Genomic DNA, 72,089 nt, shown 5'->3' with positions numbered 1-72,089 from the left:
TCTCTGAATCATTCTCGTCTATTCATAGATGAATTAACAATATTAATTTCCTTTAGTTTATATTTTACAGTTTCCAATTGGTTTGTAGCCTTATTTCTCTAACACACTTTCACTGTCTCTGACATATTATTCTATTCATTTCTACTTTTTTTTGCATATAGTACATTTATATGGGGTTTACAGAAAAGACTTTTCTGTTACTCATGTTGAAATGAAATGGGTTTTCATGTAGCACCTGTCAGGGAGGAGGAGACTTCCATGTTGGGGTTTAAGGTGAGCATGGGTAGCTTTCCTAGCTTCAGGCTAGTGGGTACCTCCCCTGGTCTTAAAGTGAACTTAAAACCATGGTCTCTGTGGCCAGAACCACTGTTTTGAAATCAGACACCTATGTATGTATTCCATCCCTAACTTGAAAATAAACTCTCCTCCCTTCAGACTTCATGTTTCTGCCCTGCACAAACAGGATCCTATTTTTTAGCAATGTTTCTTTATAACAGAAGGTCTCTTTTGAGACCTTTCTCAAAAGCGATTTTTGTTAGAAATTTCTGAGATTCGTCAAGTCCAGCCCAGTACTTTCTAATCTTCCTGCAGCCTCTTTGTGTGTCCCCGTGGTTGTTTTGCATTCCTCTGCAACCTGGAGGCAGTTTTGCCAGTTGTTCTCAGGCCCTGTGCTTCCCATCCACAGGGATGTCTTCTCCTGTTGGGCTCTGTTAGTGACTTCTGTGTCTGGGTCCCCTTGCTATTCATTCCTTCCGCCACACACGTGCTCAGTCACATGATTTGTGGGGGTCCCATCACTTCATGGGAAATAGATGGGGAAACAGTGGAAACAGTGTCAGACTTTATTTTTGGGGGCTCCAAAATCACTGCAGATGGTGATTGCAGCCATGAAATTAAAAGACGCTTACTCCTTGGAAGAAAAGTTATGACCAACCTAGATAGCATATTCAAAACCAGAGACATTACTTTGCCGACTAAGGTCCAGCTAGTCAAGGCTATGGTTTTTCCTGTGGTCATGTACGGATGTGAGAGTTGGACTGTGAAGAAGGCTGAGCGCTGAAGAATTGATGCTTTTGAACTGTGGTGTTGGAAAAGACTCTTGAGAGTCCCTTGGACTGCAAGGAGATCCAACCAGTCCATTCTGAAGGAGATCAACCCTGGGATTTCTTTGGAAGGACTGATGCTAAAGCTGAAACTCCAATACTTTGGCCACCTCATGCGAAGAGTTGACTCATTGGAATAGACTCTGATACTGGGAGGGATTGGGGGCAGGAGGAGAAGGGGATGACCAAGGATGAGATGGCTGGATGGCATCACTGACTTGATGGAGATGAGTCTCAGTGAACTCCGGGAGTTGGTGATGGACAGGGAGGCCTGGCGTGCTGCGATTCACGGGCCGCAAAGAGTTGGACACGACTGAGCAACTGAACTTGAACTTGCTGCCTCAACCCACCCATGTTCTGGGGCTTACAGGACACCCTCTCTTCACCTAGTTTTGCTTAAGAGGCTATGACTGGATTTCTTTTTTCATAATTCTAGTTCTTTTGTTTTTACAAAAGATGTTTTAAAATTTAAAACTTAATCCATTGTGATCTTTCTCAGACCAGAAATCTTTATCTCGCATTTTCACTGCAACAGAAAAGCTGTGATAGGCTAGATCAGTACTGCCTAAGATAAATTTAATATGAACAACATGTGTAATTTAAATTTTTCCAGTAGCCACATTTAGAAAAGTAAAATTAAACAAGTGAAATAAATTTTATAATATAAACCTCAACGTTTAATCAGATTTACAGTCAGTTTTCTGTATCTATGCATTCAGCATCTACAGATTCAACCAAATATGTATCAAAAATATTTACTGGGAGTAGGGCAGGGGGAAACATCAGAAAGTTCCAAAAAGTAAAACTTAATTTGCTTCATTCTGGCAACTATTTACATAGCATTCACACTGTATTAGGTATTATAGGTTAACTTAGAAATGATTTAAAATACATGGGAAGATGTGCACTGCTTATATGCAAATACTGCAACATTTTATATAGGAGACTTTAGCTAGCATCCATGGATTCTGGCATCTGCAGGGGAGGGGCTAGGAAGGCCTGGAACCATCCCCTATAAATACTGAGGAATAATGGTACTTAAATGTTTGTGGCAAGAAGTACATTATGTGTTTCAACAGGTATGTATTGTCTGGTTTTCCTGTTATGATTTATGTTTCAAATCAAAAGCCTCATTATTTATTAATAGCTGAGCAAAACTTCTCGCATTAATGAAGATCAAAGAGGCATAAGTGGTATTCATGAATTAATTTGGCAGGATATCTTGGGATACTGGGCATGCATGCTAAGTCACTTCAGTGGTGTCCAACTCTTTGCGACCCCATGGACTGCAGCCCGCCAGGTTCCTCTCTCCATGGGGATGCTCCAGGCAAGAATACTGGAGTGGGCTGCCATGCCCTCCTCCAGGGGATCTTACCGACCCAGGGAAAGAATCTGGGTCTCCTGCGTCTCTTGCATTGGCTGGCGGATTCTTTTCTTGCTGAGCCACTGGGGAAGCTCTAGGTTAGCAGATTAATAGTCAAAAGACCTCCATACTACCCTGTTGTTCCTGTAGTATGGAGGTCTCTTGAAAGTGGCCTACTATAAACATGAACTCTTCATTAAGTGAAATAATTTCTCAAGAGACTGCTCAACTTTAAAAAAATGAAGGAAAAATTCTTTACAAAGCAAGGATGCAGTAACAAAATTCAAAGCCCAAGTTGTTTCAGAGTGTTTCAAATTTGCTCTAAATTTATTAATATTTAAATAAGTCTTGTCTATGATATAAGCATTTTAGCTGCTAAGAAAAGTTAGTGATACATTTTATGTGAAGATTATAAATTTCATATTTTATTCAATGGCTACCCTCCTAATACAACAGGATTTTATAATCAGAGAGATCTTAGAGAACATAAAGACTATGATTATGATGATTACTATTTAGATAACAAAATCAACACCCACCAAAGCTGATTTTCTTTCTTTGGCTATCCGAACAGACAGTGGAAGAACAGCCCTTTGAACCCAATCCTCACTCCTGGGGCAAGGAAGCAGATGTGTTATCAAGCAGTTAGCTGTAAGGAAAAAATGTTTCTACTGCTACAATACCTGTTTAACTTACTAACAATATTCACAGTTACCACAAAACAAGCATTTACCTACCATACGGCAGGCGTACATGTACCACGTGTCATTTGTAATTCTTATCATCATTCTTTCTCTCTCTCCTTTTTTAATAGTTAAGGAAACTGGAAATCAGTTTAAGCAACTGGCCCAAGGTAACACAGCTAGTAAATGACTCAAAACTAGCCTGACCATAAAAAACACCTGAGCACCTTTCATATCACTAACCCTGGCCACACAATGACCAGGAAAGAATGAAAATTAAAAAGTAAACAGTTGATTTCAAACTTCAACTCTTACATTTCTACACTGATATCTAAAAAAATCTTTTAAAAAGCAAAATCAAAACCAGTTAAAGACTACCTTACATATAGACTTTATTTGGGATTCATTCTTTTCACTTTCCTACATTCGATTTTGGACTCATTCATGGGAGAAAAAAAAAAAAGCTGACCATCAGGATATTCTTTCTCTAGAACTCATAAAGAACAAAAAGACTTCACTCTAGGAGGATCTCTAAGCCTTAGGTCCTTGACTTTCACTTAAAGGTCATTAAATCAACCAATGGTGAGATTTTCTAAGGCAGTGATTCTCAAATATAGTCCCTGGATCGCCATTATCAGCTAGAATGGAGCGGGGAGATGCATGAGAATTCTGGGCATATTCTGCAATATAAGAATGCAGTATTCTCAGGAATGAAAAAGACAGAAAGACAGTGTATCTAAATAACTTTTTAGGATTTTTTTAGCATTATCATTACCATTCATTTGTATATGTAGTCATTACTATTCTATTTCTTACCTCAAATTCTTTTCCATCAATTCAATTCCTTTCTAATTCTTAACTATTGGATTCCACTCTGTGGCACCAAAAAATCAAAGCAATTTTTTATTCAGAGTTTCCTATTATTCCACACTGTCTAGACTTTAATCCTTTGTCCACACAATTTTGTAAAAATGTACAACAGCTGTACTTTTTCTTTCTAGACGTAGGCTAGTTTCTATTTAACTGTCTTATGGATAAAAAAGGCAATTACTTTACTTTAAGCATCCCCCCAAATCTCCTGTTCTGGGGAGGATTAAACTAAGACAAGAAATGAGCAAATATCCAACAGCAGGGAACTTTGATCCAGGTCATTCATTACTTTGGGCATTTTGTACAGCTCTTTTGATAAAATTTTACAAAGTCTAAGCTAAGAATCTAAATTAAAAATCTGGTAAAACATTTTTATTTTGCACATGAAGAACCGAGGTCCAAAGAGATTAGGTGAGTTGTCCTAAATTACAAACTGTATGGGATTAAAGCTCAAGACCTCCTGACATCCTTTATAATTCTGGCAGTAATAGGAAAAATGGAAAGGAAGGAGTCCGTGAGTTCCAAACGAGATCACATCCCAAATCTCAGAATTAAGAGCTCTAAGCAAGAAACTACTCCGAACATGCACCACATAGCCAGCCTCACCCCCTAAATGTCCAATGCATGTGCACACACACATACACAAACACACATGCAGGCATGGACAGGCATGCACACAAAAGCACACACACTCAGAGTTGTTCTTTGTAAGAATTACAAAGAAAACAGTTGACTTCAAATAGCAATTTGACTGTTATGAACCACAGCATACAAAGCTGCTGATAAAGACCACATTTCCCTGCAAATGCTTCTACACTTTGTTTTAAAATATGTGTATAAAATGTAATTACATCAGTAAAAAGAAGCAATTATGCTTTTAAATGTATGTTTTTACTATTTGGAAATGCAATTTAGCATGAAAGTACAGAATGGAATTTAAATCTCCAGCAATAACGCCATTTAATGTCAATGTCTAAAATTTATCATCTATACCCACCTACTTTCCTCAAAGCTTTTAAATCTCATGAGATCAATCAAACAACTGTAAAAAATAAAAATCATACACTGGTGGTGGGATATGACCGGTAAAGATAAAAGCCTTACTACAGTTTATTGATTATTAAATATTGGGCTTCCTATTAATAGGAGAAACTTTACAGATCATATAATTTTCCTTGCCTCATTTAAACAAACAATGCTATTTTATCCAGTAAGACTGTCTTTTTCCCCCAGGGTCTAAACTTTTAAAAGAATCTATCATTCTTATACAAAAGGTCGTAAGCTACCTGACAGACAAGAGCATCATTGCTTCACATGGCCTTTTCCCCTCTGTGACAAGAATCAAGGGGATAATATTACTAATGAAAGCATTTTGATCCATTCTCTTTCTTTTCTTCTACTTCTTCAAAATAGCCGAACAAAGTCTTACAGCTCATTTAATTTAACCCACACCTTTATAAAGATTCTTTCTCTATTTTCTCTTTTCTTCCTGTGACCAGGATACTTGGCGCTGCTCTAACATCCAAGATTATAAAAAGCCAATGAGTCCTGTTCTAAAGCAAAGACTGTGACCAAACAGAAAATATATTCAAAGGTTAAACATGAAGCTCTGTTAACTCAAGACAGGAAATAATATTCTCTTTTTAAATTACATATCAGCTCTTGAAATAGTATGTTCATTTGGCTTACGAAAGTTCTGTGAGAAAACTCTTAACTCTCTGCTGCAATTTCCAATCAAGCATAAAGACCACTAACTTCATCTGTCATCATTTCTCCCCAAAGTATTCTACAGCTATTTTTAGTCTCCCACATCATCGCACATTTATTCAACAAGTATTTATTAAGCACCAATATATGCCAGGCAGTGGGCTGGGCCCAAGGGATACACTGCTAGACGAAACAAATGTGGATCCTGCCGTTCAAAGCTTAGAGTGGCCTTGCACACGAGGCGGCTCCTACAGAAAATGAATGACATATATAATAATAGCATTAACCATGTGCCAGGCACTGTTGTGAACAAACTCATGTTTTAATTGTCCTAATCATCACAATAATCCTCAAAGATACTTTTCTGTATGAAGGGAAGTGAAGCAGAGAGATCAGGTAACTTGTCCAAGGTCATTACAAAGTCAGTAGTAATATACATAATTAAAAGCCATAATAAGCTGTCTGAAAGGAGCTAAACAAAGACAATTAGTGGGGTGGGAGTGTATGGCTATCCTTCTGGGAACACTTCTGGGAACAGCTGCAGTTATTATAAGAGCAGCAGTTCTCACTGGTCTGTGTGACCAATTCAGAGCCAAAACTATTTTCATAATAATAAAGTATTATTTGCCCTTTTCACTGTGTTGACATTCATTCCAAAGATGTTAAAGCAGTAATGACTAGAAGGCTGACAACACATCAAGGCAGTGGCACCAAACTACCAGTAATCAATGTATGCTTCACTAACATGCACTCCCAGTACAAAACAAAAAACACTTCAAAATGTCCCAATAAAGCAGCAAAATTATCAATTTCTAAAAATCTCAACCCTTGAGTAAGTTTTTAAGGTTCTGTGGGATGAAATGGGAAGTACGCATAAAGCATCCCTGATGCTTCCCTGATGGCTCAACTGGTAAAGAATCAGACTGTAATACAGGAGACTTGGGTTCAATCCCTGGGTCGGGAAGATCCCCTGGAGGAGCAAATGGCAACCCACTCCAGCATTCTTGCCTGGAAAATTTCAACAGAGGAGCCTGGCGGGCTACAGTCCATGGGGTTGCACAGAGTCAGACACGACTGAGCAACTAAAACTTGCCTTTTCATTTTCACTTGCTGCATATCAAACTATTTTTTCTCAAGAAAAAGCACTTATGCAACTGCTTGAATTGGAAAGCTTTTTTGAACACTTTTTTCTTGGAACACATTTTTATTTGAAAGAAGAACAAACTGTGGTTAAGATTGATATATCTGGCAGACATGTTCTTAAAGATAAATAAAGTGAATCTGTTATTCCAAGGAAAACAACTGACAGCATTTATTGCCAATGGCAAAAATTTATACTTTCAAGTGAAAATTAGAATTTTGGAAAATCTGAATCCAGCACCATAAACCTGACAGCTTCCCAATATTTAAATATTTCTCATGTGATTGGAGATATTAACAAATGTGATTTTTTGATATTGTATTATGAGCTGTGTCCACATTTGGAAGATCTGGATAACCCAGCAAACCAATGTTTTCAAAATGACCACACACAACGTTAAAATCATGCCTTGGTAAAAGATTCATTCAAAGGCTACAAAGATAGACCAATGTATTTTAATGTGACAGTATATAAAAAGTTCACTGATAGTTTCATACTCCACATTGTAACTAACCTTTAAGTAACTACCTTTTACTATCAAAGAATATCCACAATTATCTGAAATAGCTATTAAAATACTGCTCCCTTATCAAAGTACTTATCTCTGTGAGGTCAAATTTTCTTTCTATAACCAAAACCACATATCACAACTATCTGAATGTAAAAGCAGATACAAGAGTCCAGCTATCTATTGAGACAGATTTTTTTTTTAAATGTAAAACAATTACTCATAATTTTGGGGGAAGTATAGTTATTTTATAGTTATTTTAATTAATAATTATATTAACACACAATGGGTTTACTGTTGCTATTTTTTTAAATATATACATTTTATTGAAGTATAGTTGACTTACAATGTTTTACATGCACAGCAAGATTATACATGTTTATATAGTTATACACATATACATATATTATCTTTGAAATTATTTCCACTATAGGTTATTACAAGATGTTGACTAGTTCCCTGTGCTATATCCTGTTGCTACTTTTAACTCATATAATACCAGGTTGGCCAAAAGGTTTGTTTGGGAAACACTGAATGAATCTTTTCAGTTCTGTTCAGTTCAGTTGCTCAGTCATGTCTGGCTCTTTCCAACCCCATAGACTGCAGCACGCCAGGCCTCCATGTCCATCACCAACTCCTGGAGCTTGCTCAAACTCATGTCCATCGAGTTGGTAATGCCATCCAACCGTCTCATCCTCTGTTCTCCCCTTCTCCTCCTGCCTTCAGTCTTTCCCAGCATCAGGGTCTTTTCCAATGAGTCAGTTCTTCGCATTAGGTGGCCAAAGTGTTAGAGTTTCAACTTCAGCATCAGTCCTTCCAATGAATATTCAGGACTGATTTCCTTTAGGATTGACTGGTTTGATCTCCTTGCAATCCAAGGGACTCTTGAGAGTCTTCACCAACACCACAGTTCAAAAGCATCAATTCTTCAGTGCTCAGCTTTCTTTATGGTCTAGCTCTCACATCCATTCATGACTACTGGAAAAACCATAGCTTTGACTAGACGGACCTTTGTTGGCAAGGGAATGTTTCTGCTTTTTAATATGCTGTCTAGGTTGATCATAACTTTTCTTCCAAGGAGCAAGCGTCTTTTAATTTCATGGCTGCAGTCACCATCCACAGTGATTTTGGAGCCCTCCCAAATAGTCTCTGTTTCCATTGTTTTCCCATCTATTTGCTATGAAGTGATGGGACCAGATGCCATATCTTAGTTTTCTGAATGTTGAGTTTTAAGCCAACTTTTTCACTCTCCCCTTTCACTTTCATCAAGAGGCTCTTTAGTTCTTCGCTTTCTGCCATAGGGTGGGTCATCTGCATATCTGAGGTTATTGATATTTTTCCCAGCAATCTTGATTCCAGCTTGATGAATCTTTTGGCCAACCCAATAAATATTTAGTTTTCTCAGTTTTAATTTCTAATACAGTAAATACCAGTAGATATAACCTGTATTTCTTTTTTTTTGTAAAAAGCTCTCTGAGGACCTTAAAATTGTAGAATGTAAAGGAGTCCTGAGACCAGAAAGTTTAAAAATTATTGTTTTAGTTTCTGAAAGGAGACCCATGTGGACTGGGCCATACAGAAAAAATGGGAAGAATGATAAGATATGACACTGGAGAGCTATCCAGAGGTCAGATCTCAGAGAGCTCATCAGTGATAAAGAATCTGAATTAACTCAAAGTACAATTGAGGAATTTAAAACAGAATGATATGACCATATTTATGTTTTTTAAAAGGCAGCTATGTGTAATATGGGAGACAATGTTACTGAACTAGAGATAGGGGATCTGAAATGGAAGAAAGTAGATAAATCTGTGGTGTATTTAAAAGTTAAAGTATTTTAAACCTCAAAATGAAGTTCCAAACAATATAAAAATGCTTTCAGTTTTCATTTTAATGTAAAGAATTCAGTTGCTCTATGATCAAACTGGAGGTGGAGTGAAGAGAATGAACCTACCCAATATATTAGAAACATTACAAGTACACTAAATCCCCCCAATACAGTGATGTTTAAAGTTACTTTCAGTCAGTTTCAACTTGTTCTTAAAATGAAATACCATGAAATAGTAACTCAGAAATCATATCTTTGTGACTGACTCAGTCATTCAATAATGTGGTGGGCACCATCTTAGACGCAATGGATAGCAGAGTTGTCCAGAGAGACACCATTCCAGCTCTCATGAAACCTGTATTACAGAATGGTTACTGGTAATCTTTGAGGATTCATGGCAGAACAAAATTAAGTTGTTTCAAATGATTTACTCATTCAAATAAACATTTGTAGAGTATATACACTGTACCAGGATCTGGAGAAAAAAAATGATAAATAAGACATGGATTCTGCCCTTGAGGATTTTACATCTAACAGAATGAGATTAAAAATACATTTCCAATTATGATGTAAAGTGTTGTAAACACCTGTACAGAGGCATGTGTGATGTACCAATTCAAGAAGAAACAAAGGGAGTCAGAAAGAAGGGAATGCTGAATGGAGATCAGCTAATACACAGAGAAGGGAAAGGTCTGAGATATGAAAACCCCTAGCAGGTGAGATACAGAGGCAAGCAGGTCAGAAACGTTAATATTTAATGTGTGAGTTCCAAATTTCCAAAAATTGGCCCCTTAAAGGGGCCAATTCTGTAATCCACATATATAAGTCAATTTGATAACCACACTGAAAAGAATTATTTACTTCTGAATATGGTGTGGGAAGAACCACGGAGAGAAAAAACTACCAACCAATTTTCAGAAACCAAAATGGGTTCACAAAGGGACACTGTTACCCTCAAAAGTCAGCTTTCACAAGCATTTGATAGTTCAGATAATTTCACCTATAACAAAATCTTGACCTTCAAGGAGCTTACTTTACAGACGTAGAGAAATGTGGCAACCACTAGTTACAGCCCAATGTAACAAATCTTATAACAGCTTGAGTTTCAAGGTATTATGACTAAGGCTTGCTGGGTGAGGAAAGCCTTCAAAACAAATGGTGATGTAAGTGGTGTCTTGAAAGATGAGGGTGTTTGATCCTCTAGACAAAGGGGACAGAGAAGTTACTATACACAGAAGTCTATGCCGAAGTAGAGATGCCAAGAAAGAGCAGGCCTATTCAGAGAAAAGAAATTAGACCAGTTTTACTGAGGGACGTAGATAATAAGGGGTGAGGAGAGATAAGGACAAACAGACTGGGCACTGATCAATGTGCCAGCGTATGAATTTTAGCCAGTAAGTGATAATGTGCCTGCTAAGTCACTTCAGGCATGTCCAACTCTGTGCAACCCTATGGACAGTAGCCTGCCAGGCTCCTCTGTCCATGGGATTCTCCAGGAAAGAATACTGGAATGGGTTGCCATTTCCTACTCCAGGGGGTCCTCCCAACCCAGGGATCAAACTCACGTCTCTTATGTCTCCTGCATTTATAGGTGGGTTCTTTACCACTAGTACTGCGTGGGAAACAGTGATAAGGAGGTATCCAAAGAGAGTGACAGAGTCAGAGATGTCTTTTTTGATATGAACCTTAATATGAATCACTTTAGAATGAATTCTGGCAATGAAAGGATGATTTGGAGGGGTTAAGAAGTAATTAGGAAACCACTTTGCTGTGTTGTGCTTAGTCATTCATTTGTGTCCGACTTTTAGTGACCCCATGCACTGTAGCCCACCAGGCTCCTCTGTCCATGGGATTCTCCAGGCAAGAATCTTGGAGTGGGTTGCCATGCCCTCCTCCAGGGCATCTTCCCAACCCAGGGATCGAACCCAGGTCTTCCGCATTGCAGGCGGATTCTTTACTGCCAGAGCCACCAGGGAAGCCCAGGAAACTATGTTAGGAATATGCAAAAAAGGATGAAGATCTTAACAACGCAGACTCCTAAATGCAACCCATTCTCTTCTCTGCCAGTCTTGTTCCATCTTCTGGATTCCTTACTTCAGTGAGTGGTATCAGTCTCCTATGGGTGTCATAACAAATTACCACAAACTAGGTGGCTTCAAAGAACAAAGTTTCATTTTCTCACAGCTCAGGATGCAGGACCCTGGAATCCAGGTAGTGGGAGGGCTCATGACTTCTGGAGACCCTGAAAGAGAAACTATCCCATGCCGGTCTCCTAATGCCATGGCTGTTTGACTGGTATGCCTGTCCCTCTTTAATCTCTGACTCCATCCTCACATAGCCTTCTTCTCTGAGTCTCTGTGCATCCTCTGAGGATACTCGGTCACAATCTGCTATGACCTTATCTCCATCCTTATATTAATTAAATTTCCAAAGACCCTATTTCCAAATAAGGTCACATTCTGAGGTTCTGTGTGTAGACATGAATTTGGGGGGAAGCACCATTCAAGCAACTGCAGGTATCAACCAATACATTTCCCAAACAGAAATGGGATGCCACCCATAACCCTTCCTCTTCCTTTACATCTACATGATTATCAAATACAGGTTATACTCCTTTAAAGATTATCTCCTTTTCTTCATCCCCAATACCATTTTCATTTCAGTAACACTCTTGTGTGTATAGCAAACTTCCTACTACGGCAGTGGATGAATGCAATTATTACTCATTACTACGTAAGTTGGAGAAGACTCTTGAGAGTCCCTTGGACTGCAAGGAGATCCAACCAGTCCATTCTGAAGGAGATCAGCCCTGGGATTGCTTTGGAAGGAATGATGCTAAGGCTGAAACTCCAGTACTTTGGCCACGTCATGCGAAGAGTTGACTCATTGGAAAAGACTCTGATGCTGGGAGGGATTGGGGGCAGGAGGAGAAGGGGACGACAGAGGATGAGATGGCTGGATGGCATCACGGACTCGATGGACGTGAGTCTGAGTGAACTCCGGGAGTTGGTGATGGACAGGGAGGCCTGGCGTGCTGTGATTCATGGGGTTGCAAAGAGTCGGACACTACTGAGCGACTGAACTGAACTGAACTGTTTGTATAACTGGAGAAAGTCATACAACAGGGCAGACTGGTTGTGCCGTGAATTTATGGTAACTCTAAATTACCTCAGCACTGCCTGGCAGTCCTTCTATTTGACTGGCCAACTTGCTATTGCACTCTTTCATTACTATTTCAGATTTTGCTCACTGTCCTTGAGCTTTTACTTTCAACCACTTCCAGTTGTTGTCCCAGGCTGCTATTCTATACAGAATAAAGACACCATCACACAAAACACTCCCTCTCATTTCTGTGCTCGTGATCTCTCCCTTCCCTTTAAGTGTAACAGCTGTCTTTTCAATATGACATCAGTCTCTCGACCTGTGTTCTGACCCTCATCTTCATTCAGAAAGCTGACTGCTACTGACAATCCCCCTCTTTTCCCTAGAATATTCAGATTTTCCCTCAACTAGATGCTGCTCACTAGCTTCCAAACATGTTTAACTTTATTTTTCCATTAAAAAAAAGTGAAAACAGTACGTCCCCTGAACTCCCCCTCCTGGCTATCCAGCCACACTCAACTGCTTCTGGTTGCTTTTCTCTCTACCTCCTTTCCCAACCAGAGATAAATGTGTGTTTGCAGAGATTGGTTTTTCGTATTCTGTAGTCCTGGGCCCCTTACTTAATCCCTGTAAAATGGGAATAGTAAACCCACCCCACATGACTTGCGAGAAATAGGTAAATCAATACACCCAGAAGACATAGGACAGAGCTGGGCCCATAGTAACTGACCAGCAGGTAGCAATATAGTCATCGCTGATAATATCTCATGTCCTTCCATTTATCCAGCCAACTGACACGGTGGAATCATCCTGAATTCCCTCATCCCTCTGTTCCAACCCACCCCTAGGCTCTGTTTATTTTCACTTCTCAAATCTCTCTTGTTCTAAACACTTTCCTCTGTCTCTGCTATCCTACTCCCACCATCTCACATGGATCAGAATTAAGAGCCCCCAATGGTTTTCTGCATTTATTCATTTTATTTCCACAAACTCTCTCCTTATCACAGCCAGAGTGAACTATTCTAATTTCCTATGAGATTACCACCTAATTTAAAATATTTCCTATTTTTATGATAAAGTCCCCAAATCTACTACACGGTCTAGAAAATCATAAAGATGTAGTCCCTAGGTACTTGTTCAAACTTCTTTTGCTCTCTGTTTATAACACATTATCAACTCTCAGTTCTTCAAATGGATTAGCACTAACCTATCACCGGTGCATTCCATTTCCTGTTCTCTCCACTGGAATGTTGAATGATACTCCTATTTCTCTTGGCCTAATTAATTCTTACTCATCCTTTATGTTTTAACCAAATGGTCACTTCCTCAAAAGAAGCCTTCCTTGATCTCCCAGAACAGGTTGTCATTACTCTATGTTCCTCAAAGTTGGAATTTCACATTTATATGATAATTATTTCAACAAATTCCCCCAAGAGAATCCAAGTTTCCTAACAGTGATGACTATATCTGTTTTTGCTCTCCATTGTATACCAAGTGCCCAACACAGCACATGGCACATAGCACTCAATAAATATATATTGGATCAATATTAAAATTCAAGTTCAATGCTGCAAACAGTCCCACTGCTTGTTTAAAAACAAAATACTTCTGCACTAGTCTAGAATGCTGCCCAGTTTATCCAAGTATGGAATATGGTACTAGAGACTAAATATGAATGGCCTTGGGCAAAGGGAAATCAATGTAGTAATTACTGAAAAGAGCAAGGATGGGGAATTCCCTGGTGGTCCAGTGGTTAGGATTTGGTGTTCTCACTGCCAGGGGCCTGGGTTTGATCCCTGGTCAGGGAACTAATATCCCTTGTAGACAAAACAAACAAAAAAAAGAGCAAGGATGGACAAGTGAGAATGGGAGCAAGATTTTTTGGTGGGGGGGGGGAAGTTGGTTACTATTCTTGAAACCTATTTTATGGCACTACAATTGTTCATGAGCAGTTAACAGCCAATGGTAAATAAACTACAAAACTGATGCATTTAAAAACAAAAGAACAAAAAAGGAATAGCTTTAAAGCAGTAAAAGGACAGTATATCAGTTCATTTTCAGTGAAGCTCTAGATGGCTCTGAATAGTAAATCACTTTAAAAATGATACTGACTCAGCAACTGCTGAGGGAGAGGAGGATGTGAGAGAAGATGTGCTGTGCAACCTCTGATTTTTTTCTATAGAACTGTTTTCCTAACTACTGCTGCTGCCGCTGCTGCTAAGTCACTTCAGTCGTGTCCGACTCTGTGCAACCTCAAGAGAAGCCCCCCAGGCTCCTCTGTCCCTGGGATTCTCCAGGCAAGAACACTGGAGTGGGTTGCCATTTCCTTCTCCAATGCATGAAAGTGAAAAGTGAAAGTGAAGTCGCTCAGTCGTGTCCAACTCTTAGCAACCCCATGTAGCCTATGAGGCTCCTTCGTCCATGGGATTTCCCAGGGAAGAGTACTGGAGTGGGGTGCCATAGCCTTCTCTGTTTCCTAACTACTATATTAATATTAAATTAACTACCTAAAGACAATAACTTAGCAGAAGAAGGGCAATCTGGAAGGATGCTCAATTTAAATCTAAGTTACTCTTGGAGGTATCTGTTTCTTGACTATAACAATATTTTATTATGGTAATATGCTTTAAGTATATTAAAGCACCGAAATTTGGTGCACATCTGGTGCACTACATCAGACCATAAGTGACCTCAAATATTATGTCTTAATGTCCATATCCTTAAAGCAACAAAATGAATTTAATTCACTTAATAAAAAATAAAACAGGGCAAGAAAGTATGAAATCTTCGCTAAAATTTCAAGATCTCAAAAGATTGCTACAGGTACACAGGGCCACCTCTGAAATTCTACAGATGATACAATGGCAGATCCACTTTGAAAGGCACTACTGACAATGCCTCTCTCTCCTCAGCAATACACAACAGATTCCATGAAAACTGCAGAAACTGTTAAATAGAGAAACAATAACCTTACAGAGAAGTCGACTGTAACTGAAAAAACACAGAAACCACCCCTATTTTCTAAAATCTTCAAATCAAAAGCTTCAAGGATGTTAAAAAAAAAACGTGCCCACATTGTGATGGGCTAGCATTTCTTGTTTTGAGAAATAAAGCCACCTTCTAAGCCAGGACATGGAATCAGAATACATAATTAAGATTTCTCAAAAAGAAAATGCATAATATAACTCTAAATACTCATTTAAAATATTTAAAGATGAAAAAACTGAGCATCACCTGCTCACAGAACAATCATTTCTCCAAAATTAGATTTTTAAAATTTGACATCAAAACATCAAAGTTTCCGTCTCTTAAAAAATGAATTAGATTTTGTTTCATTTTTTAAAAATCTGTTTATCCTCAGTGTGTGTGTGTGTATACTCAGTTGTGTCCAGCTTTTTGCGACCCTATGGACTGTTGCCTGCCAGGCTCTTCTGTCCTCAGTAAAAACTCTCAGTTGTATAGGATGAATAGCAAAAGCTACTAAAGACCATCAAATGCAATGTCACTACCTGAATAAATAACCATCTTCTAGAAACTACAGCTGAATCAAGAAATCAAGAGACATTTTCACAGATGTAGATTAATAAATGATTAGCTTTATGTCCACACTTCCAACCTTTTCAAAAAGGATAAAAGAAATTAACAGTTCTTTCAGTGAAGAAGAATCACAAAATCTCCCATATACAATTCTATGCTCATCAAAGATAAATTATACTACCTTTTTCATGACGGACAGGAAAAAGAAAGAATGCTAACTAACTACTAAGCAAGCAGAGAATGCATTTCTGATATTCATATTGATTTGGATCCAGTGGGCAATCTCAATCATCACAACTGATAGTAATGATTTCTTAGGAAATCTAATGTCAAAGAGCTTTGCATATCATTTATTATCCTATTTTTATCCACTTTAAAATGAAAGACCCATTCTCTTATTTACATTATATAATTAAAAATGCTCTTTATATAATAATGTTAATCTATCATGATTTCTAAATATTGTAAAAATGTGCTAATTTAATTTTCTGCAAAACATGGTAGGTTTTTTGGGAACTACTACTACTGCACTCACACCCACAACCAAGATGAGAGACTTAAGCAAATGATCACTCTTCACACACTTTCAAAAACAAATCCAGATTTGGGGAAATGTAGTAAAGTACAGACACAACCTCAATATTAGAAGTCATCTGAATAACCGTAGGGAGCTGTGGAGGTATGTGACTGTAATTTAAGAACTGTAAACTGAGATAGACATTGATCCTATCTTGTTTATCCCATTTTCCTAAAAACTTTGATCAAATTCCCCTAAATAGTTTATGCAGGCAAGGAATAGCGCTATCTGTGTGCAACAATGAAAATTGACATGAAATAGTCCAAAATAATCAGGACTGGCGATATACAAACCTGCAATATGAAACTAGGTCTAAAAAACTCAAATGTTAAAAGGTGAACTAAAATATTCTTATGACGGAGCATCTTTGAGCTTCTGTGAAGTCTTAGGCTTCTTAACGAAAAGGCACAAGTAGACAGGTGTAATTAGTTCCTGTTTCCTCCTCATAGAGATACCAGGAAGGTGGTTTTCGGGACCCCAGGAGACCTACATGTCAACCTACACAGCTCTTCCTGCTCTCACTTCACCTTACTCTTTTCCTTCACACACACGCACTCCCGCCACATAGGAAGCCCAGGTACCCGAGTTGGCAGTTTTCACCGGTGCGTTAAATGAAGTCTGAGGGCTGGAGCTGAATGCCACCCCCTCCAGGGCTCAAGGCTCACCTCTAGCTTGTGGTTGATTTGGGACACAGTCTGGGCTTTGTGGCAAAGCTGCGCAAAGCAGGAGCTCAGGCTGGTCATCTTCTGTCTCCCCTCATAAGTGATGTCCGCCTGGTCCGGATCAATCTCACCCAGGAGCAGATCCACATCCACGAAGGCCTTGTCGAACTCCTTCTCCAGCACCTCCAGCCACCGGAACATAGATACTCCGCCAGGGGAGACCCCCACGGCGCAAGAGGCTCCCCCTGAGCCCCCTCCGGCCCCTGCCGGGCATGGACCGCCCGCCGACATGGCGCCGTCTAGGGCCTCCCACGACTGCTGCTGACCCCGTCGTCCACCCCGCGAGAGGAACTGCTGGGACTGCAGGAAGCCCCGCGCACGCACGCTCCGTCTGTCCCCTCTCTTCCCCTCGCGTGGCTAACGCCGGCAACGAAGCCCCGGAGGGGCAAGAGCAGCAGAGCAGAAGCGGCAGCGGTGGCACACGGAAGACGCGGGCCGTCCCACTCGCGGCCCGCCCCCGCCGCGCATGCGTAGAAAAGACCTATGCAGACGCAGCCCTGAGGGACGAAATGGGCGGAGCTAAGGTGCGACCTTGGCCTATGAAAAGCCTCCGTTTGGGACCGGCCTGTCAACGGCCATATTGAGAACTGGCAAACTCCAGCTTGAATCCCCGAGACACGGAGACGCATGGTGTGGGCTTCCAAGTTGGAAAGGCCCGGAGAAGAGAAGGGTGTCCACGTCGCAGAGAGGAACAGCTTCCACCCCTTTGACTTCATAGTGGGCAGGAACCGTTCTAAAGTAGTCCGACAAAGTTGCCGCGGTAACATTCTGTGACAGGGAAGGGTGAGAAAGGGCCGTGTGAGCATGCGCAGTGGCCACGTTTTCCCTTTTCCAGTCCAGTTCCTGTTACGGGTGATGTGGGTGGGGTGGGTGGACACACTTGCTCTTCTCGGTAAACCGGGCCTTAAATTCTGGATGGAAACTGCCTAGAACTGCAAAGTTGAAGGACAGCGGTTCACCAGGTGTTGCTTAATTAAGAGGAGTCCTTTCCTCTTGTGATTAAAAGTCAGGCAGCCTTGGGTTCAAGTTTTAAGTCCTATCCCCTATTAGCTGTGCCATCTTAGTTGTATTTTTTAATCTCAAAGCCTCAGTTTCCAAATTTTATTTCGCTCAGTAGTAGGTAAAATGCTTAGCTTCAGTGCTTGGCACTTGATATTCCTTATTATCACACCACAGGTTATACATTTCCAAAGCAACTACCTAAAAAGATGTTCTTATTAAAAAAAAAAAAATCGGATAGTGTTCCTACACGTGACAGTTCAGTGAAACAAAATTATGAAGATTTACATATTCATAGGCAGATTGAATGCAGAGCCCTGTTGAGGCATCAGGGACACAAAAATGAATGAGATGTGACCCTCCCATTAGCAGAGCACATAGCTACAACTTTAATGTGAATTTGGGGAGTGTTGAGCAGCTGTTCTTTACCATTCCATTTACTCACTCTCAATCCCCTTCCAACCCAGTCTTGAAAAGGAAGGAGAAAGTAGTCTGATATGGTAGGCTGGTGAGAACTGTCTCTCATAAAAGATATTGCCTAAGGGAATATTTCACTGGTTAACTATAGACTCTCCAAGTTAATCTCCATCAAAGTCTGCACTGTGGGTCCCTCACTAATGCCAGTGAGGAATAAAAAATCATAGCGTTAGTTTGCCCTCTGGGTCAGGGCAGACTGTTCAACATATCAGTCAATAAAGTTTTTTGGCTTCAACAAACTTGGCTAAGCAAAACTACTCAGATCCTTTCCTTTAGCTTAACTAGGCACATTCACACAGGTTTTACCCAGAAATAATATAAAACTAAGATTTGCATTTCCCAACCCCCAATCTCTGCTCTCAAATTAACTTAATTTTTCTCTGCAAAATTTGCAAGAACATCATTACTAAGCCACCAAGTTTCCAGCCACTTTCCCTATTCATAGTCCAGTTACCAATCCCATTTCCAGGAATTTAAAGTATAAAAATAATGTTAAGTTGGGGTTGAGGGCCCACGTACACATGAAACCAAAATAATAGCTTTTAGTTATTGAATACATACTGTGTGTTAAGCATTTTGTTATTTGCTTTGCTTCTTTGACTCTCACAAAATTCTATGAGTTAGCTGCTCTCAGTTTTTTATAAATGAGTCACAGAGAATTTAAGTATCTTGGTATGTACCTAAAAATCCACTGAGGTGAGATTTCAATCTAGATGTCTTTTTCTCCAAAGTCTTAGCTGTTAATCATGGGGTATAGAAGGATGCAGAAATCCATCTCTTCATGTATAAGTTAATAAGTTGGCAAATCAATCCCAAAGCTTTTTCTGTTTTAAAAAATTCCTTCCCAGTTACAAGCCATACACAAACAGATTAATATATAAGAACTATTCTCCAAAATTAAGTGTAATACTCATTTTCTATTGCTTTTTGCTGTTGTTGTTGTTCAGTCACTAAGTCATGTCTGACTCTTTTATGACCCATGGACTGTAGCCCATCAGGCTCCTCTGTCCCTGGGATTTCCCAGGCAAGAATATGGAGTAGGTTGCCATTTCCTTCTCCAGGGGAGCTTCCTGACCCAGGAATTGAACCTGTGTCTCCTGCATTGTCAGGCAGATTCTTTACCACTGCATCACCTGGGAAGCCCATTCTATTGCTTACCACTTTCTTTAGTTTATATAAACTACACCTGAAAATAAATATTGTATGGGTACAACCAAAATGAATTTTAAGTATTTATATATATCCAGTGCTCTGATCCTTGGTGAATAACTCCATTTTCAGGACTGAAGAACCCGACTCCACTTCTGTGTACAATTTTTACAACCACTCCAACAAGTCACACCGTTGTAACTCAGAACACTGTCATCTCATATTGTCCCTTCTCATTCCGATGCTATGTAGCAGCTTCCTCATCCCTATGTGCTGCTCCTTGGTGCTACGTGACTGTTTCAAATGCTCATGAGTACCCTTTTGGTAGACGTTATCTTTTGCCCACCTTGATTGAGGTTCTGCACTTTGGCAAGTCAAGCCTACCACGGATTCGAAAGGCCTGGTTTGATGTTCTAGTGCTGCCATCTGTTGTCAGTGTGTCCTATCTACATGTGTTGCTTTGTGTTGGTCTTTGGAATTGTTTGTGACATTGTACAGGAGACAGGGATGAAGACCATCCCCATGGAAAAGAAATGCAAAAAAGCAAAATGGCTGTCTGGGGAGGCCTTACAAATAGCAGTGAAAAGGAGAGAGGCAAAAAGCAAAGGAGAAAAGGAAAGATATAAGCATCTGAATGCAGAGTTCCAAAGAATAGCAAGAAGAGATAAGAAAGCCTTCTTCAGCGATCAATGCAAAGAAATAGAGGAAAACAACAGAATGGGAGGGAAAGACTAGAGATCTCTTCAAGAAAATTAGAGATACCAAGGGAACATTTCATGCAAAGATGGGCTCAATAAAGGACAGAAATGGTAGGGTCCTAACAGAAGCAGAAGATATTAAGAAGAGATGGCAAGAATACATGGAAGAACTGTACAAAAAAGATATTCACGACCCAGATAATCAAGATTATGTGATCACTAATCTAGAGCCAGACATCTTGGAATGTGAAGTCAAGTGGGCCTTAGAAAGCATCACTACAAACAAAGCTAGTGGAGGTGATGGAATTCCAGTGGAGCTGTTTCAAATCCTGAAAGATGATGGTGTGAAAGTGCTGCACTCAATATGCCAGCAAGTTTGGAAAACTCAGCAGTGGCCACAGGACTGGAAAAGGTCAGTTTTCATTCCAAGTCCAAAGAAAGGCAATGCCAAAGAATGCTCAAACTACCGCACAATTGCACTCATCTCACATGCTAGTAAAGTAATGCTCAAAATTCTCCAAGCCAGGCTTCAGCAATACATGAACCGTGAACTCCCTGATGTTCAAGCTGGTTTTAGAAAAGGCAGAGGAACCAGAGATCAAATTGCCAACATCCACTGGATCATGGAAAAAGCAAGAGAGTTCCATAAAAACATCTATTTCTGCTTTATTGACTATGCCAAAGCCTTTGACTGTGTGGATCACAATAAACTGTGGAAAATTCTGAGAGAGATGGGAATCCCAGACCACCTGACCTGCCTCTTGAGAAATCTGTATGCAGGTCAGGAAGCAACAGTTAGAACTGGATATGGAACAACGGACTGGTTCCAAATAGGAAAAGGAGTATGTCAAGGCTGTATATTGTCACCCTGCTTATTTAACTTCTATGCAGAGTACATCATGAGAAACGCTGGGCTGGAAGAAACACAAGCTGGAATCAAGATTGCCGGGAGAAATATCAATAACCTCAGATATGCAGATGACACCACCCTTATGGCAGAAAGTGAAGAGGAGCTAAAAAGCCTCTCTTTGAAAGTGAAAGAGGAGAGTGAAAAAGTTGGCTTAAAGCTCAACATTCAGAAAACGAAGATCTTGGCATCCAGTCCCATCACTTCATGGGAAATAGATGGGGAAACAGTGGAAACAGTGTCAGACTTTATTTTTTTGGGCTCCAAAATCACTGCAGATGGTGACTGCAGCCATGAAATTAAAAGACGCTTACTCCTTGGAAGAAAGGTTATGACCAACCTAGATAGTATATTCAAGAGCAGAGACATTACTTTGCCGACTAAGGTCTGTCTAGTCAAGGCTATGGTTTTTCCTGTGGTCATGTATGGATGTGAGAGTTAGACTGTGAAGAAGGCTGAGCGCCAAAGAATTGATGCCTTTGAACTGTGGTGTTGGAAAAGACTCTTGAGAGTCCCTTGGACTGCAAGGAGATCCAACCAGTCCATTCTGAAGGAGATCAGCCCTGGGATTGCTTTGGAAGGAATGATGCTAAAGCTGAAACTCCAGTACTTTGGACACCTCATGCGAAGAGTTGACTCATTGGAAAAGATTCTGATGCTGGGAGAGATTGGTGGCAGGAGGAGAAAGGGACGACCAAGGATGAGATGGCTGGATGGCATCACTGACTCGATGGACGTGAGTCTGAGTGAACTCCGGGAGTTGGTGTTAGACAGGGAGGCCTGGCGTGCTGCGATTCATGGGGTCGCAAAGAGTCGGACAACACTGAGTGACTGAACTGAACTGAACTGAACTGAACTGCACTCAATATTTGTGGGACTTAATTTCCTGGGGTAGTAAAATCTTCATACTTCTATTTGCAATTTCATTGGCAGAAAATTCTAAAAACTGTTTCATGAATCATGTTTATGTGATAAAAAAATTTATTATATAACTTAAATGTGACAGTCTTGTTTTAAGAACTTATCCCTACAGAGTTTTACCATAAGGTATTACTAAGAATACAGTGGGGGACTGAGGAAACTGGGAAAAAAGGGAAGATGTTAAAGATTTCTTTGGTGGGTAGTGGTAATTAGCTGTGAGGTTAGTATAGATTTCAACAGGCAGATTCTTTAGCATTTGAGCCACCAGGGAAGCCCAAACGTTAATTAGCACATCATTAATTGCAAAGGCACTGTAGTTGAGTGGACTTGGGAACCTACCTTGAACTGTAGAGGGAGACTACCATTTATTGAATGCTACTGTGTGCCAGGCCCTGTACTAAGCTTCACATGTTTCATTTATTCTCCAGGAATCCTACCAGGAAAAGTAAAAGGTATTAAGTACCATTGGTCACTGGAAACAGTTGTATAATGAAGAAGGGGGAAAATCCACTAGCATTTTACTTGAGCAGTGGGAGGAAAGTACATCCATACTTATATGTATTATTTATTCATATTTGCTAATAATCTGAAACTCTTTGATACACATGCTGAAGAAGTTTGGGCATTCCAAAGTGACTTATTAACCTCATCCTCCTGGTTATTTCTGTTTCATATACAAATGGAACAACTGTTTGCCCTCTTGTTTTTAAAACTTGAGAATTTTGGTGCAGTGATGTAGGATTAGCTCAGAAACCTCTTCCAAGAAGAACCTTCTTTTTTTTCTCATGTGGGTCTGTGGACATGTTCCCTGTCTGCTGCTGCTGCTGCTAAGTCGCTTCAGTTGTTTCCGACTCTGTGCGACCCCACAGACGGCAGCCCACCAGGCTCCCCCGTCCCTGGGATTCTCCAGGCAAGAACACTGGAATGGGTTGCCATTTCCTTCTCCAGTGCATAAAAGTGAAAAGTGAAAGGGAAGTCGCCCAGTCACGTCCGACTCTTAGCGACCCCATGGACTGCAGCCTACCAAGCTCCTCCATCCATGGGATTTCCTAGGCAAGAGCACTGGAGTGGGGTGCCATTGCCTTCTCCAGTTCCCTGTCTAGTATTCTGCAAATACCTGTTACAGCATTTACCATACATTTTTTTAGCAACAATAATGGTATCTTGCTTATTTTTGAATCCCAGATCCTAACACAGGGCCTTGAATCTAGTAGGAATGCTGAAAATATGTGTGGTCAGTTTAAAAATTGAGACATTACAATAGTCTACTTAGAAAATTCTAAAGACAGTCACTTATTAAGATATACCTTTGACACATGCTAGAGAGTAAAACTAAATATATTTTCATATTAGCTCAACAGTTAGGAATATCTATAAAATATATGTTCCTTTAAAATCCAAGGAATATTTTTCCCAACCTAAAGAGAAAAGTTCATTTAACAGTTTATTAGTGATTTCACTAATAAACCCAGCATAATTCAGGCTTCAATAATTATTTTACTTACTCTCTACCTTAAATTTTTAAGATACTAATTTTGCATTGTGTACCCAAATCTAAAACAAAACATAGCAAAAAGTAATTTTAAAAATTCCTATTATTTTTAATGTTGTCATACTACCCAAAACAACCTAAAGATTTAACGTGATCCCTATGAAATTACCCATGACATTTTTCACATAACTAGAACAAATAATTTGATAATTTATATGGAACCATGAAAGACCCATTATTGCCAAAGCAATCCTGAGGAAAAAGAACAAAGCAGGAGGCACAGTCCTCCCAGATGTCAGACAATACTACAAAGCTACAGTAATCAAAACAGCATGGTATCTGCACAAGCAGAAATATGGATCAATGGAACAGAATAGAGAACCCAAAAATAAACCCACATACCTATGGTAAATTAATCTTCAACAAAGGAAGAAAGAATACACAAGGGGGAAAAGACAGTCTCTTTAGCAAGCAGTGTTGGGAAAGTTGCACAGCCAGATGCAAATCAATGAAACTAGAACATACCCTCACACCCCACACAAAAATAAACTGAAAATGGCTTAAATACATAAATATAAGACATGACCCCATAAAACTCCTAGAATAGAACATAAGCAAAACATTCTCTGATGTAAATTTTAGCAATGTTTTCTTAGGTCAGTCTCCTAAGGCAATAGAAATAAAAGAAAATGTAAAAAAAAAAAAATAAGTGGGACTGAATCAAACTTAGAAGCTTTTGCACAGCAAAAGAAACGATTAAGTGAAACAAAAAAACAACTGACAAATGGAGAAACTACTTGCAAATGATGCAAATGACAAGGGATTAATTTTCAAAATTCACAAATAGCTCATACAATTATTCAATAACAAAAAACAGTTCAATTTAAAAAATGACTCAGTTCAGTTCAGTCGCTCAGTCGTGTCTGACACTTTGCGACCCCATGGACTGCAGCACACCAGGCTTCCCTGTCCATCACCACCTCCTGAAGCTTGCTCAAACTCATGTCCACCAAGTTGGTGATGCCATCCAACCTAAACAGAAGCCATCTATTTAGACTGGAAGATCTAAATAGACATTTCTCCAAAGAAGACATACAGATACCAATAGGCACATGAAAAGATGCTCATCATTGCTAATTAATAGAGTAATGTAAATCAAAGCTACAGTCAGGTACCACCTCACGTGAATCAGAATGGCCATCATTAAAAAGTCTATAATAATAAATGATGAAGAGGGTGTGGAGAAAAGGGACCCACGTACACTGTTGGTGGAAATGTAAATTGGGACAGCCATTATGCAAAACAGTATGGAGGTTTCTTAAAAAACTAAAAATAGAGTTGCCATATGACCAGCAATCCCACTCCTGTGCATATAGCCAGACAAAACTATTATTTGAAAACAATTACATGTACCCTTATTTTCATAGCAGCACTATTTATAATACAATAGCCAAGGCATGGAAATAACCTAAATGTCCATCTACAGATAAGTGAATAAAGAAGATGTGATACATATATCAAATACACACACATACACACACACATGGCTTCCTAGGTGGCACTAGTGGTAAAGAACCTGCCTGCCAATGCCAGAGCAGGAGACGTAAAAGACACAGGTTCAGTCCCTGGGTTGGGAAGATCCCCTGGAGAAGGAAATGGCAACCCACTCCAGTATTCTTGCCTGGAAGATCCTATAGACAGAGAAGCCTGGTGGGCTACAGTCCATAGCGTTGCAAAGAGTCAGACATGAATGAAGAGACTCAGCACACATACATGTACACATACATACGATGGCATACTACTTCTCCATAAAAAGAATGAAGTAGTGCCACTTATAGAAACATGGATGGACCTAGAGATTATCACATTAGGGAAGTAAGTCAGAGAAAGATAAATATCATATATAACTTACGTGCGGAATCTAAAAATAAATGATACCAATGAACATACCTAGCAAAGAAAAGCGGGCCTACAGACACAGAGGGCAGACTTGTAGTTGCCAAGGGCGAAGGGAAATGGAGGAGGGAAGGACTGGGAGTTTGGGATTCGCAGATGCAAACTATTATTCATAGGATGAATAAATAACAAGCTCTTACTGTAGGGCACAGGGAATTGTGTTTAATATCCTATGCTAAGCCATAATGGAAAAGGATATGTAAAAAGAATATATGTAGGTATAACTGAATCACTTTGTTGAACAGCAGAAATAAACATTGTAAATAAACTATATTTCAATAAAGTTTACAGAAATCCATATTACTATATTTCTATTCCCTTACATGCTCAAAGACTCGCTATAATTGCTTTCCCACTGTTACCCGATCTACATTCTTCATTTACCCTCTCCCACAGCTCCAGGTTTGGGTGAGCACTGTCTAAAACCACCATTTATCAACAATGTTATCCGAGTTTACTAATCACTGATTCTTCCTCATTCATCCACTGGCAAGTTACTGTTTACTCAGATGGTCAGACTTTACAGATCAGACAGACTACCCCCTCATCATTTGTATTTCTTTTGGATTCATTCTAAAAGGGACCCAAAACAATTGGATTCTGAACACCATTTAATGTTAATTATCTTTTTCATAATGTATATTTAAAAGTACAAACTTTTTTTAATAATCTCATTAGAATTTTTATAGCTTTCTAAACGAACAAGTCAAAAAGGTATAGTAAACAATTATGCAAAAATCCATGTCACAACCATTGTTAAAAGTATAATTTGTTTGACCCTCAGGTGGTTGAAACACACTCAAAACTCTTTTGACTTTTGTGGTCATGATGAGCAAGAGTGAGGGTGAAAAGACTTCTAGTGTGGACATTTGTCACTAAAAAATGGGGGGGCTGTCCATGTTTGAACACCAGGACTTCCCTGGTGGCTCAGGTGGTAAAGAATATGCTTACAATGCAGATCAAACCCAGGTTTGATGCCTGGGTTGGGAAGATCCCCTGGAGAAGGGAATGGCAACCCACTCCAGTATTCTTGCCCGGAGAATTCTATGGATGGAGGAGCCTGGTGGGCTACAATCCATGCGGTTACGAAGAGTCAGACCCGACTGAGTGACTAGCACTTTCCTTTGGTTAGAGAATTGTCTCCTTATGTGACTAGAATACTGGAAACTTAGTCCTCCTTCCATAATGAACTGAAAACATCAGATAACACTTTCCCAGCTCTATGACAGCTAGAACACAGACAGGCATATGACCCAGGTTCACCTAACCAAACAATCATCCACCTGAAATTTGTAACATGCAGATTGTGAGGCAGGGATTGAGAGAATTCTGGCTGATAGGGAGGATAAGGTGAGGGCAGCAGCATCCTCTTGCAGTAGCCACGGTGTCAGCAACATATCCAAGTTCCAGCTCAGTGTGGAAGAAGGGCATCTATGTTGTGTGGACCCCACACTGCAGTGTGTGATTCTGGCTGAATACATGCGAGTGCACGCAAGTCGTTTCAGTTGTATCTGACTTTTGCGACCCAGTGCCATGCCCTCTCCCAAGGGATCTTCCTGACCCAGGGATCCAGGGATCAAACTTGGGTCTCTTGCATCTTCTGCTTCGGCAGGCGGGTTCTTTCCCACTAGTGCTACCTGGGAAGCCCTCTGGGTATCTAGCCTTCCTTTATTCTTGTCCACTTTAAAATCTGGTTCTCCAGGTTTTCCTACAATTCTCTGTGCTACACAACTTCCTTTCAATAATTCCCTTTCTTCTTAAATTGGTCAGAATTTGTTTCCACTGCTTGCAACTAATAACCTAGAGAGATATAACTATTTCTTTTCTTTGGCCACATGCAGCTTTTGGAATTTTAGTTCCCCAACCAATGGTGGAACCCGTGCCCCCTGCAGGAGAATCACAGAGTTCTAACCACTGGACTGCCAAGGAAGTCCCACAACTGTCATTTATTGAGACCTTCTTTTTGCCATTTCAAAGCCTAGGCAGACAAAAAAAAAAAGGGCGGGGGGAAGGTTTGTTTTGGAGATAGGACTAAAGTTTCTTTTTTCCTCCTCCTTGCTTCTTTTTCCAAATTTTCTTTTACTGAGCATTGCTTTGCTATTTGAAAATTCTAAAAATTAAAAAAAAATTCTATTCTATTCTAAAAATCCTATTACTGGACAAAAGAAATAAATAATAAAGCTTCTTGAAAATCAGAATATTGACAGAAATCTCTTATCACTTCCTGTCTCTGATAGTAAAAGAAAACAGAGGACAAACAGTTAGAAAAGAGGAGTAGAAAAAGTCTTTTGGGAAAAGCACACAAAATCCTTACTCTAGAAATAGAATGAATTGATTATTAGAGCCAAGAAACTTTTGCCTTCGAAATGACAATTGTAGCAAAGTAAGGTTGAAGAGGAGATCAGAGAAGATTTTCAATATCAGAAAGGGTTTCTAAGAGCAATCTGCTAAAGCCACATGGGGCAATTTAGGTCTTCCATTTTGGGGAAACGAGTTTCTCTATATAATCTTTTGCTTAAAATGCTTTCAAATTCCTTCAGCAGGGATGAACACAGCAAGAAAAGAAGTCACAACTATGGGGCCCCCAGGACATAGGAAGCTTTCCCTCACTGGTAGGAATTCACAACCAAGTTCCTCTGAAGAAACTAAATAACTTTTCTTCCATTATTATAAAAAAACAAAAATAATAGACCTAGTGTGATGTTTTATTTTCATCTGAGTCTGTAACATTTTTGAACAACAAAAATATTTTCTATATGTGATATGAGGGTGATCAAGTGACAGATGAATCAAACAAGTTACCTGTAGCTCTAAACGTCTTTCCATTGTATCCCCCTGTTGTTTCACTAGCAATAAAATACTGAAACAACAATAATAAATAGAAAACCTGTCTATTTTCCCATACTGGTTGATGTGAGGAGAAAACACCTGCCCATTGCAGTCCCACAAAAATGGTTTTAATACAGGGTCACAGAAAATTCAGTGGTTTTATAGCCCACCATAAAACAGCTGTTTGTCTTTTCCCCCTAATTCCCGAGTGTCACATTTAACAAAACAAGGAAACTACAGATAATAGAGGTGTTTGCAGATTAGCCTTTCAAGCCATAAATAACATAGGGTTTTGCTCACCTACAAATATTAAGGCAGCTTATCAATGTTTAAGTGCCTTCCTCTTTGTAATAGTTGCTAACATTTTAACCCAGGCAAATTGGGAATTTTTTCTCTTCTGTCTTCTTACATTGACAGAGTACACATTCATAAGGTTCTATGATCAGATTTCACGGTATAAAAAGTGAGACATTGCCTGAACACTTGCCTGCTACGTGAGAGGCCCTGTTTTGGGAGATGTGTCTGCTCTACGCTTTCCTTGCTCTGCTCTCTCTCTGCTATGGTTTCGATCCTCGCTGTCCTGGACGGTGCAGCTGTGACTCAGAGCAGTCGGTGCAATGCTACAGGCTATCGGAGGTGCCATCCGGCATTCCTTCCACCACCAAGAAGCTCTACATCAGCCATAGCAAAATTCAGCACCTTCAGGTAATCACTCACTCTCCTGCAACTTAGATTGTGAGACAGGGTGAAGGGGTGACTGCGGGGTTGTTAAACTTAATGTAAATAATCGAAACTTAAACGCGATGATTATGAAATTGGGTCGCTGAACTAGCTACCTGTTTGCTCTGTGTAGTGAGATGGGTATATGCCTCTGGATGTTTCATTTTAGGGAAGGAGCCCCCCCCCCGCAATAATAAAATAATATTTTGTTTTAGTTTTTTAAAATTTTAATTATGTTGTTGCCTAGTAAAAGTAGAGTAATGATTCTTAACAAAAAGAGTTTGAGAGCATTGGCTCCTTCATATCCCCATTTTAAAAATAATTTGTTTGGGGGGGAAAACATACTTTTGTTTATGCCATAGAAGGCAGATGATACTTATAACATTATAAGGCTATCAAGATAAACATAGCATGTAAGAATTATTCATACAAACCCTACAAACCAGCTGGCATTAATGTCTATGGAAACTTATACAGAAGAAATACACGTTTTTGTTTTGCCACATTACTGAAATTCTCATTCTATGTGCTTTTATTTTTTAATTTATTTATTTTTATTCGATCTATGTGCTTTTAATTATGGCTTTTATTTTCATGCTTTCCTATTCAGAGGGCACTTGAAAAGAGAGCTATAGATCTGTCTGACTTGTATAACATGAAGAAACTTGTTTTTGACCTTTGGTATTTTGAAAGGTATCAAGAGACTGGAGGTCTCATTTTAGTTTTCTCACTAGAGATAGAATTACCTTAGACAAGCAGTTAAAAAAAAAAAAAAATCTCTGGACCGTATTTGTTACTTTTATGACATGAGAAGGCTGGATTAGATTGGGGATCCCAGGAATTTTCTAGATGGAAAATTCTCTGACTCTCTGGTCACTCACTGCTTCTCCCTCATCAATCCAAACCTTAAGATAAGGAAATACCTGTCTATGATCCAGGTGCAGAGAGTCAGCAGGTGAACATACTTTTCCTTCAAACAGAGACACCTCCCTGCCCCCCTGTTTTATTTGGTCAAGAAATTTTAATGTAGGTGCACACAAACACTGGGAGTGTGAAATACGTGGCATGGTATTTATTTCGAGGTTCAAAAAGCACCATTGCCTAGTTGTCATCTGTTTACTTTCCTCTTCTAATCCAGTAGTGCCTAATGCCTGTCAGGTCTCAGCATTCAAGCAAGACACCTGGTTAAAGGGCAAAATGCTTAAATATTTGTCCTGAGGACTTCAGATACTGAGAGGTGGAGTGTCAGCGAAGCCTGGTAATGACCCCCCACCGCTGCTCTGCAGTCAGTAAGATGAAATGATGTTTCTCATCAAATTCACTTACTGACTGAGTTCATTTGTCACTGGTTTAGGTTCACTGAACAGCAATATTGATTGGTTTAGGGTCATTGAATAGCAATATTGCCACTTCCCTGACTTTAACCTAGTTAATTATCTCTAGAAAGGACTGTTTCCAGCAGAAAAGTTGAAGAAAGAGAGGACTGTTTGGTGAAGGAAGTAGAAGGTTCTGAGCAATAATACTTCTCTTTTCCCTTTTAAAAATCCTTTAGGCTTTAAATGACCATATTTTACTCGCATTTAGTGAATGCAATGTTATTCTGTTTATCTGGTTTGAATTATAGAATTGGGTGCCTGTATTTTAAACAAAAAGACTTAAAATGGATCTACAGATTAATAACAATAGAAACTATATATATATATATACACACATATATGTATATATCTACACATATATAACATATATATGTATGCATGCATAGCGTGTTTATATATACATATATAATATATGTGTATGTGTATACATACCACAATTTTAAAGGTTTCTATTACTTGTTCATATGATTCAATTGTCTTTGGGTCTGTGAATGCTATGGTTGAGACTGCAGATAAAAGATGAAAAATTCAGTTCTAGGAGTTTCTTAGTGGCCTAATGGTTAGGATTCTAGGCTCTCAACCGATGTGGCCCAGTTTAATCCCTGGTCGGGGAACAAAGATCCTACAAGCCACACGGTACAGTCAAAAAAATTAAAAAGTATTAAAAGTTCACAGTTCCTGCCCTTAAGAAAAGAGGGATTTTATTCACCCTTTTATCCATAAAAATCCCTACTTCTTTGAGGTGCACACCATCAGACAATAACACTCTATTCCTCTGTGAGTTTTATACTGTGCCCCTGTCTCTTTCATCCTAAATCCCCTAGTCTTCCTCTCCATCCTAAGTTCTGCATCTTTTGGGGTGCCTTTAGCATTTAATATCCTAGTCCCACACTTCCTTGAACTCATAAAAATTATCTATCTACATTTTCACTTCTCCACAGCTGTCTACTCTCTTGTTTATATCATGGGAGAAGGCAATGGCACCCCACTCCAATAATCCTTTTTATACCTAAAATTTTTCTAATCAAAAATCTTGAATTCCCTTATGTGCTCTCTTGTCATTATCTCCTTTCTATTCAGCTGCCATATGCTGTACTTATCATTCTACCTCATGAAGACTTCTAATTCTAGATCTACCCACATTCTCTCAGATAATCAGTTCATTTCTTATTTATCTTCTTTCCCTACCCCTTCCCCTTTTGCATTCCACAATTAAGTATCTCAACACTTATTCAGCAAAGCCTCAGTCTCTATTTAACAGGATCACTTTCCTTTGTTTCTCCTATACCTGGACAGCTGGTGCTGCTGGAGAGGATCATATCTGGTGCCATACCCAAGATAACTTTTACCAAACCTAAGGTCATGACAATACATGCCTGTATTTTCTTCTAAGAGTTTTGCAGGTTTAGCTCTAACATATAAAGGACAAATAGAAATGTCTTTGGGGTTCTCCAGTGACTCAGTGGTAAAGAACCTGCCTGCAATGCAAGAGCCACAGGGGATGCAGGTTCAATTCCTGGAATGGGAAGATCCCTGGAGGAGGGCATGGCAACCCACTCCAGTATTCTTGCCTGGAGAATTCTGTGGACAGAGGAACCTGGTGGGTTATAATCCATAGGGTTGCAAAGAGTTGGACATGACTGAAGCAACTTAGCATGCACACAGAAATGTCTTTCTGGTGGCAGTCAGTGAGAATAATCGTTTTCATACATCTTTTGTGGAAGAGAAGAAGGTACTTCAAATTCTTCTTGTGTAAGAAATATATAGGGAAAAAACAATATCTCAAAGGCAGATATCTAAAAAAAAAAAAAGAAAGAAAGAAATATATAGGGACTTCCCTGATGGGCCAGCGGGTAAGACTCTGTGCTCCCAATGCAGGGGTCGTGGGTTTGATTCCTGGTGAGGGAACTAGATACCCGGTGCTGCAACTGCAGTCTCAGTGCTGTCCCTCAGTTGTGTCTGGCTATCTGTGACCCCATGGACTGTAGCCTGCCAGGCTCTTCTGTCCATGGAATTTCCCAGGCAAGAATATTGGAGTGAGTTGCCATTTCCTCCTCCAGGGGATCTTCCCCACCCAGGGAATGAACCTGCATCTCTTGGGTCTCTTGCATTGGCAGGAAGATTCTTTACCACTACCCTACCTAGGAAGCCTCCAATTAAGACCTACTGCAGCCAAATAAATAAATACACAGTTTTTAAAAAGAAATATATAAGTTTATCAACAAGGGAGAGGTTATGAATTCTTTTTATATTCTCTCCATACTTTCCAGAATTTTTAAATTTTTTACGGAGAGCAAATGTTGCTTCGATGATCAGGAAAAATTCCACCATAGTTTAGAAAACTCATTGCTGGCTTGGTTCACATATGTCTGAGGCAGTCACTGTGAACGTGTCAGATTCCTGTGTGCATTTGACCTAAACAGAGCCTAAGGAAGGTCTGTGACCCTCTAGTGCTTGGAGAGGGGGCTAACTGAAAACTGAAACAAAACCTTTTCATGGAGAAACCAGCAGAATTGGCCCCTCTGCTCTGTTTCATTTTACTTGGCTTGCTTTTTTTTTTTCTTTAACTTTTCATATTATATGGTAACTTTTATCTCCATAAATATTAGGTTCACCAAACTGTAAAACTGTGATGGCAGGAATTTTACTTAGCTAAGCTTTCTAAGTCTGTTTTTCTTTTTTTTCCCCTAAGCCCTAATTGTTAACATCAAGCCACATTTGCCTTGCTTTTTAACCAATGTTGACAAATGGCCAACAGTTCCAAGGTTAGCTCCAGGGCAAAAGCATCTCTTTCCACATCTCTTGAGCACAACCCTGCTCAGCCCACGGAAATGGAAAAAACAAGTCTGGCAGATTTTTTTTTGCCTTTGTCAGCTCTGCAAACTCAACTGATAAGTTGAAAATCAATGGGTGTCTTTCTCATTGTGGCACCAGAACTCTATACACTTCAGCTAAATTCACGTTATAAACAGTAAAGTTAAAAACATATGTATTCACATTTCTCCAAAGAAGACATACAGATGGCTAACAAACACATGAAAAGATGCTCAACATCACTCATTATCAGAGAAATGCAAATCAAAACCACAATGAGGTCCCATCTCACACAGGTCAGAATGGCTGCTATCAAAAAGTCTACAAACAATGAATGGCGGAGAGAGTGTGGAAAAAAGGGAAACTTCTTACACTGTTGATGGGAGTACAAACTAGTACAGCTACTATGGAGAACAGTATGGAGATTCCTTAAAAAAAACTGGAAATAGAACTGCCTTGCTGCTGCTGCTGCTAAGTCACTTCAGTCGTGTCCAATTCTGTGAGACCCCATAGACGGCAGCTCATCAGGCCTCTCCATCCCTGGGATTCTCCAGGCAAGAACACTGGAGTAGGTTGCCATTTCCTCCTCCAATGCATGAAAGTGAAAGTGAAGTCGCTCAGTCGTGTCCGACTCTTAGCGACCCCATGGACTGCAGCCCACCAGGCTCCTCCGCCCATGGGATTCTCCAGGCAAGAGTACCGGAGTGGGGTGCCATTGCTTATGACCCAGCAATCCCACTGCTGGGCATACACACCGAGGAAACCAGAATTGAAAGACACATGTACCTCAACGTTCATTGCAGCACTGTTTACAATAGCTAGGATATGGAAGCCACCTAGATGTCTGTCGGCAGACAAATGGATAAGGAATTGTGGTACATGTACACAATGGAGTATTACTCAGCTATAAAAAAGAACGCATTTGAATCAGTTCTAATGAGGTGGATGAAACTGGAGCCTGCTATACAGAGTGAAATAAGTCAGAAAGAGAAAGACAAATATTGTATATTGACACATTATGGAATTTAGAAAGAAGATGGTAACTACAACCCTATATGAGAGACATCAAAAGAGACACAGATGTAAAGGACAGACTTTTGAACTCTGTGGGAAAAGGTGAGGGTGGGATGATCTGAGAGAATAGCACTGAAATATGTATATTACCATATGTAAAACAGAGGACCAGTGCAAGTTCCATGTATGAAGCAGGGCACTCAAAGCCAGTGCTCTGGGACAACCCAGAGAGATGGGGTGGGGAGGGAGGTGGGAGGCTCAGGATGGGGAGACACATGTACACCCATGGCTGATTGCAAAGACCACCACAATACTGTAAAGTAATTAGCCTCCAATTAAAATAAGTAGATTAACCTAAAAAAATATATGTGTTAGGGTAAGATAAACCTGGATTGGAAGCCCAATCCTTCCACTTTCTAGCAAGAAATACTTGGACAAATTGTTCTGCCTTCTTGAGCTTTAGTTGCCCTCAGTGAAAAGGGAGTAATCCTGTTTACACACAGAGCTTTGTAAACATAAGCACTGTGTGTGTCAGTTCTAGTGACATGGATGAACCCAGAGGCTATTATACAGAGTGAAGTAAGTCAGAAAGAAAAACCAAGTTTGTGTATTAACACATATATATGGAACCTAGAAGAATGGTACTGATGAACTTATTTGAGGGCAGGAACACAGACGCAGACGTAGAGAGCAGACTTGGGGACACAGCAGAGGAAGAAGAGGGTGGGACAAGGGTGAGAGAGTGGCACTACAGATATACACTGCCAGATGCAAAGCAGACGGCTAGTGGGGAGGGGCTGCATGACACAGGGAGGGCAGCCCAGTGCTCTGTGATGACCCAGATGAGCGGGATGGGAGGGAGGTTCTAGGAGGAGCAGGCATCAGCAAACTTGGGCTGTTTCACGTTGTTGTATGGCAGAAACCAATACAAAATTGTAAAGTAAGTATCCTTCAATTAAAAGACAAAAGATAAGCATAGTGAATATTTAGAAAATGGTAGGCCATTTTAACTAAGAATCAGTTCAGTTCAGTCGCTCAGTCGTGTCCCACTCTTTGCGACCACTGGATTGCAGCACGCCAAGTTTCCCTGTCCATCACCAACTCCCGGAGCTTGCTCAAACTCAGGTCCATTGCATCGGTGATGCCATCCAACCATCTCATCCTCTGTCGTCCCCTTCTCCTCCTGCTCTCAATCTTTCCCAGCATCAGGGTCTTTTCAAGTGAATCAGTTCTTTGCATCAGGTGGCCAAAGTATTGGAGCTTCATCTTCAGCATCAGTTCTTCAAATGAATATTCAGGACTGATTTCCTTTAGGATTGACTTGTTGGATCTTGCTATCCAAGGGACTCTCAAGAGTCTTCTCCAACAACACAGTTCAAAAGCAACAATTCTTCGGTGTTTGGTTTTCTTTATAGTCCAACTCTCCCATCCATACCTGACCACTGGAAAAACCATAGCTTTGACTAGACGGACCTTTGTTGGTAAAGTAATGTCTCTGCTTTTTAATATGCTGTATGAGTTGGTCATAGCTTTTCTTCCAAGGAGAAAGCGTCTTTTAATTTCATGGCTGCAATCACCATCTGCAGTGATTGTGGAGCCCAAAAAAATAAAGTCTCTCACTGTTTTCATTATTTCCTCATCTATTTGCCATGAAATGATGGGACCAGAAGCCATGATCTTAGTTTTCTGAATGTTGGTTGAGTTTTAAGCCAACTTTTTCAGTCTCCTCTTTCACTTTCACCAAGCGGCTCTTTAGTTTTTCTTCACTTTCTGCCATAAGGGTGGTGTCATCTGCATATCTGAGGTTATTGATATTTCTCCCAGCAATCTTGATTCCAGCTTGTGCATCATCCAGTCCAGCATTTCTCATGATGTACTCTGCATAGAAGTTAAATAAGCGGGGTGACAATATATAGCCTTAACGTACTCCTTTCCCAATCTGGAATCAGTCTGTTGTTCCATGTCCATTTCTAGTTGTTGCTTCTTGACCTGCATACAAATTTCTCAGGAGGCAGGTCAGGTCGTCTGGTATTCACATCTCTTGAAGAATTTTCCACAGTTTGTTGTGATCCACACAGTCAAAGGCTTTGGCATAGTCAAAAAGTAGTAGGTGTATTTCTGGAACTCTCTTGCTTTTTTGATGAGCCAACGGATGTTGGCAATTTGATCTCTGGTTCCTCTGCCTTTTCTAAATCCAGTTTGAACTTCTGGAAGTTCACAGTTCATGTACTGTTGAAACCTGACTTGGAGAATTTTGAGCATTACTTTGCTAGTGTGTGAGACGAGTGCAATTGTGTGGTAGTCTGAGCATTCTTTGCATTGCCTTTCTTTGGGATTGAAATGAAAACTGACCTTTTCCAGTCCTGTGGCCACTGCTGAGTTTTCCAAATTTGCTGGCATATTGAGTGCAGCACTTTCATAGCATTATCTTTTAGGATTTGAAATAGCTCAACTGGAATTCCATCACCTCCACTAGCTTTGTTTGAAGTGATGCTTCCTAAGGCCCACTTGACTTCACATTCTAGGAATGTCTGGCTCTAGGTGAGCGATCACACCATTGTAGTTATCTGGGTCATGAAGATCTTTTTTGTTTAGTTCTTCTGTGTATTCTTACCACCTCTTCTCAATATCTTCTGCTTCTGTTAGGTCCATACAATTTCTGTCCTTTATTGTGCTCAGCTTTGCATGAAATGGTCCCTTGGTATCTCTAATTTTCTTGGAGAGATCTCTACTCTTTTCCATTCTATTGCTTTCCTCTATTTCTTTACATTGATCACTGAGGAAGGCTTTCTTATCCCTCCTTGCTCTTCTTCGGAACTCTGCATTCAAATAAATATATCTTTCCTTTACTCCTTTGCCTTTTGCTTCTCTTCTTTTCTCAGATACTCAAGCCCTCCTCAGACAACCATTTTGCCTTTTTGCATTTCTTTTTCTGGGGGATGGTCTTGATCACTGCCTCCTGTAAAATGTCACGAACCTCCATCCACAGTTCTTCAGGCACTTTGTCTATCAGATCTAATGCACTGAATCTGTTTGTCACTTACATTGTATAATTGTAAGGGATTTGATTTAGGTCATACCTTAATGGTCTAGTGGTTTTCCCTACTTGCTTCAATTTAAGTCTGAATTTGGCAATAAGCAGGTCATGATCTGAGCCACAATAGCTCTCTGTCTTGATTTTGCTGACTATATAGAGCTTCTCCATCTTTGGCTGCAAAAAATATAACCAACCTGATTTCAGTATTGACCATCTGGTGATGTCCATATGTAGAGTCTTCTCTTGTGTTGTTGGAAGAGGGTGTTTACTACGACCAGTGCATTCTCTTGGCAAAACTCTGTTAGCCTTTGACCTGCGTCATTTTGTACTCCAAGGGCAAATTTTCCTGTTACTCCAGGTAGCTCTTGACTTCCTACTTTTGCATTTCAGTCCCCTATAATGAAGAGGACATGTTTTTTGCGTGTTAGTACTAGAAGGTCTTGTAGGTCTTCATAGAACTGTTCAACTTCAGCTTCTTCAGCATTACTGGTCGGGACATAGACTTGGATTGCGGTGGTTTTGAATGATTTGCCTTGGAAACAAACAGAGATAATTTTGTCATTTTTGAAACTGTATCCAAGTACTGCATTTTGGACTCTTTTGTTAACTATGATGGCTACTCCATTTCTTCTAAGGGATTCTTGCCCACAGTAGCAGATATAATGGTCATCTGAGTTAAATTCACCCATTCCAGTCTTTTTCAGTTCGCTGATTCCTAAAATGTTAATGCTCATTCTTGCAATCTCCTGTTTGACCACTTCCAATTTTCCTTGATTCATGGACCTAACATTCCAGGTTCCTATGCAATATTGTTCTTTACAGCATTGGACTTTATTTCCGTCACCAGTCACATCCACAACTGAGTGTTGTTTTGCTTTGGCAAAAGTAATCTGCATTCACCTGATAAAAGGAAAAGGTTCTCTATGCTTATTAACACAAAATGACTGTTTCCTGGATTCAGTTAAGAATATAACTGGTATTTACTGTGTAGGCTAGTCTATATACTTTACAAATAAAAATGGAGACAAATTGAAGCTCCCACACCACACTTTGTCCTCAAAGAAACTGTCCATTCAGATTCATGTCATCTCTGAGACTGGCTGTATAGTCAGCAGTCTTTTTAGGGTTTGTCGTCACACAGATAGAAGTGGAAGCATTTGCAACATCAAGGTCTTTTTTTTGGGAGATCAACAGTCCCAGAGGTGCAAATCTATGTGTAGAGTCATTTGTGACTTTATATGAAAGAAAGCCTAGAAAAAGGCACTTTAAAATGAAGAATAGATTAAACACCCTGAGTCTTGGACAGGTCATTTATTTTATTTTTATTTTTTAGCCTCATTCAGTTCAGTTCAGTCACTCAGTCGTGTCCGAATCTTTGCAACCCCATGGACTGCAGCACACCAAGCTTCCCTGTCCACCAACTTCTGGAGCTTGCTCAAACTCATGACCATCTCATCCTCTGTCATCCCCTTCTCCCCCTGCCCTCGATCTTTCTCAGCATCAGGGTCTTTTCCAATGAGCCAGTTCTTCACATCTGGTGGCCAAAGTATTGGAGTTTCAGCTTCAGCATCAGTCCTTCCAATGAATATATAGGACTGATTTCCTTTAGGATTGACTGGTTTGTTCCTCTTGCAGTCCAAGGAGAACTAATGATAACATATAAAAAAGCATATGGAACTTGTAGATGCTCAACAAATTTTTTAAAAAAAGTATTATTCTTGGGACTATGACTAATTAATGCATCTGATTAATCATTAAGAAAATATCAAATGTTAGCAGCAATATATAAGCCAAGGCAGTTGCCAAAAATTTTATGATTAAAAATATTTGTTTACTGAATTTTTAACATGAGATTCTTCAACTAATGTACCATTTTAGGCGATGCTTTCAGTTCAGTTCAGTTCAGTCGCTCAGTCATGTCCGACTCTTTACGACCCCATGAATCTCAGCATGCCAGGCCTCCCTGTCCATCACCAGCTCCCAGAGTTCACTCAAACTCACGTTCACTGAGTTCATTCAAACTCACTCACTGCTGACTATACAGCCAGTCTCAGAGATGACGTGAATCTGAATGGACAGTTTCTTTGAGGACAAAGTGTGGTGTGGGAGCTTCAATTTGTCTCCATTTTTATTTATAAAGTATATGGACTAGCCTACACAGTAAATACCAGTCATAGTCTTAACTGAATCCAGGGAATAGTCATTTTGTGTTAATAAGCATAGAGAACCTTTTCCCTTTTCAGACTCTTTTCCAATGAGTCAACTCTTCACATGAGGTGGCCAAAGTACTGGAGTTTCAGCTTCAGCATCATTCCTTCCAAAGAACACCCAGGACTGATCTCCTTTAGAATGGACTGGTTGGATCTCTTTGCAGTCCAAGGGACTCTCAGGAGTCTTCTCCAACACCACAGTTCAAATGCATCAATTCTTTGGCACTCAGCTTTCTTCACAATCCAACTCTCACATCCATACATGACCACTGGAAAAACCATAGCCTTGACTAGATGGACCTTTGTTGGCAAAGTAATGTCTCTGCTTTTCAATATGCTATCTAGGTTGGTCATAACTTTCCTTCCAAGGAGGAAGCGTCTTTTAATTTCATGGCTGCAGTCACCATCTGCAGTGAAATATACCATAATTCACATCACAGGTCCTCCTATAGTATAATCACATATAACAAATATGTGCTGCAGAATTAACCCACTTTGAAGGTATTAACCATATACTGGTATTACAAAAGGGTACAACTGCACAATTAAATCAACATTTAGAAGCTGTAGACAGTAAGACATAAAATTGTGCATTGGAAATTCCAGCTTAACTGAATTCTAAATCAGGTTGAAAATTTTGTGAAGATTTATCAAGCTGAGGAAAATCTGGAACAATTCTTCATTTACCTAAACATGATTTTACTCTGGGAAACAAATACCAAAAATTACATCATCCTAAAAAAGAGGCAGATGTCAAGCTAGGAGTTTGGAGGGTATGTGGGAAGATAGGGGTGCTTGAACTTGCAAACCATGGAGAACGTGTATCAGAGTCCCAAAACTGAGGAGAGGAAATTGCATTAGGTCTGGGGTATATGCATGAATGGACTCCTTGCTCTACAGACATGGAGACACATGTATCCTATTTGTTTTTCATGAATCTTTTTCATCAATGAAACAAAAACTGGGGAGTGGGAACAAGGAGACTAATTTTCCAAACTATAATATATTTGAAAATGTCTTTCTGATAGGCCCATCCAACTGACAGCAGTATCTAGGACATTAATTTTTTTTTTTTTACTTTTAATGCTTAAAATTGTTTAAATGTAATGCGAAATGTAGATAAATAATGAAAATTCTCTATAACCTTACCCCCTAAGAGTTAGCAACTCTAGTTAACAGCTTGGTGAAATTTCCAGATTGTTTCCTTTTTGGCTGTTACAAGATGATGCAACAAAGAATCCTGTCCATCCTGTCGCACACATCATTGTGCAATTTGTAAGCACTTCTACCTAGAAGTAAACTTGCTGGGTCAAAGAATACACAGCAAAAGTTGGCCAATTTTATGTCTACCAATAGCGTATGAAAGTTCTTAAAATATTTTAGACCTCTTACACTGCTAGCAGTTGTGAATAAAAATGGTCAGGACCTGAGTTTCTATCCTTTTCCAAGAGATAATTTAAAACCACATGGAGCCCAGCCCGTGCTCTGATGACCTTGAGGGAGGGAATGGGGTGGGGAGGGAGGTTCCAGAGGGAAGGGTATATATACATATATGTATATAATTATGCAGAAAAGGCAATGGCACCCCACTCCAGTACTCTTCCCTGGAGAACCCCATGGATGGAGGAGCCTGGTAGGCTGCAGTCCATATAATTATGATTGATTTGTGTTGTTATATAGCAAAACCAATACAATATTGTAAAGCAACTTTCCTCCAATTAAAAAAAGTTTTAAGTAATTCTAGTAAAAAAATAAAATAAAATAGATCCTGAAGGAAAAAGCTGAAGTATCATTAGTATTGAATGATAACGTATATGCCTTTTTAAAAATAATAATCCTAATTTACTGCTTTTCTCCTCTCTTCCCCATCCCTGCTTTTTTTTTTTTTTTTTAATAGCTATCTAACTTTACCCAAATGTTAGCTCTAGAAGATTTTCTTCTGCTGGCCAGTGGAACAGAGTCAGTAGAAAACGACACTTTCAAAACTCTGAGTACTTTGAAGACCTTGGAACTTTGGAAAAATAAGTTAAGACGGGTCCCCCGTGCTCTCCCGGCCAGTCTTGAAGTGTTAAAACTAAATGATAATTCAATATATGTCCTTCACGGATCTGATTTTGAAGGACTGAAGAAATTAAAAATCCTTGAACTGAAAAACAATCTGATCTCTTCTGTCTCTCCCAGCATGCTCTCCTCCCTTGTCAGTCTGCAAAGCTTGATGTTAGACGCCAACAACATTGAGAATGTGGAGGGACCGCTGGCACTTCCCCATCTGAAACATCTGAGCATGGAGAATAACAAGCTACATCTCATACCAGCTAGCTTCTTCACTTCCCTTCAGTCTCTGCAATTTCTCAGTTTCAGTAGTAACTTTCTGACTAAAATTCCTATTAACCTCCCCAAATCTTTGCTCTCTTTAAAAATGGAGAGAAACCGGCTCAAAGCGGTGAGGTTTCGAGATATGAAACACTTAGAGAATCTTTCCCACCTTTACCTCTCAGAAAACTCACTCTCTTCCATCGAGGGGGCACAGCTCCTTGCCAATTTAACCACCCTTGAGGTGTCCCAAAACCAACTTCAGACGTTGCCCCTCCGACTACCAGCCCGGCTACAAAAGCTGGATATCAGCAATAATCTGATTCGGAAAGTTACGGCGCAAGATTTCCGGGACCTCCGAGATTTGAAACACTTGTTTCTGGACAACAACATCGTCAGCTTGTTTGAAGCTGGAGCCCTGCAGAAGTGTTCCCAGCTCTCCAATTTGGCCTTGGAGCAGAACCTACTGCTGTCCATACCTCTGCGGTAAGTGAGCTTTATCATCTATGGAACTTACCAGAGAAGTCTTCCAAAGATGGGGGCAACTAAGTACATTATAAAAGAAAGAAAAGTAGTCCAAGTAAACGTAATTTATCTCATTAAAGCTATCCAAGGGTTCAGAGGCAGAAGTTTTAAACAAGGGTTTGGAATCGCCAGCCCTCAAGCTGACTCCTACACTAACTTACCTTGCCTGTGGGACAAGATACCAACAGGAGATCTATATGAGAAGCAACTGCAGCTTCAGGGAAGTATGCTAACGAACATCACAGGGGGCTATTACTTGTAAACATGTGTTCTGGTTTTCTAAACTATGGACTGGATCCAGCCACAGGCCCACTAGGCATGTGCTTAAGGGGATGCATGCTTAGTCCTGTCTGACTCTTTACAACCCCATGGACTGTAGCTGCCAGGTTCCTCTGTCCATGGAATTTTCCAGGCAAGAATATTGGAGAGGGTTGCCGTTTCGCTACAGGGGATCTTCCCGACCCAAGGATGGAACTCGGGTCTCTTGCATCTTCCGCATTATCAGGCAGATTCCACTGCACCATTTGGGAAGCAAGGCGTGTGTTTAACTACTACCAAAGCGAGGACCCCAGGAAAAACTGAGGGGGAAATGTAGTAAGACATTTATATTTTTAAAAGCATTGGAATAGCATATAAGGGAAAAATCAAAACCTTGAAATCTAACATTGCATTTATTTTGAATTATGTGTTTAGGAGCCGCGTGCTTTTCTCAGTGCTGCACGGTGCTGCTTAGTTTTCTGTGGGCCTGTGTGTGAGTGTGTGAGTCGGTTTGTGCTGGTCTTACTTCGTGCTTCCAGTTGTTTCTTCTATTCTCTTTCTCTCACGCACACACACACATATATCCTCATACTCTGGCACTTAATAATCTTTTCCCAAATATCCCTACTTCTATCCCCAACCCACTGTGCTTGTTCCCCTCTAACCAAAGTCATAATCTGTTACTAATATGTTCATGTTAATTGACTCTATTTATTTAACTTTTATCCCATGTTTCACATTTTAAAGTAGAATAAAAATAGAAGAGTAAGTACTATTATTCTCCTTAAAAAGATACTATGTTGTTTATTAAACGTGCCTATCAGCAGATTCTTTTTCTTTTCAGTACTTTATAGAAAAAAGGCTTCCTTATCAAATTTCTCACAATTAATATAACAGCTTCTGGTTCTGTAGGATCCTGTGGCACTAGATTTACTTATTGTCATTGTTCATTATGATTAATTTTCTTATCAATGAGAAAGGAATAAAATTATATTTTGTATGGACATATGTTCATTTTTTTTCTAGTTGAAAAAGGGATTTAAAAAGTATATAGTATGTTAACTATCCCCAGTGCAAAACATCAAAAAGTGATTTTTCAAACTGAACTTTGTATTTAAAATTCTATATTGAGAATGATTTAAAAGTAATCAATTTCTCTTAATGAATAAGCATGCGTATACAATCAATTTAATTCAACAAGTATGTTTTGGCATTCACCACGTGCCAGGTACTTTGCCAGACACTTGGGATACATCAGTCTAATAGAGAGATAAAACTTTTCGCTCTTAAATTCTAGCAGTGAAATAATGACAACATAATATATAAGTAAACTATATAACATTTAGATATTGTTAGGTGTTTTAACTAACAACAGAAAACAAGCAGGGTTACCAGGTTCAAGACTGTAAAGAGTGGGGGTGGCTGGTTGTAATTTCTAATAAGGTAAGAATGGTACTCCCTTTGTAAAGGTAAGCTTTAATTAAAGACTGGAAGAAGCTGACAGATTTAGCTGTAATGCAATTTCCGGGGCGGTAATGCCAAAGAATGCTCAAACTAGCGCACAATTGCACTCATCTCACATGCTAGTAAAGTCATGCTCAAAATTCTCCAAGCCAGGCTTCAGCAATATGTGAACCGAGAACTTCCTGATGTTCAAGCTGGTTTTAGAAAAGGCAGAGGAACCAGACATCAAATTGCCAACATCCCCTGGATCATTGAAAAAGCAAGAGAGTTCCAGAAAAACATCTATTTCTGCTTTATTGACTATGCCAAAGCCTTTGACTGTGTGGATCACAATAAACTGTGGAAAATTCTGAGAGAGATGGGAATCCCAGACCACCTGACCTGCCTCTTGAGAAATCTGTATGCAGGTCAGGAAGCAACAGTTAGAACTGCACATGGAACAACAGACTGGTTCCAAATAGGAAAAGGAGTACGTCAAGGCTGTATATTGTCTCCTTGCTTATTTAACTTTTATGCAGAGTACATCATGAGAAACGCTGGACTGGAAGAAACACAAACTGGAATCAAGATTGCCTGGAGAAATATCAATAACCTCAGATATGCAGATGACACCACCCTTATGGCAGAAAGTGAAGAGGAACTAAAAAGCTCTTGATGAGAGTGAAAAAGTTGGCTTAAAGCTCAACATTCAGAAAATGAAGATCATGGCATCTGGTCCCATCACTTCATGGGAAATAGATGGGGAAACAGTGGAAACAGTGTCAGACTTTATATTTTTGGGCTCCAAAATCACTGCAGATGGTGACTGCAGCCTTAGAAATTAAAAGACGCTTACTCCTTGGAAGAAAAGTTATGACCAACCTAGATAGTATATTCAAAAGCAGAGACATTATTTTGCCGACTAAGGTCTGTCTAGTCAAGGCTATGGTTTTTCCTGTGGTCATGTATGGGTGTGAGAGTTGGACTGTGAAGAAGGCTGAGCGCCAAAGAATTGATGCTTTTGAACTGTGTTGTTGGAGAAGACTCTTGAGAGTCCCTTGGACTGCAAGGAGATCCAGCCTGTCCATTCTAAAGGAGATCAGCCCTGGGTGTTCTTTGGAAGGAATGATGCTAAAGCTGAAACTCCAGTACTTTGGCCACCTCATGTGAAGAGTTGACTCATTGGAAAAGAGTCTGATGCTGGGAGGGATTGGGGGCAGGAGGAGAAGGGGACAACAGAGGATGAGATGGCTGGATGGCATCACGGACTCGATGGACGTGAGTCTGAGTGAACTCCGGGAGTTGGTGATGGACAGGGAGGCCTGGTGTGCTGCGATTCATGGGGTCGCAAAGAGTCGAACACGACTGAGTGACTGAACTAAACTGGGCAAGGTGTGTGGGGGTGGGAGTGTTCTAGACACAACAGCCAGTACAAAGGCTCTAAGGCTAGAGCATGTGGGCAGTATTTCAAGACTCATTTTTAAGACCAAGATCATGGCATCCTATCCCATCACTTCATGGAAACAATGGAAATGGTAACAGGTTTTATTTTCTTGGGCTCCCAAATCACTGCAGATGGTGACTGCAGCCATGAAAGTAAAAATGCATGCTCCTTGGAAGAAAAGCTCTGACAAACCTGGACAGCATATTAAAAAGCAGAGACATCACTTTGCTGACAAAGGTCTGTATAGTCAAAGCTATTGTTTTTCCAGTAGTCATGTACAGATGTGAGAGTTGGACCGTAAAGAAGCCTGAATGCTGAAGAATTGATGGTTTTGAACTGTGGTGTTGGAGAAGACTCTGGAGAGTCCCTTGGACAGCAAGGAAATCAAATAAGTCAATCCTAAAGGAAATCAACCCTGAATATTCATTGGAAGGACTGATGCTGAAGCTGAAGCTCCAGTACTGTTTGGCTACCTGATGTGAAGAACTGATCGTTGGAAAAGACCCTGATTGCTGGGAAAAATTGAAGGCAGGAGGAGAAGGGGATGACAGAAGATGAGATGGTTGGATGGCATCACTGATTCAATGGACATGAGTTTGAGCAAACTCTGGAAGATAGTGAAGGACAGGGAAGCCTGGTGTGCTGCAGTTCATGGGGTTGCAAAGAGTCAGACATGACTGAGTGACTGAACAGCAACATTCTTGTTATTTTAATAATTTCTCTACTATATTTTCAATTACTACATGCTCCTCAAAAAAATATGCATCAAGTAAAATGTCACAAAACAAGTTAGGGAGTGACTATATCACCTAAGGATTCTCAGCGGGCTATGACAGCCATGGACAAACCTGTGAACTTGGTGAATTTTTCTATTCAGGTGACTTTTAGAAAGCATTTGGGGAAGTAATCCTGCTAAGTTTAATGAGTGAAAAGTAGCTTAATTATTCTTTTTTTTTTGAGTTATTTATTTATTTTTTATTTTACTTTACAATTCTGTATTGGTTTTGCCGTACATTGACATGAATCCACCACGGGTGTACATGCGTTCCCAAACATGAACCCCCCTCCCACCCCCCTCCCTACAACATCTCTCTGGGTCATCCCCGTGTACCAGCCCCAAGCGTGCCGTATCCTGCATCCGACATAGACTGGCAATTCGATTCTTACATGATATTATATATGTTTCAATGCCATTCTCCCAAATCATCTCACCCTCTCCCTCTCCCTCTGAGTCCAAAAGTCCGCTATACACATCTGTGTCTTTTTTGCTGTCCTGCATACAGGGTCATCAGTGCCATCTTTTTAAATTCCATATATATGTGTCAGTATACTGTATTGGTGCTTTTCTTTCTGGCTTACTTCACTCTGTATAATTGGCTCCAGTTTCATCCATCTCATCAGAACTGATTCAAATGTATTCTTTTTAACGGCTGAGTAATACTCCATTGTGTATATGTACCACAGCTTTCCTATCCATTCATCTGCTGATGGACATCTAGGTTGTTTCCATGTCCTGGCTATTATAAACAGTGCTGCGATGAACATTGGGGTACATGTGTCTCTTTCAATTCTGGTTTCCTCAGTGTGTATGCCCAGCAGTGGGATTGCTGGGTCATAGGGCAGTTCTATTTGCAATTTTTTAAGGAATCTCCACACTGTTCTCCATAGTGGCTGTACTAGTTTGCATTCCCACCAACAGTGTAGGAGGGTTCCCTTCTCTCCACACCCTCTCCAGCATTTATTGCTTGCAGATTTTTGGATCGCAGACATTCTGACTGGTGTGAAGTGGTACCTCGTTGTGGTTTTGATTTGCATTTCTCTAATAATGAGTGATGTTGAGCATCTTTTCATGTGTTTGTTAGCCATCCGTATGTCTTCTTTGGAGAAATGTCTATTTAGTTCTTTGGCCCATTTTTTGATTGGGTCGTTTATTTTTCTGGAATTGAGCTGCAGGAGTTGCTTGTATATTTTTGAGATTAGTTGTTTGTCAGTTGCTTCATTTGCTATTATTTTCTCCCATTCGGAAGGCTGTCTTTTCACTTTGCTTATATTTTCCTTTGTTGTGCAGAAGCTTTTAATTTTAATTAGGTCCCATTTGTTTATTTTGGCTTTTATTTCCAGAATTCTGGGAGGTGGATCATAGAGGATCCTGCTGTGGTTTATGTTGGAGAGTGTTTTGCCTATGTTCTCCTCTAGGAGTTTTATAGTTTCTGGTCTTACGTTTAGATCTTTAATCCATTTTGAGTTTATCTTTGTGTGTGGTGTTAGAAAGTGATCTAGTTTCATTCTTTTACAAGTGGTTGACCAGTTTTCCCAGCACCACTTGTTAAAGAGATTGTCTTTACTCCATTGTATGTTCTTGCCTCCTTTGTCAAAGATAAGGTATCCATATGTGTGTGGATTTATCTCTGGGCTTTCTATTTTGTTCCATTGATCTATATTTCTGTCTTTATGCCAGTACCATACTGTCTTGATGACTGTGGCTTTGTAGTAGAGCCTGAAGTCAGGCAAATTGATTCCTCCAGTTCCATTCTTCTTTCTCAAGATTGCTTTGGCTATTTGAGGTTTTTTGTATTTCCATACAAATCTTGAAATTATTTGTTCTAGTTCTGTGAAAAATATCGCTGGTAGCTTGATAGGGATTGCATTGAATTTGTAAATTGCTTTGGGTAGTATACTCATTTTCACTATATTGATTCTTCCAATCCATGAACATGGTATATTTCTCCATCTATTAGTGTCCTCTTTGATTTCTTTCATCAGTGTTTTATAGTTTTCTATATATAGGTCTTTAGTTTCTTTAGGTAGATATATTCCTAAGTATTTTATTCTTTTTGTTGCAATGGTGAATGGAATTGTTTCCTTAATTTCTTTTTCTACTTTCTCATGCATAGAAACTAATGAAAATGAAAACACAACAACCCAAAACCTGTGGCACTGTAAAAGCAGTGCTAAGAGGAAAGTTCATAGCAATACAGGCATACCTCAAGAAACAAGAAAAAAGTCAAATAAATAACCTAACTCTACACCTAAAGCAACTAGAAAAGGAAGAACTGGAGAACCCCAGAGTTAGCAGAAGGAAAGAAATCTTAAAAATTAGGGCAGAAATAAATGCAAAAGAAACAAAAGAGACCATAGCAAAAATCAACAAAGCCAAAAGCTGGTTCTTTGAAAGGATAAATAAAATTGACAGACCATTAGCCAGACTCATAAGAAGCAAAGAGAGAAAAATAAAATCAATAAAATTAGAAATGAAAATGGAGAGATCACAACAGACAACACAGAAATACAAAGGATCATAAGAGACTACTATCAGCAATTATATGCCAATAAAATGGACAACGTGGAAGAAATGGACACATTCTTAGAAAAGTACAATTTTCCAAAACTGAACCAGGAAGAAATAGATAATCTTAACAGACCCATCACAAGCATGGAAATTGAAACTGTAATCAGAAATCTTCCAGCAAACAAAAGCCCAGGTCCAGACGGCTTCACAGCTGAATTCTACCAAAAATTTAGAGAAGAGTTAACACCTATCCTACTCAAACTCTTCCAGAAAATTGCAGAGGAAGGTAAACTTCCAAACTCATTCTATGAGGCCACCATCACCCTAATACCAAAACCTGACAAAGATACTACAAAAAAAGAAAACTACAGGCCAATATCACTGATGAACATAGATGCAAAAATCCTCAACAAAATTATAGCAATCAGAATCCAACAACACATTAAAAAGATCATACACCATGACCAAGTGGGCTTTATCCCAGGGATGCAAGGATTCTTCAATATCCGCAAATCAATCAATGTAATTCACCACATTAACAAATTGAAAAATAAAAGCCATATGATTATCTCAATAGATGCAGAGAAGGCCTTTGACAAAATTCAACATCCATTTATGATAAAAACTCTCCAGAAAGTGAATAGAAGGAACATACCTCAACATAATAAAAGCTATATATGACAAACTCACAGCAAACATTATCCTCAATGGTGAAAAATTGAAAGCATTTCCCCTAAAGTCAGGAACAAGACAAGGGTGCCCACTTTCACCACTACTATTCAACATAGTTCTGGAAGTTTTAGCCACAGCAATCAGAGCAGAAAAAGAAATAAAAGGAATCCAAATTGGAAAAGAAGAAGTAAAACTCTCACTGTTTGCAGATGACATGATCCTCTACATAGAAAACCCTAAAGACTCCACCAGAAAATTACTAGAGCTAATTAATGAGTATAGTAAAGTTGCAGGATATAAAATCAACACACAGAAATCCCTTGCATTCCTATACATTAATTATTCTTAATTACTTCTGACAGAGTATCTGTGTCTTAATAAGTGACTACAGAAAGCACAATGCTTTTACCCAACAGAGTGTATAATGGGTTTGCAAGCCTGCTGCTTAAAACTCAACATTCAGAAAACTAAGATCATGGCATCTAGTCCCATCACTTCATTGCAAATAGATAGGGAAAGAATGGAAACAATGAGAGACTTTATATTTTTGGGCTCCCAAATCTCTGCAGATGGTTACTGCAGCCATTAAATTAAAAGACACTTGCTCCCTGGAAGAAAAGCTATGACCAACCTAGACAGCATATTAAAAAGCAGAGACATTACTTTGCCAACAAAGGTCCACCTAGTCAAAGCTATGGCTTTTCCAGTGGTCATGTATGGATGTGAGAGTTGGACTATAAAGAAAGCTGAATGCAGAAGAATTGATGCATTTGAACTGTGGTGTTGGAGAAGACTCTTGAGAGTCCCTTGGACTGCAGGAGGATCCAACCAGTCTATCCTAAAAGAAGTCAGTCCTGAATATTCATTGGAAGGACTGATGCTGAAGCTGAAACTCCAATCCTTTGGCCACCTGACACAAAGAACTGACTCATTGGAGAAGACCCTGATGCTGGGAAAGATTGAAGGCAGGAGGAGAAGGGGACGACTGAGGATGAGATGGCTGGATGGCATCACTGACTCAATGGACATGAGTTTGAGCACACTCCGGGAGTTGGTGATGGACAGGGAAGCCTGGCGTGCTGCAGTCCATGGGGTTGCAGAGTTGGACACTTCTGAGCCACTGAATTGAACTGAAGCCTGCTGCTGCTGCTGCTCAGTCACCTCCGTCCTATCCGACTCTGTGCAACCGTATGGACTGTAGCCTGCCAGGCTCCTCTGTCCATGGAATTCTCCAGGAAAGAATACTGGAGTGAGTTGCCATGCCCTCCTCCAGGGGATCTTCCCAACCCAGGAGTTGAACCCAGGTCTCCTGCTTTGCAGCCAGATTTTTTACCACTGATCCACCAGGGAAGCCCTTGCAAGCCTGAGCTAACCCTAATTTCAAATCTGATATCACAACTGAATTATCTGGATAACTTTAAAAAAGCCCATTCATGCCTAGACCTCACTTCAAACCAATTATGTCATCACCCCAGGCATCAGTATTTTTAAAAAGCTCCCCAGATGAATTTAAGGCGTAGCCCAGGTTGAGAACTACTGGGAAAGGACAATGGGGCAAGTAGTGAGCTACCAGGGGGTATATGCCCATGAGGCATAAATGAAGCCACCCAGCTCTCTACTCTGTCAGAGAACTTGGCCTGTGTTTTTATAGAAAGTGATTTTTAAATTCCCCGTCAGGACCACCAAACCCCTACTCTGCAATTTTTATTTGAACTGGAAATTTGGGAGGACCCCAGAAAGTTTTTCCATGGTTTCCCTCCTATAAAGAATTAAAATACATTACTATCTATTCCTTGGGCTTCCCTGGTGACTCAGCCATATGTGCTGAGTTTGTTCCCTGGGTCAGGAAGATCCCCTGGAGGAGGAAATGGCAACCCACTCCAATATTCTTGCCTGAAAAATTCCATGGACAGAGGAGCCTGGTGGCCTACAGTCCATGGGGTCGCAAGAGTCGGACACGACTGAGTGACTCAACCACAACTTAGATTTTTTAGACTACCCAGAACCTGGGTCTCGCTTTTTGCTGCTTCTCATTTCACCAGTCTGCACCTCAGGGAACAAAGAAAAGTTACACCACTCCTTCATTATTCACAATTTGGATAATTCAAATCCAGAATAGCTTTCTACAACTTAGTAAAGACAGTTAGCATTTTCTCTTACACTGAAGTGCCATCTACTGACAAAATGGGGGTTTGCTTCTTTTTACTCTAAAAAGGGATACTGCCCAAAGAACAAACAGCATTTCTAGACACTTGTTTGTCTTAAAATCAGGGCTACATTTTTATAGAAATCAGACTTATAAAGACAAATTATATCAAAGAAATAAATGACTGCCAAAAGATCACAAAAGCAGGAAATTACTGATTTCTCTTATAATACCATTTTGATTATCCATAATAACATGAAAGAAAAAAAAGATACTCCTAAGAACAGGTACAGTTTTTGGCTACCCAGCTGATAACTGAATAACTGTGTTTGTTTAAAAGAAAAGCTTGGCTTGCTCATTGTGTTTAGTTAACATTTTAATGTGACTTTTGTGCAGTGAATACTTGGAAAATCAGAAGCTTTAAAAAGCTAAATAACTGGGACTTCCCCATGGCCCAGTGGTTAAGACTCCACTTCCGATGCAAGCGGCGTGGGTTCAATCCCTAGTTGGGGAACAAAGATCCCACATGCTGTGGATGTGGCAAAAAAAAAAAAAAAAAAAAGAGCTAGTATGTGACCTGAAGTTACATACTAGTGCAGAGTTAGAACTCAAAGTCTTGATAAGGAGACTTGACTCTTGAGTTTACCGTATCTTTCCTCAGCTGTGCCCCTTGTACCGTCAATATTTACAGAGCCTTGGTTGCTGCATCATCACCAATTAACAGTCCATTTTTTCTTGGGGAAAATAAAAGCTACACACAGATTTTCTGTCTAACTTTTAGAGATGTGAGCTGGATAAGCTCGTGTGTGCACAAAGTTGCATTCTCTCAGGAATTAATTTCAAACTGAATTTAACTATGGATATCAATTTGAAAATTGTTAATTGTATTAACAACAAACTTATTAAGAAAAAATGTCTTTGCAGAAGCTTATACCACACTGTTAAACTGTATGAAGTGATTTTCCCTGGTAAATTAACTTCTTTTGTTAGGTAAATTTAATTCCAAATTTTAAAAAGTCACCTTAAACAAGCATGACTTTAAAATATTCAAAAGCACAAACACTTATGTATGTATATGTATTGTATGGTTTAGGAGATGAATACAAATATAAAATACATAAACATAAATATATACAACTATAAAATGTAAATATCAAAGAAAAAAACCAAGGGCAAAATCTAGGCTAAGTGCCAGTAACCGTGGGCTTCCATGGTGGCTCAGATGGTAAAGAATCTGCCAGCAATGCGGGAGACTAGGGTTTGATCCCTGGGTTGGGAAGATCCCCTGAAGAAGAAAATGGCTACCCATTCCAGTAACCTAAAAGATTAACCTTTTAGAATTAAATTCATCTAAAAATAACACTATAACAAACAAAAGGTAATATTGTTGTAAAATATGGTTAAATTCATTTGTTTCTTTCTCTTTGGCATAGCAATCATATGACTGAGACCACCATAAAAAATTCCAGTGAATACTAAAAAGCATAAAATAGAATACGTTCAGATGGCATGAAGATAGCATTTGGGTGGTATTTTGTGGGACTTTTTTCCCATAAAACTTTTTCATTTATTGCACTTCATAAAGAGAATAGCACTTAATGGAAAGTTGTTGACTCACAGAAAGATTTTCAGTTCACAACTGTGATCCTTTTTTATTTTTATCAACAGTCGTTAGCATGAAATTTTTCAAATTGGTATCCACCGTTGAAAATTTTTTTTTCCTGATTATACAGCAATACCTGTTCAAGGTTGAAAACTTTGTGTGCTGAGAAATAAAGGAGTCATCCATAACTGCTCAAAAAGAACCCATGTCTAGCCATAAGTTGTTTTTATGTATTTCAGATCAGTCAATTTTGTCTTCTATTTTCCCCATTTAACATTATTGTGTAGCTTTTTTCTCTCTCTTTTTCTGTTTCTTTTTTTTTTTTTTAATAAATATCACTATGGACCCAGAGATCTTAATTCATTCAGTTATTGGTTATTTATAGTTATAGTTATGGTTATTTATAGTTGCTAGTCTCTTTTGATCCTCAAATTTCATTAGTAGGAGCCTCTCCAAGCTGGTTCGTTTGTTCATGGGATTATCATTATCATTATCATTATCTCTATAAAAAAAAAGAAAAATCGTGGTAAAACACACATAACATGAAATCTACCACGTTAACCATTTTAAAATGTGCAATTCAATGCTGAGTATATTTGCATTGTTGTGCAACCAGTGTCCAGAATTTTTTCATCGTGTGAAACTGAAACTCTGTACCCATTAAACAGCTTATTTCCTCTCTCCCCTAAATCCCTGACAACCACTATTCTACTTTCTGTTTCTGTGAATTTGACTACTCTAGACATCTTGTATAAGTAGACTCATACAGCGGTTATCTTTTGAAGTGAAGTGTTTGTCAGTCAGACTCTTTGTGATTCCATGGACTGTAGCACACCAGGCTTCTCTGTCTGTAGAATTATCCAGGCAAGAATACTGGAGGGGGTTGTCCTTCTCCAGGGAATCTTCCTGACCCAGGGATCGAATCCGGGTCTCCTACACTGGGGCAGATTCTTTAACGTCTGAGCCACCAGGGAAGTTATCTTTTTATGACTGGCTTTTTTTCCCACTTAGCATAGTCTCCTTATTCATGTTGTAGCATGAGTCAGAATTTCCTTGGTTTTAAGGCTGGATAATATTCCATTGTAGGTACTTATATTTTGTATTTTGCTTACTCATTCATCAATCAATGGACATTTGGATTGCTTCCACATTTTAACTATTGTGAATTTGACGTGGGAGTATAACATGGGTACATAAGTATCTCTTTGAGAACTTCCTTTCAATTATTTTGAGTATATACACAAAAGTGGAATTGCTGGATCATATGGCAATTGTACTTTTAATTTGGGGAGGACCACCATACTGTTTTCCACATCATCTGTACCATTTATACTCCCATCCACAATGCACAAAGATTCCGATTTCTCCACACTCTTGTTAACACTGTAATTTTATAGCAGCCATCATGATGGGTGTTCCACTAATCTCTGAACATTTCATTGCATTCTGGTTCAGATGTTCTAGCTTACTTTGCCCCAGACTTGGAATTAGCCATTTTTTCAAGATTTTCACTGGAGGAGAAAAATATATGAATATAAAATAGAGGAAATCAGAAGGTTAGAAAATAAGTCCTATGAGAAAGGGTTAAAGGCCAATAGGTAAGACTGTGGTTTGTACTTTAAATTAACTTTTCAAAAGAAAGCTTGTTTTCCCGCTTCAGAGGGAACAGAACGGTACAGCAGAGGTGGATGTTGCTCAGTCTGAGTTGCCTCGGCTGTTTGGAATGACGGTCACAGCCTCCTCTCACATCCTGTTCCCATGCTTTTGCAGGCTCCCAGGAACCTTAGCCAGGCTGGACCTAAAAGGCAATGCCATCCAGGACATTGCTGAGAGGGAGGTCAAGGATCTGAAGCAGCTTCAGGTTCTAAACCTCAGGAACAACAAGCTCTCCGCTTTAGACCTCAAAGCCCTGGAGGTGCTGCCTCGCCTCCGGTACCTGTATTTGGATGGAAATCCGTGGAATTGCACCTGCAGCCTCCTGAGAGCCAGAGATGTCCTGAAGGCCAAGGGCACAGAGGTGAGGGGAGGACAGTGCGTGGCCCCAGCTGAACAACAAGGGGAGAGCTGGGCGTCTTCCAAGAAGATCATGAAGCAATGTGAGCATCACTTACATCTGACCGAGAAAAGCAAAGAGACCAAAAAGAAACCAAAGCCAGAGGAGCACGCCAGCAGCAGAATCAATGTGGGTGATGATTATTATGATTATGAGATAGATTAAGGACGAGCTTTGTTTGCAGTTTAGAAAAAGGTTTTGTTTTTTCTTAAAAGTAGACCTCATTTTTAGAGCAGTTTTAGGTTCATAGCAGAATCGAGAGCAAAGTACAGATTTCCTGTATACCCCCTCCCCCTATACAAACATAGCCTCCCGAGTTACTACATGACCCACCAGACGCGGAACATTTATTACAGTTGATGAACCTGTATCAGCACATCATAATCGTCTAAAGTCCACAGATTACGCTGGGGTTCTCTTTTGGTATTGTACATACCATCAGTCAGTCCAGTCACTCAGTCATGTCCAACTCTTTGCGACCCCATGGACTGCAACACGCCAGGCCTCCCTGTCCATCACCAATTCCCAGTTTATTCAAACTCATGTCCATTGAGTCAGTGATGCCATCCAACCATCTCATCCTCTGTCATCCCCTTCTTCTCCCACCTTCAATCTTTCCCAGCATCAGGGTCTTTTCCAATGAGTCAGTTTTTCTCTCGAGAGAAGACTTTTTTTGAGAGTTCAAAAGTATCAATTCTTCTGTACATACTATGGGTTTGGACAAATATATAATGACATGTATTCACCATTATAGTATCACACAGAGTAGTTTCACTCCCCTAAAAGTCCTCTTTGCTCCACAAAAAATGCTTTTTAATGTTCAATCTCTTAAGCAGAAATATATAATACATTTAGAGATGCAATATTTTTAAATAAGTTTTTTTTTAATGAATGAAATAACAGTTAAGATAAGTTGAAATGACGGTTAAGATAAGTTGAGGTGGGAGGAGTAACATAGAAAAGATCAATGGTCAGAAGAAGGTGTAAATTCCTACCATGTTAAAAATAATTTGTGTTTTATTCTGAAACCTAGACAAACAGTAATGCCCAATAAAACCGCCATCTAACTTCCTGCAAATTGAGCAGATCGTTTTATCAAATAAAAAGTGATGATTTCATATATGGAGCTGGTACCTAAAGGCCTATACTATACACTTTTGCTTACAAGAAATAAAAACTGACTCTAACTTCAAGCAGGAAAGAATTTATTGGAAAGATTGGGACTAGCTCACAGAATCAAAGGAAAAACTGGAGCATATGGTAAGGATGGAGATCAGACCCCCAGGGCCCCAGGGAAAAAAACGTAATGGAGAGTCCCTGAGCTTTTTCAGGGTTCTCTCTGCAGAACGAAGTGTTCCACTATTATCAGTGTTATTAATAGCTCCCCTCTTCTCAAGAGTCACATCCTCAGAGGGAGAGACTAATTGTTCTAGCTTGAGTCACATGTTTGCCTTTAACTAAGGGACAGAAGCCAAGGCTACTTTGACCCACGACCAAAGGGAAATCAGAAAGGGAAATATAAACTGGCACTGTAATTACCGCAGATGTCCCTATACCAGGCTTCCTGAAAAGAGTATGCTTTAGTTACATTCAATTTTCTCCATGGACCATAGCCTCTGCTGTGCCTCCCTTGTGATTAACTGCATGCATTTGAGAGCTGCCTGACAGAGGATATAGGTGTGACTGTGGGATAATTTTCTATCAACCTACCTGTGAAAATGTGCTGTGTGCTTAGTCGGTCAGTTGTGTCTGAATCTTTGCGACCCCATAGACTGTAGCCTGCCAGGTTCTTTTGTCTATGGGATTTTTCAGGCAAGAATAATAGAGTGGGTTGCCATTTCCTCCTCTGGGGACTTGTGAAAATGATCTACTTGCAAATAAATTTAAAACCCCATCAAAATCAGCTGCTGCTCTGAACAATAAAATTTATCAGCTATAGTATTCTACAAAGATCTTCATCAAACTGACAAAGAAAGAAACTGTAGCAATTGAGTGGATGAGCAAAGATGCCCATAAGAAGCTAAAACTTTCTCCAGAATGCTATGTTTTAAGTTAATCTTTTGGCAAATGTTGCATTACTTGCTGTATATCCGTATTTTCTTCTCCCCAGATCTTTATAACATTGATATTCCTTGGAGAAGAGCCTACTAATATTGCCGCTTCTAGTACTCCTTGGCACATTGACAGGTATGCCAAATACATGTGTACAGATGTGCAGAAATCAGGGAAGTCATATGGTTTTCCTTGCTGTTGTGTGGAGCTTCAATTCTTCTAATGAGTTAGAAGATCTAACAAAGATGAATGATGCTTGGTGTGTAATGGTTTGTACGACTTATAAATGACTTATACTCGCTGACTGCGTGGATATTGACAATCAGATGTCTCACGCAATGAGGACCTTGAGAAAGAACCTAGTCTTGTACAGGTGAGGGAGTTCAGTCTTACAGAGGTGAAGTGACTATTCAGTTCAGTCGCTCAGTCATGTCCGACTCTTTGCGACCCCATGGACTGCAGCTCGCCAGGTCTCCCTGTCCATCACCAACTCCCAGAGTACTCAAACTCATGTCCACTGAGTCGGTGATGCCATCCAACCATCTCATCTTCTGTCATCCCCTTCTCCTCCCGCCTTCAATCTTTCTCAGCATCTGGGTCTTTTCAAATGAGTCAGCTCTTCATATCAGATGGCCATTGTGACTATTGGGTTCACACATATAGGAAGTGGGAGAACCAGAACTTGATTGCATCCAGGTGTTTTGACTTCAGTCCAGTACCCTTTCTACTATAGCATTCAAAGCTACGTTAGGATTCCCTTAGCACATTCTACTCACAGTGTCTCGAGTGGTAATAGGTTCAGTAAAGTATCTGTATTCATCTGCTTGGGCAGCCGTAACAAAATATCACAGTCTAGGTGACTTAAGTAACAGAAAATCTGTTCTGGAGGCTAGAAGCCCAAGGTCAAGGTGTTGTAAGGGTTGGGTTTTGGTGAGGTGTCTCTTCCTGATTTGAAGAGGACTGTCTTCTCACCGTGTCCTCACATGGCTTCTTGTCTGTGTGCATACATGTGGGAAGAGAGAGATCTCTGACATCTCTTCTTCTTATAAGGACATCAGTCCTATTATATTAGGCCCCACCTTTGTGACCTCAATTAACAGTAATTAAGGGCTTCCCTCTTAGCTCAGTTGGTAAAAGAATCTTCCTGCAATGCAGGAGACCTGGTTTTGATTCCGGGGCCAGGAAGATCCCCTGGACAAGGAAATAGCAACCCATTCCAGTTTTCTTTCCTGGGGAATCCCATGAACAGAGGAGCCTGGCAGCCTGCAGTCCACAGGGTGGCAAGAGTCAGACACGACTTAGCGACTAAACCACCACCACCTCCCTAGAGGTCCTGTCTCCAAATACAATCACATTGCAGGTTAAGGCTTAACATAGGAAGGAAACTTGGGGACACAATTCAGTCCATGAGAGTATTTATTCAACTTTCTATCTACCTACCTACCTATCAATTATCTCAATTTCTGACTCTTGATTAAGTTTGTTGATGAATTAACATAAAAAAGAAAAGGATAGAAGGTTGAAAGGCCAAGAAAGGGAAATTCTAAGGCCCAATTATTACACATTTACACTTAATGTACACATTTTAAAAGATCAGACAATCATGTATAATCATGGAAAACAGCTGGTGACCAGGACTGAGATATAAGATGAGTGAAATTGGGAAGGAAAGACGAAATATGGAGTATGAGAGACTGCTTCAACTGGAAGGTGAATGTAAATGGAGTTGGAAAAGGGGTGGTCATCCTAGCACAGGGTTCATTCAATGCCTAGGAAAGAATTACTTCATGTATGAAGGTAGATAAACTGTCAGAGACCAGTTTTTACTCTGTTAACTTTCAGTGCCTGTTTCCTCATGCATAAGATGGGGATTACATACAATCTCCCAGAATTAGTTCTTTCGAATTAAACCTAATATATGGAAGAAAGATATTTCCATAATTTGCAAATCTGCCTCTCTCTACAAATGGAAACCTTGCTCTGTACCCCAATTGTCAGTCATATGGTGGCATTTGTAAATGGCGTCCGTCCACTAGGGCTTTGCAGTGGCCAGCATGTATCCATAATGCAGGCCCTTCTCTTCCCTCACTAAATCCTCCCAACAATTCAAAACACACCTGTTTAGTCCTACCAAGCCTCAGAACCAAGCCGCTCACTGCCCGATCACACTCCTCCTACTGGTTGCTCCCTCAGTAATACAAATCATGGTGGCAGCCTATGTAAAGCCTATTTAAAGGTGCAATTTTGGAGAAGGCAATGGCACTCCACTCCGGTACTCTTGCTTGGAAAATCCCATGGGCGGAGGAGCCTGGTGGGCTGCAGTCCATGGGGGTCACAAAGAGTCGGACATGACTGAGCGACTTCACTTTCACTTTTCACTTTCATGCATCGGAGAAGGAAATGGCAACCCACTCCAGTGTTCTTGCCTGGAGAATCCCAGGGATGGAGGAGCCTGGTGGGCGGCCGTCTATGGGGTCACACTGAGTTGGGCATGACTGAAGTGACTTAGCAGCAGCAGCAGCAAAGGTGCAATTTAATGCATCTGGTAAGGGCTTGACTGTTCTTAGATGAAAGACCAGTCTCCCACTCAGCCCTTGGGGAAGGTGGTGAGAAGTTCATCCTAGTTTGGAACCTGAGAAGGAAAGACTGAAGTGAATAATCTGAAAATGAGGGAGAGGGCACCCGTTTCTCCTTTCCGACACACACTCACAAGGTCACACGTGAATATACTGCTTTTTATCACAGCTGATATTTTCATTCAGGACCATTTCTAGTTTCTACCCAGAATTGCTTAGAATTCATAAACTTTACCGAGGTTTTTCCTCTCAGACTTTATAAATTTGTTATGCCATATGTGTAATAGCAGGAAAGTGTAGACGTGTATTCTTTGGATATGTAGGATTTCAGTCTGTCCCGTGGCAAAGGGGCTCCAGTCTTTTCAAAAATCTTTGGTTCGGTTACATCTGTGAATGCCTCCCTCACTTCCAAAGGAGGAGACTCATGGAGAAACTGGTTTGAGATGGGAACTGTGTCCTGGTTTTAGACAGGAACCAGGGCTTCCCAGGTGGCTGAGACAGTCAAGAATCTACCTGCAGTGCGGGAGACCGGGCATTAATCTCTGGGTCCGGAAGATCCCCTGGAGAAGGAAACGGCAACGCACTCCAGTACTCTGGCCCGGAAAATCCCATGGACAGAGGAGCCTGGTGGGCTACAGTCGATGGGGGTCGCAAAGAATCAGACATGACTGAGAGACTATCACACACACACACACATACGTTTTCAAGGCTGATGCTGAGAAAACCCTTCTTCCTCTGAAAGTGAAAGTTGCTCAGTCGTGTCCAACTCTTTGCAACCCCATGGACTGTAGTCCATGGAATTCTCCAGGCCAGAATACTAAAGTGGGTAGCCTTTTCCTTTTCCAAGGGATCTTCCCAACCTAGGGATTGAACCCAGGTCTCCCACATTGCAGGTGGATTTTCTACCAGCTGAGCTACAAGGGAAGCCCAAGAATACTGGAGTGGGTAGCCTATCCCTTCTCCAGATCTTTCCGACCCAGGAATCGAATCAGGGTCTCCTGCATTGCAGGTGGATTCTTTACCAACTGGGCTATCAGGGAAGCCTCCTCCTCTGAAGGTGTCCTTTTCTTTCTCTAAAGGTTTGTTTGTTTGTTTTATTAGATCTCATCATCAGAAAAAATGCTCTGGTATTGAGGCTGTAGCCAAAAATGTTCCTTCTCATAAAACAGCCATGTGTGTATGTGTGTGTGTGTGTGTGTGTGTGTGTGTGTTTAGGTGGTGAAGGTTGGATATGGGCATCCATTGACATTTGACTATTTCATCCCTTTTATATATAGGTTATATAGAATTCACCAGCCCTGAGAAACTGAATAATAATAGTAATTTTTGTAAAGTTCTAGCTTCACCAGGCGGAGAAAGCAATGGCACCCCACTTCAGTACTCTTCCCTGGAAAATCCCATGGACAGAGGAGCCTGGTGGGCTGCAGTCCATTGGGTCGCTAGAGTCAGACACGACTGAGCGACTTCACTTTCACTCTTCACTTTCATGCATTGGAGAAGGAGATGGCAGCCCACTCCAGTGTCCTTGCCTGGAGAATCCGAGGGATGGAGGAGCCTGGTGGGCTGCCGTCTATGGGGTCGCACAGAGTCGGACACGACTGAAGCGACTTAGCAGCAGCAGCAGCAGCTTAACCAGGAATCATGCTTCAGTTATATCATTCATTACTTGGTTAATTAGATATTTTGCTCTTCAGTTCAGTTAAGTCACTCAGTCGTGTCCGACTCTTTGTGACTCCATGGACTGCAGCGTGCCAGGCTTCCCTGTCCATCACCAACTCCCAGAACCTATTCAAACTCATGTTCATTGTGTCAGTAATGCCATCCAACCATCTCATCCTCTGTCATCCCCTTCCTCCTACCTTCAATCTTGCCCACATTAGGGTCTTTTCAATTAAGTCAGTTCTTCACATTGGGTGGCAAAAGTATTGGAGTTTCAGCTTCCACATCAGTCCTTCCAATGAATATTCAAGATTATTTCCCTTTAGGATTGACTGGTTTGACCCTCTTGCAGTCCAAGTAACTCTCAAGAGTCTTCTCTAACACCACAGATCAAAAGCATCAATTCTTCAGCTCTCAGCTTTCTTTATAGTCCAACTCTCACATCCATACATGACTACTGGAAAAACCATAGCTTGACCAGTGTTGGTAAAGTAATGTCTCTGTTTTTTAATATGCTGTCTAGGTTAGTCATAACTTTTTTTTCAAGGAGCAAACGTCTTTTAATTTCATGGCTGCAGTCATAATCTGCAGTGATTTTGAAGCCCCCCAAAATAAAGTCTGACACTTTCCATTGTTTCTATTTGCCATGTAGTGATGGGACCAGATGCCATGATCTTAGTTTTCTGAATGTTGAGTTTTAAGCCAACTTTTTCACTCTCCCCTTTCACTTTCATCAAGAGGCTCTTTAGTTCTTCTTCACTTTCTGCCATAAGGGTGATGTCATCTGCATGTCTGAGGTTATTGATATTTCTCCTGGCAATCTTGATTCCAGCTTGTGCTTCATCCTGCCTGGCATTGCACATGATACACTCTCTGCTGCTGCTGCTACTAAGTCACTTCAGTCATGTCTGACTCTGTGCGACCCCACAGATGGCAGCCCACCAGGCTCCCCTGTCCCTGGGATTCTCCAGGCAAGAACACTGGAGTGGGTTGCCATTTCCTTCTCCAATGCATGAAAGTGAAAAGTGAAAGTGAAGTCATTCAGTTGTGTCCGACTCTTTGCAACTCCATGAATTGCAGCACACCAGGCCTCCCTGTCCATCACCAACTCCTTGAGTTCACTCAAACTCATGTCCATCGAGTCAGTGATGCCATCCAGCCATCTCATCCTCTGTTGTCCCCGTCTCCTCCTGCCCCCAATCCCTCCCAGCATCAGGGTCTTTTCCAGTGAGTCAACTCTTTGCATGAGGTGGCCAAAGTATTGGAGTTTCAGCTTCAGCATCAGTCCTTCCAAAGAACACCCAGGACTGGTCTCCTTTAGGATGGGCTGGTTGGATCTCCTTGCAGTCCAAGGGACTCTCAAGAGTCTTCTCCAACACCACAGTTCAAAAGCATCAGTTGTTCGGCACTCAGCCTTCTTCACAGTCCAACTCTCACATCCATACATGACTATTGGAAAAACCATAGCCTTGACTAGATGGACCTTTGTTGGCAAAGTAATATCTCTGCTTTTCAATATGCTGTCTAGGTTGGTCATAACTTTCCTTCCAAGGAGTAACTGTCTTTTAATTTCATGGCTGCAGTCACCATCTGCAGTGATTTTGGAGCCCCCCCAAATAAAGTCTGACACTGTTTCCACTGTTTCCCCATCTATTTCCCATGAAGTGATGGGACCAGATGCCATGATCTTAGTTTTCAGAACGTTGAGTTTTAAGCCAACTTTTTCACTCTCCTCTTTCACTTTCACCAAGAGGCTTTTTAGTTCCTCTTCACTGTCTGCCATAAGGGTGGACTCATCTGCATATCTGAGGTTATTGATATTTCTCCAGGCAATCTTGATTCCAGTTTGTGCTTCTTCCAGCCCAGTGTTTCTCATGATGTACTCTGCATAGAAGTTAAATAGGGTGACAATATATAGCCTTGACGTACTCCTTTTCCTGTTTGGAACCAGTCTGTTGTTGCATGTCCAGTTCTTAGTGTTGCTTCCTAACCTGCATACAGGTTTCTCAAGAGGCAGTTCAGGTGCTCAGGTATTCCCATCTCTTTCAGAATTTTCCACAGTTTATCGTGATCCACACAGGCAGAGGCTTTGGCATAGCCAATAAAGCAGAAATAGATGTTTTTCTGGAACTCTCTTGCTTATTACTATGAAACATAGTGACCTATATTTCAGTATTCTACATTACTTAGAAATTATCTATGGAACTCAAATGGATTCATCACTTAACCCTATTTAATATTATTTCCAACTGCTAAAGTTAACTAAGAGTCTTAAAAATTCTATTTAAAATGACACACTAAATGTTTTCATAATAAGTTCATCAGAATTTATATCCAGCTGACCCTTGAACTACATGGGTTTGAACTGTGTGGATCTACTTTTATGTGGATTTTTTTCAACAAATATATACAGTACTACATGATTGGTGGTTGGTTCAATCCACAGATGTGGAACTATGGAAATGGAAGGCCAATTATGGGACTTGAACACTGTCAAATTTTGGTTTCCATGGTAGGTTCTGGAACCAATCCCCCATGGATAGTGAGAGATGACTAGAGTTCTAAGTTGTCGAACATACAACTTTACATTTTTCCAGATTTCCACATTATGTGATGGTAAACTTATCTAATCAATAACATGAATTTTAACAAAAAAAGTTCATGAATTTCAGATTAACTAGTCTCTTTATGAGAAGACAAATCCAGGGAATAAATTTACAGATTAAAAAAAAAATTCCAAACTGTCAAACAAGGATAATTTCCCTAAGGATTTTGGATTCCTGTATAAAAATGATTATGATTTAGCAGTTTCTCTGAGAAAGTGATTTTTTCCCTCTTCAAAACCTAGTACATAGTTCACTTTCTTTATGTTCTGGAAATTCTAGTCATATTAGATTTGTGTAAGTACTTCTTAGCCTCTGTAAACCAATCAGAATAAAGCTCCTGTTACTTAAGAGAGTTTATAATTTAAGTCAGGTGTTGGCCAACTTTTCATGTAAATGACCAGATAGTATAAATTTTAGATGTTGTGGCCCATATGGTCTCTGTTGCAACTACTCAGCTCTGCCAGAGATGATTCATAAATGAGTGGACATGGCTACCTTCCAATAAAACAACAATAAAAACGGTGGTAGACTTCCAGTTTACAGTTCAGCATACAAGGCGTGTGGCTGTTGTAACCACAAGTGACAAGCTAAACAAACTGAACAAATCAACAACTCTCCTTAGATCCACAAGAGCAGAGCAGTGAGGTCACAGGGCAAACTGCTGCCCCCAAATTGAAGAGACAGACAGCAGAAAACAGAGAATTACAATTTATCAGGGCTGACACCTCCACAGGAGCCAGTGCTCTGGTAGGAACACCTGATCTGTAATTGATGAATTGCTGGAGGCTCAGAGTGGACAAGTCTGAGAATTAAAAACTCTGCGGGGGAGGCCCAGATATATGGAGGCCCCTCTTTTTGTGAGTTTTACCATCAGGAACTCAACCAGGCTCACAACTGAATACTAGAGGAATAGTCCCTCATACTTCTGGCAAGAGGAGGAGGAAAGGACCATTTTGAAATGTGCCAGAAATTCTACTCCTAACAAGACCTGCTCTCAACAGGCTATTTTGCCAGAGCCTAAACTGTTGGGGTTTTATCAGAACCTCACTGACCTAGGGGAAGGGAAATATTCAACTCCAGCCCACTCCAGCCTTTCACATGGAGGAAGGGAAATACAGTTGGCCCTCTGTATTTACCAATTCCACATCCAAGAATTCAACCAACTGCAGATTGAAAAAATATATATATTTTTTAATTCAGAAAGTCCCAGAAGCAAAACTTGACCATTTGCTGCACTCCAGCAACTATCTACACTGCATTTAAATTGTATTCACAACTATTTACATAACACAATATGCTACTGGAGATCAGTGGGGAAATAACTCCAGAAAGAATGAAGGGATGGAGCCAAAGCAAAAACAATACCCAGTTGTGGATGTGACTGGTGATAGAAGCAAGGTCCGATGCTGTAAAGAGCAATATTGCCTAAGAACCTGGAATGTTAGATCCATGAATCAAGACAAATTGGAAGCGGTCAAACAGGAGATGGCAAGAGTGAATGTTGACATTCTAGGAATCAGCAAACTAAAATGGACTGGAATGGGTGAATTTAACTCAGATGACCATTATATCTACTACTGTGGGCAGGAATGCCTTAGAAGAAATGGAGTAGCCATCATAGTCAACAAAAGAGTCCAAAATGCAATATTTGGATGCAATCTCAAAAATGACAAAATGATCTCTGTTCATTTCCAAGGCAAATCATTCAAAATCACAGTAATCCAAGTCTATGCCCCAACCAGTAACACTGAAGAAGCTGAAGTTGAATGGTTCTATGAAGACCTACAAGACCTTTTAGAACTAACACCCAAAAAAGATGTCCTTTTCATTATAGGGGACTGGAATGCAAAAGTAGGAAGTCAAGAAACACTGGAGTAACAGGCAAATTTGGCCTTGGAGTATGGAATGAAGCAGGGCAAAGGCTAATAAAGTTCTGCCAAGAGAACGCACTGGTCATAGCAAACACCCTCTTCCAACAACACAAGAGAAGACTCTACACATGGACATCACCAGATGGTCAACACCGAAATCAGATTGATTATATTCTTTGCAGCCAAAGATGGAGAAGCCTATACAGTCAGCAAAAAAAGACTGGGAGCTGACTGTGGCCCAGATCATGAATTCCTTATTGCCAAATTCAGATTTAAATTGAAGAAAGTAGGGAAAACCACTAGACCATTCAAGTATGACCTAAATCAAATCCCCTTTGATTATACAGTGGAAGTGAGAAATAGATTTAAGGGACTAGATCTGATAGAGTGCCTGATGAACTATGGACAGAGTCTCGTGACATTGTACAGGAGACAAGGATCAAGACCATCCCCATGGAAAAGAAATGCAAAAAGGTAAAATGGCTGTCTGAGGAGGCCTTACAAATAGCAGTGAAAAGAAGAGATGTAAAAAACAAAGAAGAAAAGGAAAGCATCTGAATGCAGAGTTCCAAGGAATAGCAAAGAGTGATAAGAAAGCCTTCCTCAGTGATCAATGCAAAGAAATAGAGGAAAACAACAGAATGGGAAAGACTAGAGATCTCTTCAAGGAAATTAGAGATACCAAGGGAACATTTCATGCAAAGATGGGCACAATAAAGGACAGAGATGGTATGGACCTAACAGAAGCAGAAGATGTTAAGAAGAGGTGGCAAGAATACACAGAAGAACTGTACAAAAAAGATCTTCACGACCAAGATAATCACGATGGTGTGATCACTCACCTAGAGTCAGACATCCTGGAATGTGAAGTCAAGTGGGCCTTAGAAAGCATCACTATGAACAAAGCTAGTGGAGGTGAAGGAATTCCGGTTGAGCTATTTCAAATCCTAAAAGATGATGGTGTGAAAGTGCTGCACTCAATATGCCAGTAAATGTGGAAAACTCAGCAGTGGCCACAGGACTGGAAAAGATCAGTTTTGATTCCAATCGCAAAGAAAGGCAACGCCAAAGAATGCTCAAACTACCGCACAATTGTACTCATCTCACACGCTAGTAAAGTAATGCTTAAAATTCTCCACGCCAGGCTTTAGCAATATGTGAGCTGTGAACTTTCAGATGTTCAAGCTGGTTTTAGAAAAGGCAGAGGAACCAGAGATCAAATTGCCAACATCCACTGGGTCATGGAAAAAGCAAGAGAGTTCCAGAAACACATCTATTTCTGCTTTATTGGCTATGCCAAAGCCTTTGACTGTGTGGATCACAATAAACTGTGGAAAATTCTGGAAGAGATGGGAATACCAGACCACCTAAACTGCCTCTTGAGAAATCTGTATGCAGGTCAGGAAGCAACAGTTAGAACTGGACATGGAACAACAGACTGGTTCCAAATAGGAAAAAGAGTACGTCAAAGCTGTATATTGTCACCCTGCTTATTTAACTTCTATGCAGAGTACATCATGAGAAACACTGGGCTGAAAGAAGCATAAGCTGGAATCAAGATTGCCAGGAGAAATATCAATAACCTCAGATATGCAGATGACACCACCTTTATGGCAGAAAGTGAAGAGGAACTAAAAAGCCTCTTGATGAAAGTGAAAGAGGAGAGTGAAAATGTTGGCTTAAAGCTCAACATTCAGAAAACGAAGATCATGGCATCTGGTCCCATCACTACATGGGAAATAGATGGGGAAACAGTGGAAACAGTGTCAGACTTTATTTTGGGGGGCTCCAAAATCACTGCAGATGGTGACTGCAGCCATGAAATTAAAAGATGCTTCGTCCTTGGAAGGAAAGTTATGACCAACCTAGATAGCATATTCAAAAGCAGAGACATTACTCTGCCAACAAAGGTCCATCTAGTCAAGGCTATGGTTTTTCCAGTGGTCATGTATGGATGCGAGAGTTGGACTGTGAAGAAAGCTGAGCACCAAAGAATTGATGCTTTTGAACTGTGGTGTTGGAGAAGACTCTTGAGAGTCCCTTGGACTGCAAGGAGATCCAACCAGTCCATTCTAAAGGAGACCAGTCCTGGGTGTTCTTTGGAAGGACTGATGCTGAAGCTGAAACTCCAATACTTTAGCCACCTCATGTGAAAAGTTGACTCATTGGAAAAGACCCTGATGCTGTGAGGGATTAGGGGCAGGAGGAGAAGGGGACAACAGAGGATGAGATGGCTGAATGGCATCACCAACTCGATGGACATGAGTTTGGGTAAACTCCAAGTGTTGGTGATGGACAGGGAGACCTGGCGTGCTGGGATTCAAGGGATTACAAAGAGTTAGACACGACTGAGTGACTGAACTGAAGTGAACTTTGTATTAGGTAGTAGAAATAATCTAGACATGAGAAAGTGTATGGGAGAATTGCTTAGGTTATACCATGCCATTCCATATAAGGGATTGAGCATCTGAGGATTTTGGTATCCACATGTCGTCTTGGAACCAAATTCCCGTGGATATTGAGGGATGAGTTACCCAACTCTTGCCCACTCTAGTACTCCCAAAATGAAATATTCAGGTATAAATCTAACAAAGTACATATGAGGTCTCTATGAGAGAAACTACGAAACACTGATGAAAGAAATAGAGGAACTAAATAAATGGGAGATATATCCTGTGTCCATGTATTGTTGTTGTTGTTCAGTCACACAATCATGTCCGACTCTTTGTGACCCCATGGACTGCAATACCCCAGGCTTCCCTGTCCTTCACCATCTCCTGGAGCTTGCTCAAACTCATGTCCATTGAGTCCATGATGCCATCCGACCATCTTGTCCTCTGTTGTCTCCTTCTCCTCCTGCCTTCAATCTTTCCCAACATCAGCGTCTTTTCCAATGAGTCAGCTCTTAGCACCAGGTGGCCAAAGTATCAGCTTCAGCATCAGTCCTTCCAGTGAATATTCAGAACTGATTTCCTTTAGGATGGACTAGTTGGATCTCCTTGCAGTCCAAGAGACACTCAAGAGTCTTCTCCAACACCACAGTCCAAAAGCATCAGTTCTTTAGTGCTCAGCCCTCCTTATGGTCCAAGTCTCACATCCATACATGACTATTGGAAAAACCATAGCTTTGACTATACGGTCCTTTGTTGGCAAAGTAATATCTCTGATTTTTGTACAGCAAGACTCAATATCGTTAAGATGTTCTTCATAAGCTGATCTATAGATTCAGTGCAATCCCAGTAAGAATCCTTGGAAGTCAATTTTTTGATATAAAAATATATCCAAATATGTATTTACTAGATGGACATGAGTTTGAGCAAGCTCTGGGAGATGGTGATGGACAGGGAAGCCTGGCTTGCTGCAGTCCATTGGGTCGCAAGGAGTCGGACACAACTGAGGGACTGAACTGAACTGAACTGAATCCTAAAGTTTATATGGAGAGACAAAAGACCCAGAATAGCCGCCTAAATATTAAAGGAGCAGAACAAAACTGAAGAACTGATACCACTCAATTTTGTAGCACAGTAATCATGACAGTTTGGCAATCATGAAAGAATAGGTAAGTAGATCAATGGTACAAAATAGAGAAGTGTTAGTCCATCAGTTGTGTCTGACTCTGTGTGACCCAACAGACTGTAACTTGCCAGGCTCCTCAGTCCATGGGATTCTCCAGGCAAGAATACTGGAGTGGATTGCCATTCCCCTCTTCAACAAAATAGAGAACCCAGAAATAAATCCGTATAGTTAACCCATCTTTGACAAAGGAGGAAAGGCAATTCAACGGAGAAATGATAGTCTTTTTAACAAATGGTGCTGAAACAATAGGACACCTACATGCAAAATTCGAATACAGAAAGAGACTTCACACCCTCCACAAGAATCACTCAAGATATATCATAAACTTAAATTAAAACATAAAGCTATGAAATGCTTAGAATATCACACAAGAGAAAACATAGTGAACCTTGTGTATAGCAATGACTTTTTAGATAGTGAACAACCCTATGATCCCATCCATAAAAGAAATAATTGGCAGATAAACACAATGGAATACTACCCAGCCATAAAAAGAATACAATAATGCCGTTTGCAGCAACACAGATGGACCTAGAGATTTTCTCTTTTTTAAAAGAGATTTTCATACTAAATAAATAAGTCAGAAAGAGAAAGACACATGCCATATATATCACTTATATGTGGAATCTAATATAGGACACGAATGAACTTATTTATGAAACAGAAATGGACTCAGATACAGAAAACAAACTTATGGTCACTAAAGGGGAAACAGAGTTGAGGAAGAATAGATTAGGATCTTGGGATTAGCAGATACAAACTACTATATATAAAATAAATAAGCAACAAGGTCCTACTGTATAGCACAGGGAACCAGATTCATCCTACAATAAACCAAAAGAAAAGCGTATGAAACAGAATATCTATATGTCTAACTGGATCACATTGCTGTACATCAGATACTGACACAACATTATTAATCCACTATACTCCAAAAAGAGAAAGAGAATGTGGAGCAACAGCAACTCTCAATCTTAAATGATGGGAATGCAGTATGGTACAGCCACTTTGAAAGATACAAAGCTAGAGATACTCTTACCACATGATAAGAAATTGGGAAAGGAGTACGTCAACGTTGTATATTGTCACCCTGCTTATTTAACATATATGCAGAGTACATCATGTGAAATGCTGGTCTGGATGAAGCACAAGCTGGAATCAAGATTGCTGGGAGAAATATCAATAACCTCAGATATGCAGAGGACACCACCCTTATGGCAGAAAGCAAAAAACTAAAGAGCCTCTTGATGAAAGTGAAAGAGGAAAGTGAAAAAGTTGGTTTAAAACTCAACAGTCAGAAAACTAAGATCACAGCATCCGGTCCCATCACTTCATGGCAAATAGATGGGGAAACAGTGGAAACAGTGACAGGTTTTATTTTCTTGGGTTCCAAAATCACTGCAGAAGGTGACTGCAGCCATGAAATTAAAAGACACTTGCTCCTTGGAAGGAAAGTTATGACCAATCTAGACAGCGTATTAAAAAGCAGACACATTACTTTGCCAACAAAGGTCCATCTAGTCAAGGCTATGGTTTTTCCAGTAGTCATGTATGGATGTGAGAGTTGGACCATAAAGAAAGCTGAGTGCCAAAGAACTGATGCTTTTGAACTGTGGTGTTGGAGAAGACACTTGAGAATCCCTTGGACAGCAAGGAGATCCACCCAGTCCATCCTAAAGGAAATCAGTCCTGAATATTCATTGGAAGGACTGATGCTGAAGGTGAAACTCCAATGTTTTGACCATTTGATGTGAAGAACTGACTCACTTGAAAGGACCCTGATGCTGGGAAAGATTGAAAGCCGGAGGAGAAGGGGATGACAAAGGATGAGATGGTTGGATGGCATCACTGACTCTATGGACATGAGTTTGAGCAAGCTCCGGGAGTTGGTGATGGACAGGGAAGCCTGGTGCTGCAGTCCATGGGGTTGCAAAGACTTGGACATGACTGAGTGACTGAACTGATAAAGCTAGTAAAAAGATCAGCGATTGTGAGGAGCTGAGGGTGGGGGATGCAAAGGATACACAGGTAAAGCACAGAGGATTTTTAGGGCAGTGAAAGTCCTCTGTATGATTCCATATTGATAGGCACAGTCATTATTCATTTGCCTAAACCCACAGAATGTACAACACCAAGAGCCACTTGTAATGTAAACCATGGACTTTGGGTGGTAACCTATGTTCATCACTGGTAACAAATGGACCGGTCTGGTGGGGCTGTTGTCATGGAGGAGGCTGTGCATGTGTGTGTGCAGGAAGGGATG

The 72,089-nt window shown here is 40.2% G+C and overlaps 2 protein-coding genes across 3 annotated transcripts in view; one reads left to right on the top strand and one right to left on the bottom strand.

The window, feature by feature from the left end:
- GOPC (golgi associated PDZ and coiled-coil motif containing) overlaps nt 1-17,810 on the bottom strand; it is a 41,539-nt gene extending 23,729 nt beyond the window's left edge. For both annotated transcript variants that reach the window (XM_040238422.1, XM_040238423.1), the window contains exon 1: nt 17,085-17,810. In XM_040238422.1, coding sequence (XP_040094356.1) covers nt 17,085-17,372 — 288 coding nt within the window. In that variant the 5' untranslated portion in view covers nt 17,373-17,810. The remainder of the gene's footprint in view (nt 1-17,084) is intronic.
- Nucleotides 17,811-28,996: 11,186 nt separating this feature from the next.
- Nucleotides 28,997-56,705, top strand: LOC120862450 (nephrocan-like). The gene is made up of 3 exons (XM_040238421.1): nt 28,997-29,274; nt 41,638-42,539; nt 55,204-56,705. Exons 1-3 carry the CDS (start codon nt 29,086-29,088, stop codon nt 55,649-55,651), a joined length of 1,539 nt encoding a protein of 512 aa, XP_040094355.1. The 5' UTR covers nt 28,997-29,085; the 3' UTR covers nt 55,652-56,705.
- The last annotated feature ends 15,384 nt before the right edge of the window (nt 56,706-72,089 follow it).

The sequence above is a fragment of the Oryx dammah genome, unplaced genomic scaffold (assembly GCF_014754425.2).
Source record: "Oryx dammah isolate SB20612 unplaced genomic scaffold, SCBI_Odam_1.1 HiC_scaffold_4, whole genome shotgun sequence".
Classification (NCBI taxonomy): domain Eukaryota; kingdom Metazoa; phylum Chordata; class Mammalia; order Artiodactyla; family Bovidae; genus Oryx; species Oryx dammah.
Note: the sequence above shows the minus strand (reverse complement) of the source record. Positions and strands in the feature narration are given on the sequence as shown.

Coding starts and splice junctions, on each gene's coding strand:
- LOC120862450 (XM_040238421.1), top strand. CDS start 29,086: ATGTGTCTGCTCTACGCTTTCCTTGCTCTGCTCTCTCTCTGCTATGGT. Junction 29,275..41,637: donor GCAAAATTCAGCACCTTCAG/GTAATCACTCAC, acceptor TTTTTTTAATAG/CTATCTAACTTTACCCAAAT. Junction 42,540..55,203: donor CTGCTGTCCATACCTCTGCG/GTAAGTGAGCTT, acceptor ATGCTTTTGCAG/GCTCCCAGGAACCTTAGCCA.